We start from the raw sequence: 72,089 nt of genomic DNA on the forward strand, positions 1-72,089 counted from the left end.
GCCAGTTGAGGGCGCCCTGGGCCCCTGCCCTTGTTCTTCCTTGGATCATAAGGATGGCGAGTCCTTTGATCCCTCTTGGCTGCCGCTGTCTCCAGCACCCTCTGTGGCTGGATCCTGGTCTGTGCACGTGGCCTAGCGGGGGCCACGCTTCCCCTCTTCTCGGCGACCTCACTTTCATCAGCGATGTGGGCCACCACAAGTCGCCTAACCTCAGCAAACGTGGCGGGGTGAGCCCTGATCAGCGCCTCGCAGAAAGGTCCCGACAGCACGCCCTTCTTGAAGGCGTAGACCAACATCTCTTCGTCCTTGGCCGGCGAGTGGACCATCTGCGCCCCAAAACGATTCAAGTAGTCCCTGAGGGACTCTCCCTGGTACTGCCTTATGTCGAACAGATCATAAGACACCCTAGGGGGCGCCTTGTTCACTATGTACTGCTCGACGAAAAGCTTCAAAAACTGCTGGAAATTGGTTATGTGACCTGTAGGCAGGCTCACAAACCATTCCAGTGCTGTTCCCTGGAGTGCGCTCACAAACATCTTGCAATACACAGCATCCGATCCTCCTGACAGCATCATCTGCGTGTGGAACGTGGTGAGATGTGCCTCAGGATCCTCCACGCCGCTAAAAACAGCCTTCACGGGTACCACACTCGCAGGGATAGGCGTGTCCGTAATCGCCTGAGCGAAAGGCATGGGAAAAACGCGAGGCGGCGTCGACGGCGCGACCTCTTCAGCGACTGGGCGCCCTCGCTGCTCCTGAAGAGCTTGGCGCAATTCCTCAGTCACTCTGCTAAGCTCTTCGTTCCTGGCCTGAGAGGCGACCAGGTCCTCATGCATCTTTTCCTACTCTATGCGCGAGGCTTCCACGTTCGCCTGCAACGCACGCATGATCTCCACCATCTGTGCCATAGTCATGGCGCCTTCAGCAGCAACTGGCGCAACTGGACTTGAGCGGTTGCTTCTCATCTTTCTCATGAAAACTTAACAGATCACAATGGGCGACGAACAACACCTCCTTCAGCAACGATCGATTCAGCGATCAATCGGTCAGAGCTTCGCAAACTCCAAAGAACTTCAAGAACACAACCTCAACAGCGAACCTTCACAGAAACTCACAACTCCACCACAAATCACCGCTTCTTCCACGAAAATCCGAACGAACGGCGAAACTTAGATCTTCACCGATTAAAACTTGCGTAAGCAGCGAAAAACCTCACCTCACCGAACAAGAACTCAAACGAACGGTGGAAAACACAAACTACCGAACAAAGCTTAGATGAACAGCGGAAAATGGTTGCACCAGCACACAACCACACAAAACTGCAGAAACTTCCAAGAACTCACGCTGTGGATGGGGACAGGTTTTACACGGCCCCACGGTGGGCGCCTGATGATCCTGCCTGTTGACCGGGACGCAAGAACCTTGCCTCGTCAAACCTGGATCGACTTTTGCGTCGTGTTAGCCTCCGTCCTTCACCGTGATTCACCTCAAGAACCTGCAAAAGACGGAACGGCGCCGCTGCGGCCGATCACACTCCGACGTCCAAGTCAGCGACTGAACCCCCAAATACTAAGAGAAAACTTAAGAACTCTAAGGAACCGTGCAAAATTCTCTCTCAGCATACTCAAGTTCTCGCAAGCGTAAAGAAGTAATCTAAACGTGCGTACCTCAGAAGTCCGTTAGAATCTCTTATATACCTGTATCGTCCCGTATCCGGGCGTTAACTAAGTCGAGGTCAAAGTCAACGACAGGCGTCGCCTAGGTGGAGAGACGCCAAGTGCCAGCATCGCCAAGAGGAAGCGTCGCCAGGACAAGGCGTCGCCTAGGCGATGGCGTCGCCCAACCAGGGCGTCGCCAGATCAAACAGTGCTAAAGCAAGGCAATCACGGTGTGGTTCCCCGATACCCATGGGTAGGAAAGACCATGGAGGGAGCGACGCCGTGGGAAGGCCTCAGGTCCCGATAGCCCGGAGCAGCGATACAGAGAAGGAAAAGGTGGCTTCAAGGCCATAGTGATAGCATCAGTGGAGGGCAGCCTGACTCGTGAGGTACCCCTGCCGCCCCAGAGACGCCTTGGGGACAGATACGACTCAAGAGGAAGATCATGCCCAGGGCAGCCGGGTGCAAGGTACGAGAGGAAGGCAGATACGCTCTCAAAGTAAGTGACTAGATGATTGGGGGCATGAGTTGGCACCCAAAAAGTCACCCCTAGCGCAGTAGCACTCCTGAGCAGGAGGACTCACGCGTAGAAACATCCCCAGCTGGGCAGAAACGCCCCCAGATGGGGCCACGGTGTCGTAGAAGAGGCGGCGCCCGTCGAGGATGATAGTAGGGAACAGCCAACGGCTAACGCCGTAGAAAGGGAGATTGGTGGCAAGACATTCAAGCTAGGGAGTTCGCTGAGCCCAGAAGAACAGGAAGGGTTGGCGGAAGTGATTTCACGCCACCTGGATGCCTTCGCATGGTCCGCCTCGGATATGCCCGGCATCGATCCCGATTTTCTATGTCACCACCTCATCATGGACGCCACGGTCCGCCCCGTGCGTCAGAGAAGGAGAAAGTTCAATGAGGAACGACAGCAGGTGGTGAAAGACGAAACACAAAAGCTGTTGAGTGCTGGCCACATCAGGGAGATTCAGTACCCTGAGTGGCTTGCCAACGTCGTCTTGGTGAAAAAGGCAAACGGAAAGTGGAGGATGTGTGTTGACTTCACGGACCTGAATAAGGCATGCCCGAAGGACTCGTACCCGCTGCCCAGCATCGACGCCTTGGTAGACAGTGCGTCCGACAGCAAGGTGCTGAGTTTCTTGGACGCCTTTTGAGGGTATAACCAGATCAAGATGCACCCCAGAGATGAGAACAAAACTGCATTCATGACTGAGACTTGCAGTTATTGCTATAAGGTGATGCCCTTTGGGCTGAAAAACGCGGGCGCCACGTACCAGAGGCTAATGGACAAGGTCCTGGCGCCCATGCTCGGGAGGAATGTGTACGCCTATGTCGACGACATGGTGGTGGCGTCGCAGGATAGGGCGCAGCGTATGACGGATCTGGAGGAGTTGTTCGTCACAATATCCAAGTACCGCCTCAAGGTGAACCCGGAGAAGTGTGTTTTCGGGGTAGAGGCCGAAAAGTTCTTGGGTTTTATGCTCACAAAGAGGGGGATAGAGGCGAACCCCAACAAATGCGCGGCGATTATCGCCATGCGGAGCCCGACGTCGGTAGAGGAGGTGCAACAGCTGACAGGGCAGATGGCGGCACTCTCGAGGTTTGTTTCCGCCGGAGGAGAGAAGGGGCACCCATATTTCCAGTGCCTCAAGAGAAACAGTCGCTTTGCATGGACTGAGGAATGCGAAGCGACTTTCATTAAGCTGAAGGAGTACCTGGCGACGCCACCGGTCCTCTGCAAGCCGGTAACGGGCGTGCCCCTCCGGTTATATTTTACTGTAACAGAGCGGGCCATCAGTTGTGTTAGTCCAGGAGCAGGACCAGAGTCAGAAGCCCATCTATTTCGTAAGCAAGGCATTACAGGGAGCTGAGACGAGGTACCAAGCGCTAGAGAAGGCGGCGCTAGCGGTAGTATTTTCTGCCAGGAGGCTCCGTCATTACTTCCACAGCTTTACGGTGGTGGTGATGACCAACCTCCCTATACAGAAAGTGCTGCAAAAGCCTGACGTGGCGGGAAGAATGGTGCGCTGGGCGGTGGAACTGTCAGAATTCGACATCCAGTATGAGCCTAGAGGATCCATCAAAGGGCAGGTGTACGCAGATTTTATAGCAGAACTGTCGCCCGGAGGTGAGCAAGAGGTGGAGTTGAGTTCGCAGTGGCTGCTCTCGGTTGATGGCTCTTCCAACCAGCAAGGGAGGGGTGCGGGAATAGTCTTGGAGGGACCCGACGGCATACTGATCGAGCAGGCCCTGCGTTTCGCCTTCAAGGCAAGTAACAATCAGGCAGAATATGAAGCCCTGATAGCAGGAATGCTCCTGGCCAAGGAGATGGGCGCACAGAACCTCCTGGTGAAGAGCGACTCCCAGCTGATTACGGGGCAGGTGTCGGGTGAGTTCCAGGCGAAGGACCCACAGATGGCGGCGTATCTGAAATACGTCTAGTTGTTGAAGGGAGCATTCAACGCTCTTGAGCTGATACATGTCCCGAGGGAGCAGAATGCCAGAGCTGACCTGCTCGCAAAGCTGGCCAGCTCAGGCAAGGGGGGTAGACAGAGGACAGTGATCCAGGAGACTCTCAAAGCTCCGCGTAGATTCGTGGAAGACAACAGGGTGGATGTCCTCCAGATTTATACATCAAGGGGAAGGCCGAGGAGTCATTCCTCTTTGACCCAAGATACGCAGAGGGCGCCCCGCATCAGCATGTACGCGGGTGTGCCTGAGGAAGAGCAGATGCAGGTATGCGTTTTTTCGAAAGGAGACACCTGGATGACGCCCTATAAGCAGTACCTGGCGGATGGGGCTCTCCCAGTGGACCCTGAAGAGGGTAAAAAAGTCAAAAGAAATGCCGCAAGATATACTTTGGTGGATGGGGTGTTGTTCAGGCACGGTTTCACTCACCCTATCCTAACATGCGTCAGTGGCAATGAGTGCACCAGGATAATGGCGGAGCTACACGAAGGCATCTGCGGGAGCCACGTAGGGGGAAGATCCTTAGCCTCCAAGGTAATACGCGTAGGTTTCTTCTGGCCAACACTGAAAGAGGACTGCGCACGGCACGCCCAGCGGTGTAGGCAATGCCAAAAGCACGCCGACTGGCACAAGGCGCCGCCAGAAGAATTGCGATCCAGACACAGCCCGTGGCCTTTCCATACATGGGGAATCGACATCCTGGGCCCCTTCCCACTGGCGATCAAGCAGATGAAGTATTTGATCATCGCCATCGAATACTTCACTAAGTGGATAGAGGCAGAGCCCGTTGCACAGATCACTGCGCACAAGGTACAGCATTTCGTGTGGAAGAATATTGTGTGCCGTTTTGGCATACCTAGGCGCCTGATATCTGATAATGGGACCCAGTTTGCCAGTCAGCAGTTGAGAAATCTGTGTGCTGAAGTAGGAATCAAACAAGTGTTCGCATCGGTTGAACACCCCAGACCAACGGACAAGTGGAGTCAGCAAACAGAGTCCTGCTGAGGGGGTTAAAAAGAAGGTTAGAGAAAGCCAAAGGGGCATGGGCGGAAGAGGTTCCAAGAATCGTATGGGCATACCACACCACGCTCCAATCCTCTACTATGGAGACGCCTTTCAGTTTGGTGTACGGGTCGGACGCGATGATTCCAGTAGAAATACATGAAAGCTCACCACGTTTTCAAAACTTTGTGGTGGAGGAATCCAATGAAGAGAGGCGGGTAAACCTGGACCTGCTAGAGGAGGCCATGGAAGAAGCTAGAATAAAAGCTGAAGCGATGAAGAGAAGAGTAGAGCGGCAATATAGCTCTAAGGTAAAGCCGCGACAGTTTCAGGTCGGCGACCTAGTGATGAGGAAAGCTCACCCATACGAGTTGGAGAATAAGCTGTCTCCCAAGTGGACCGGACCCTTCAGAGTTACCGAGGCTAAGGGCAACGGTTCGTACAACCTGGAGACTTTGGATGGAGGTCCCATCCCGCGCAGTTGGAATGCAGCCAACTTAAAATTTTATTTCAGTTGACTTATGTAAGCAGTATGTAACAATTTAGTTGAAGGGGACGCTCTTTTTCCCTCTCGAGGGTTTTTTAATGAGGTCACCCTAATAAAAGGTAAAATCAGTTTGAGGAAACGAAGTGCCTTGGTTTTCAGCCTTTATCTTTCTCCGTTTGAAGTAATGTGATGCGTCGCCAAAAAAGAAGGCGTCGCCTAGGTCATGGCGTCGCCAAGAAAGAGGGCTTCACCTAAATAAAGGCGTCGCCCCTGTGAAGGCACGCATCATTGGAAGAACAGGACGAAAGAAAAGCGCGCGGTATGCGAAGCATATGCAAAGTAAAGTGGCGTTGCAAAAAATCAAGTATGATATTGAAAAGTTGTGTTACAAGCAATGTTCAATACAATGGGAGTAGCACCAAAGGAGAAAACGCTACAGATCATGCAAAACACGAACAAGCCATTTCTCAGTGGTCGTCAGAATCAGCACTGGAGGAAGGCGAAGCCCCTTTCCCAGCCCGAAGAGCTCGAGTAAGCCGTGTCCTCCTTTCTTGGTTTATTTTCGAGCCTGCACCAAGGGAGATAAACGTGTCAGAAACACCATTAAGCAAGACATACACAGTCAGAAAGCAATGAAGGCCGAGGTTTCTAAGGCGGTGGTTCTTACATATGTACTTTTCGAGAGTCCCAGCGTTGAACTCCAGGCTGATCACAGTGGCAGAGTCAAAACCTCCCGCCTCAGCAAGAATCCGGCAAGCTATTTGATCACTTGGAGCCAACTTCTTGAGGGGTTTGGTTTTGAGGGCTCTCTCCTCTCTCGCCCAGTACAGCGGAAACCCATCCAGAGCGTCGGGAACAAGGTCGGTACGGCAGATCTTGAAGAACCGGCCTTTCCACCCAGTGAACGAGCTTTGGAAGGGTGTGAAGAGAACTCTCCCGGGTACATTACTGAGAGTTACCCAGAGGTTGTGTCTCTGCCTCTTCACCTCAAAGAAGTGAAGAAAGAGGTCAACCGAGGGTGCACAACCCAGAAACCCGAAGAGAATGTCGAAGGCTTTGACAAAGGCCCAGCTGTTGGGATATAACTGGGCCGGAGCAACGTTGATCTCCGTCAGCAGTTCCTTCTCGAACCAGGAGAAGGGTAAGCGCACTCCGATGGTCTTGAACACCACCTGGTAAAAGTAAAAGAAAGGGACCCCTTCGTTGGCCCGTTCGTCTCCACATACTGGCTCCCCTAGAGTGCAAGGGAGCACAGCGATGTCGTCGTCATGCCTCCTCGCAAAGGCCCGGTGGTCATAGGAACACGAATCCCCTTTGTGCTCCCTTATGGCCCTGGTAGAGAGTAAGCATGAACTCTCGTCAAGAAGTTCACTCGAAGCCCAATGGTACAAGTTCTTGGGATTGACCCTGGAGGAAGCAGCATGAGAGGACATTCTTCAACAAGATCAGGGATAGTCAAGGGTGTAGGGACTGCCGGAAATGCAAGGGTTTTAGACACCCGGGGACGATACGGCGCTGCTGTAGCAGGCCTCTCCTTAGGCGTGGGCGCCGGGTGCTAAAGATCAAGGAAAGAACTGTTTCGGTGCTAGAGACACCCCGTGGACGATGCGACGTCACTAGGTGAGCCGCTCCATGGGTGTGAGGGGTGGCACGCGACCTTACCCGGGCATACAAGGCCGCCCAACGAAGTGAAAGAAACAGGCAAAATACAAATAAAATAACCAAAGGGCGCGAAGGTAAAGGATGAGAATAAAATCGCACAGGCAGAATTCTATATAGCGAGGACATGAAAGTAATTGTAACAAAAATCCAGAGTTGCGTCGAGAGTGCAGATGATTCAGAAAATTACAAATTTGTCAGAGAAGCTTAAAACAAGTGCAAAGAAATGGGTTGATGATCGGGGGGTAGCGGCTGAGTCGTCTATTTCCAAGGGCACGACCTTTCCATCAACAATGTGGTGAGTGGGATCGCAACTGGAAATGTCAATCCCCAGATTCGTGCAAGCTGCTTGATCTAAAGCTTCTTGGAACCCCTCCTCGAAAGTACCCGCCATCTCCTGGATGAGGCTCCTATTTGCAAAGCATGAGGAAGGTGTGATCCTTTCCTTCACTTTGGCACCTCCTATTCTACTCCTACACCTATCTACTAATACACCCCCCTAAAGCTCCTAACTAAAGCCTAAAAGATGCTTTAACAAAAGAGGTTTCTAAAGTTTCCCTCTAAGCACCTTCAACTAAAGAAACTACAAAAAGAGAAAATAAATGTCCTTTAGCTCCCAAAGCTTTGAACATGCTTCTTGTAATCCTTTGAGGTGGACTTTGACCTCCATGGGCGACCTCCATTTGTGCCTCCACCTCTTCTTGAGCTTGATGAGTGGCCTCCATGTTCTCTTGAGCTTGATCTCCATCATACTCCCCGAGTTGGAGAGAATTCGACCACGAATTCTGGAGACCTACAGAAAAAGGAGTTAGATCGCTGACATTAAAAGTATGACTACCTAAGAATGTATCAGGCATATCTAACTCATAAGCATTGTCATTAATCCTCTTGAGGACTTGGAAAGGTCCATCCCCTCGAGGCATTAGTTTGGACTTCCTTTGAGTAGGAAAACGATCCTTCCTCAAATGAAGCCAAACCCAATCGCCCTCATCAAACAACAATGCTTTTCTCCTTTTATTGGCAAGTTCAGCATACTTGCCAACCTTCTTCTCAATTCTCTTCTTGATGTCTTTATGCAAAGTTTTCACAAAAGAAGCCTTTTCATCCCCATCTTTGCACAAGACATCTTCAAGAAGGGGAATAGGAAGAAGATCAAGAGGTGTTAGGGGATTAAACCCATAGACTACCTCAAAAGGAGAATGAGAGGTGGTAGAATTTACTACTCGGTTATATGCAAACTCAACATGGGGTAGTAAATTCTCCCACACTCTAGGATTCCCCGAAATAAAGCATCTCAATAGTTGTCCCAAAGTTCTATTCACCACCTCGGTTTGACCATCAGTTTGTGGGTGGCAAGTGGTAGAAAATAAAAGCTTAGTTCCAAGCTTGCCCCACAAGGTCTTCCAAAAGTGACTCAAGAACTTAGGATCTCTATCGGACACTATAGACCTAGGAATCCCATGCAAGCGAACCACTTCTTGGAAGAAGAGGTTTGCAATGTGGCATGCATCATCCACTTTGTGGCAAGGAATAAAGTGAGCCATCTTTGAAAAACGATCCACTACCACAAAAATGGAGTCCTTTCCCTTTGATGTCTTGGGTAAGCCTAAGATGAAATCCATAGATATATCTACCCAAGGCATTGAAGGGATAGGAAGAGGAGTATAAAGACCATGGGGATGCATTTTAGATTTAGCTTTGCGGCAAGCTATGCATTTATCACACAAACTATGAACATGTTTATGCATATGAGGCCAAAAGAAATGTTCATGCAACACATCCAAAGTTTTAGCAACCCCAAAATGTCCCATTAAGCCCCCCTCATGAGCTTCTCTAACAAGAGATAATCTAATAGAGCATTGGGGAACACAAAGACGTTTTCCCTTAAAAAGAAAGCCATCTTGAATAAAAAAGTCTTTGTGTCCTCCCTTAAGACACTCTTGATAGAGGAGAGAAAAATCAAGGTCATCATGATAAAGTTCCTTAATGTGATCAAAACCAAGATATTGAGAGGTTAAAAGATTTAGCAAGGTGTATCTTCTAGAAAGAGCATCCGCCACAATATTTATTTTGCCTTGCTTGTGTTTGATCACATAAGGAAATTGCTCAATGAATTCCACCCACTTAGCATGCCTTTTGTTAAGTTTGTTTTGGCTTTTCAAATATTTAAGAGATTCATGATCACTATGTATCACAAACTCTTTGGGAAAAAGATAGTGTTGCCAAGTAAACAAAGCCCTAACAAGTGCATATAATTCCTTATCATAGGTGGAATAGTTGAGATGACTTCCCTTCAATTTCTCACTAAAATAGGCTATGGGGTGGCCCTCTTGAAGGAGAACAGCCCCAATACCTATGCTTGAAGCATCACACTCAATCTCAAATGTCTTAGTGAAATTAGGAAGGGCCAAGATGGGAGCATTAGTCAATTTTTCTTTCAAAGTATCAAAAGCATTTTGTTGTGCTTCTCCCCAATGAAAGACCACATCCTTTTTCACTATGTCATTGAGTGGTGCGGCAATGGTACCAAAGTTTGGGACAAATCTTCTATAGAAAGAAGCAAGCCCATGAAAACTTCGGACCTCATTCAAAGATTTCGGTGTAGGCCAATTTTGAATGGCCACCACCTTTGTTTTGTCCACATGGACCCCTTTACAACTCACAACAAACCCTAGGAATTCTATATGATCAAGAGCAAACATACATTTAGCAAGGTTAGCATACAAATGTTCCTTCCTAAGGGTTTCCAAAACTTGCCTAACATGCAACCTATGGCCATTCAAAGATAAGCTATAAATGAGAATGTCATCAAAGTAAACCACAACAAACTTACCAATGAAAGGTCTAAGAACATGATGCATGAGGCGCATGAAGGTACTTGGTGCATTAGTTAAACCAAAAGGCATAACTAACCACTCATATAAACCAAAGTTGGTCTTAAAAGCCGTCTTCCATTCATCACCCGGTTTGATACGGATTTGATTGTAGCCGCTTTTAAGATCAATCTTTGAAAAGATTTTAGAACCATGTAATTCATCCAACAAATCATCTAGTCTAGGTATGGGATGCCTATACTTAATGGTTATGTTATTTATGGCCCTACAATCCGAACACATTCGCCATGTGCCATCCTTTTTTGGCACTAAGATGATAGGCATAGCACAAGGACTCATGCTATCTTGCACCCACCCTTTCTCAATCAAAGCCTCAACTTGTTGGCGAATTTCCTTGGTTTCACTTGGATTGGTCCTATATGCTGGACGATTTGGTAAAGAAGAGCCCGGTATCAAATCAATTCGGTGCTCAATCCCTCTCAAAGGTGGAAGTCCATTTGGAGGATCTTGAAACACATCTCTGAACTCTTCTACCAATTTTTCCAAGCAATGAGGACTATCAACAAGTGATTCTATGCTAAGAGTTCTAGGGATGGCTAAAAAAAGAGGATGATGAGCCACTATTTCCCTTTCAATGTCACGCCTAGACACAAGGAGTGTAGGCTTAGAACTCTTATCTTTTTTATCTTTTTTATCTTTTTCACTCTCCCTCTTTTTCTTCATGATAACTTGGTCCTCATGGACTTCTCTTGGAGAGAGAGATTTTAAAGTAACCTTGTGACCATGGAATTCAAAAGATAATTTGTTGGTAAAGCCATCATGTAAAACTTTTCTATCAAATTGCCAAGGCCTTCCCAAAAGAACATGAGTGGCTTCCATGGGCACAACATCACATAATACCTCATCTTTGTATTTTCCAATGGAGAAATGGATGAGGACTTGTTTATTAACAATTATTTCTCCTACTTCACTAAGCCATTGTAACTTGTAGGGCTTTGTATGAGAGATAGTAGGCAATCCAAGCTTATCTACTACTCTTGTACTAGCCACATTTGCACAACTACCCCCATCCACTATCAAGGAACAAATGTTGTTTTGAATAAGACATCTTGTATGGAAAATATTTTCCCTTTGACTTTCATCAAAAGGTTGTGAAACTTGTCCAAGAAGTCTTCTCACAACTAACAAGTCCCCTTCGAGTGGACATTCGCTCTCTTCCTCACTAGATGTATGAGAATGCAATGAATGCTTTGGAGAATCCGAATCATGCTCACTAACTACAATGCCCTCATGCATGTACATACTTCGTTTGGAAGGACAATTTGCAGCAATATGACCATAACCCATACATTTAAAGCATTTAGTGTTAGATGTTCTAGTGGGAGACTTAGGTCTAGAAGTTGATGGCTTAGATTCCTTGGGTTTGAAAGAAGAATCTTTGGAAGGATGTTTAGAAAAAGAAGTTTTGTTTCTCCAAGACTTGGAGTAGTATCCATCATTGGAAGCATTTTTAAAAGAGTTTTTCTTAGCAAGTTGGGCTTCCACCTTCATTGCAAGATGAACTAAAGAGCCCAATGATGAATACTCTTGTAACTCAACAATGTCTTGAATATCCTTCCTAAGACCACTCACAAACCTAGCAACCATGGCTTCTTCACTTTCTTCTAATTCAATTTTAAGCACAAGCGTCTCAAGCTCCTTATAATATTCATCCACATTTAGCGTGCCTTGTTGAAACCGTTGGAGTCTCAACATGAGGTCTTTCCTAAAATGTGGGGGCACAAACCTAGCGCGCATATGATCCTTTAAAGAGTTCCAAGAGTCCACGGGAGGACCCTTGTGATAGATAATGTCCTTTACAATTCCATGCCACCATTTCATGGCATAATCACTAAACTCTAGGGTGGCTAGCTTGAGCTTATGCTCATCTTGGATCTCATGGATCTCAAAAATTTGTTCACACTTAGCCTCCCAATCTAAATACACATTTGGATCACTAGAACCATTAAAACAAGGTAGTTTGACCGAAGGAAGCTTGGACTTTGCATCATGGTAGAAGCCATTGCCGTAGTGAATTCTTTCCCCTTGGTGATGATGTCTTTGTCCATGGACTTGGGGTGGAGGTCTCCTTCTCCTATGCTCATCTTCACGGCCAACATCATTTGAAGAAGCTCTTGAAGATGGTCTATGAGAATGATGTCCATCATGGATAGAAGGAGATGGTCTAGTTTGTTGGACCTCCATCTTTTGCAATTTCTCCTCCAACCGTCTAATTGTTCTTTGAGCTTCATGTAATTCACCAGTAATTGAAGCTTTGGAAGGAGAATTCTGCTTGTAGGATGCATCACTTGAAAATCCAGCCATTTGTAATTAAAAACAGCAAACACACAAAAACAGCAAACAAGTTAAAAATTAGCAAAAACAGTGAGCTGTAATGAAACTGCCGAAGTGAACTAAGGCTGAAAAAGATATCACTCTCAAAGAAATAATGTTCTTGCTCCAATCTGATCTTGAGGCCTTGGAATCCTCAAATGAAATATGTCAAAGCAAGCACACCAATCTTAAGAGCAAACCACCACAAAACCAAAGAAACAATAAAGACAAACAAGAAAAGGTAATTGCAAAAGGAATACTATATGTAAGACAAACTCAAAGAGTAAGAATGAAAGACAATCAAGAAAATAAAGAACTCAATGAGAAAAGTAGGCACACAAAAGAATACCTAAGGAAAAGCACTAGAGTAGATGAAGAAAACAAAAAAAATTTAGCTACTGGAAAAAAAAAAAAAATTTATGCAAACTGTGTTTGATATTCACTGATTTAACTGGAACGTTGTAGAGCGAACTGGATTATGAAATTTATACCACAGAAACTTCAAGATGTTAACTCAAAAATGGCACTGGAATCAAATAAAAACAGTAAGCCAATTGAGAGAAATAAATTTTTTAAAATCGCTGCCAGATTACCGTATTTTTTTCGGCAGGAATGTACACTTTTTTTATTTTATTTATCATTTTTTGTGTACTTCATATTTTTGAATGATTCTTTTTTCTATTCTTTTCTAACACTTTGAATATCTCAAATCCAGAATTTCAGAATTTTACAGTACGTAAATCAGTTTCAATAAGGAAAAACAGTAAGCACTTTTTTCAGAAACAGAGGAATCCTAATAGGAATAAAAAACAGGATGATGAACTAGCAAAGACATAATAGAAAATGATGTATTGGAACTTGTATAGGTCTAGAATACAAGTATGAACTCAATTCTAAAAAGAAAATGCACAAAGGATCAACATCAAATCAGAAAATTATATGACACCAAAGCAAGAAACAATCAAAACAATAAAAGTACTACTAGAAGTAATGACATATATGGAATAACATGACTAAGACAAAACTTGACATGATTCAAAAATTAAAAGACACAACACAAATTGTAACAAGTGAAAGGAAGCTTAAGGTAAACTCTAGAAAGGATAATGCCATTCCAAAAGAGCAACCATACTCATAAGAATTATGAGTGCCATAAACCTTTCCACAAACACTTGGAGTAAAAGAAAAACAGCAAGAATACTCAATTAAAATTCTAAAACAGAAACTTAAATTGCAAGAAATTAAAGTTGGATCATGGTTCTAAGTCAAGAACTCACCAATAACAAGTACCAAATCCCAAACTCATTTGGATGAACCAAATATTGTCAAATTGAATCAACAAAGGAATTATAAAAGGGATTGACCGAACAGAATTAGGCAAGAAAACATATGAACCGAACATAATAGGAATTAAAAACAAAAACAGAACATAGGTGCTGGAAAATGGAATAGCCGAACCAAAACAAATCAAGAACACAAGGCAACATGAACAATTGAAAAAGAAGAAAGGAAGGAGAAGAGAATGCTCATGAAGATGGTAGAATGGTTGGATGATCACGCCACTAGAAGTATGGATGCTCCTAGATGAGTGTGCAAGCCGCCACTTGAGGAAACCATGGTCCTTCAAGATAAGACTAGAGTAGAAGGCTCAAAAGCTCTCCAAATACTCACTCCAATTTTTGAGTATAGTTTCTTTAGATAAATTCAAATCTGAATTTTACAAGGAAGGCACCTCTATTTATAGCCTAAGGTGCTGAAAAAATGAAAGCTAAAACAATTCAAAATTCCCTCCAAATCAATCTAGAACCGGCGCCTATTTGCAAAGCAAGGAAGGTGTGATCCTTTCCTTCACTTTGGCACCCCCTATTCTACTCCTACACCTATCTACTAATACACCCCCCTAAAGCTCCTAACTAAAGCCTAAAAGATGCTATAACAAAAGAGGTTTCTAAAGTTTCCCTCTAAGCACCTTCAACTAAAGAAACTACAAAAAGAGAAAATAAATGTCCTCTAGCTCCCAAAGCTTTGGACATGCTTCTTGTAATCCTTTGAGGTGGACTTTGACCTCCATGGGCGTCCTCCATTTGTGCCTCCACCTCTTCTTGAGCTTGATGAGTGGCCTCCATGTTCTCTTGAGCTTGATCTCCATCATCTTCTCCTCCTCCAGAGCAGTTACCCTTGTTTCCAAGGCCTGGAGAGTTTGGGTTTGTACGGCAGCGTTCCTGGCCTGGGCGCGCCATTCAAGGGCCACCGCCAAGAAGGCCCCCAAGTAGAAAGGCATGCCTTCCTTCCTATCTGTGCCCTCTGGCAGAGTCCCGCCACTGAAGCCCCTCATTAGATGCATGATTGGAGGAGGGATGGCGATAAAATCGGGGGCGGCAGCGACGGGAGCAGGGGAAGCAATGGTTTCTGCCGGCGGCGGAGGCGGGGCAGATTCGGCGCCTTCGCCCCCTTCCTCTTGGAGTGTCATGGGAGGAAGTGAGGTCGCACTTGGGGGGTTGTCCATGAAGGAGTTCCCTCCCTGGGGCGACGCCTCTACCAAAAGAGGAACCCGCGCAGATTTTCTTCTCTTAAAGGGTGCCACGCCTTCTGAGTCCTCATCATCTGATAGAATCTCCAAGACCCGTTTCCCTTTGTCAAGGGGGGTTGGAGCCGGTGACGAGGCCGCGGCTAGCGGAACGGCGGCGATGGCTGGAGGAGAGCTAGGAGTCTGAAGTGCTGCGGGGCTATGTGGAGATGACGGAGGTGAACTAAAGGGAGCTTCGGCAGTGATCGGAGGCGGCGGTGACAGAGTTGGTGGGGGAACCGGATCGACAGCAGGGGTGGAGGAGACGCCCCCCTTAGCGGCGCGAGCCTCCTTCATTGCTTTCGCCAGCATCATTCTCTTAGAAGCGCCCATCACCGATCCTACATCAAAACAGACCAAACAGCAAAAATTAGGACCAAAGCAGCTATGCAAAATTACAATACACATGGAGGCGTGAGAGGCAAGTAACATGGCACAATATAAAACGAGTAGATTAGTCTGGGGAAACAAACGTCCGGTAGCAGGCTGTTCACAACAAGAAGGATGAGGGGAGAGTCCCCTTACCAAAGTAGGTGGTCAGGGCGTGAGCATTGTACTCGCTAGCGACAAGCTTCAAGGTATCAAAAACGATCCCCAGCCCGACCAAGGCTTTGCTTACCTCCCTGTCGGCGGGAGATAGCTCTTCCAGGGTTTTGGCCCTGAGCAGTTTTGGGCGCTCCGTCCAGTAAAGGGGGAAGCCATCCAAAGCCGTGGGATCGTGCTTGGCGCTGCACACCCTGAAGAACTTCCCTTTCCAGTTCTTGTAAGAAATTTGGAAGAGGGAGAGGAGGATCCTGCCTGCGATCCCGGAAAAGCTTACCCAAAAGCTTTTCCCCTGCTTTTTCACCTCAAAGAAATGCAGGAAGACGTCTACAAAAGGGAGGATACCCAGGTGTCCGCAAAGAATTTGAAAACCCCTCACGAATGCCCAGCTGTTCGGATGAAGCTGGGTGGGGGCGGTATTGATTTCAGTGAGGAGTTCCCGTTCAAAGGGGGTGAAGGGGAGGCGCACTCCTACGCGTTTGAACACGGTCTGGTACATGAAGAAGAAGGGTTTCCCCTTTCTAGGTCTGTCATCCAAGCAGACAGGTTCCCCAGGCCTGCCGGGACGGACGGATATGTGGGCGTCGTGTGTGCGGCAGAAAGCGTTAAAGTTGTACAAATGGGGATCCCCACGATGAGCTTCCAGGTCCTGGAAGGAGGTCAGGCTGGTACATTCGCTCAGGAGCTCGTCGGGGGCCCAGGGGTAGAAGGCTTTGTAGTTGGACTTGGGGGTCTTGGTGGAGGAATCAGGCTCCGCGTTCGTGCGCGTCATGGTGTAAATAAATAGCTGGAGAAAGAAGAGAGGAAAAAGGGTTTAGCAAGTGTAGCCATGGCAGGAAGGGGAGTGACCCCCAGGAAACGTCACCCACGCGAGAAAACCCAGAGGAGGAAGGAGAAGTGAAGGAACGCAGTAAAGCATGAATAACAACAGTCCCAGGCAGTTTAATAAATCATACAACGCGACGAAAGGGAAGGGTCGTGAGTGTTCGAAAATCATACCTTTGCTATCGAAGGGAAGATGGAAGAAGAGCACAGGAAGGGAAGAACAGCAATCGCGGAGAAAAGGAGTTTGAAGAAGACGAACAGTGCGAGGATACAGAGGGAGTGAATGTAACAGTGGGGTGAGCGCGGGGTTTGAAGTAACTTAAACGTTACATTTCGCAACTCAAGAGGCGCTAACTAAGGGCCGTGAGATTGTACCACGCGTCAAAGGATCAATCACCCCAGGGAAACGCAAGGGTCTCGAGAGGCTAGCCGTGCGATGGGCCACGTGGCGCGCGATCAAGGGTAACCCCAAAAGGTGTTATTATCATCATTTCAGAGGAGGTCCAATCAGTCAGTAAGAGCGCTCCTAGGGTTCACAGAGCGTCACGTCAACAATTCAAGAATTGTTGAGTCAACAGGGAATGACACGTCATCAGGATGGCACGTGGACGGCGTGGGCGAGGCTTTAGTCTTTACGCTGAAGACAAGTCTTCGGCTTAAGACTGGGGGGCTTGTGTACCGTCCCGTATCCGGGCGTTGACTAAGTCGAGGTCAAAGTCAACGACTGGAGAGTCAAAGTCAACGCCAGGCGTCGCCTAGGTGGAGAGACGCCAAGTGCCAGCATCGCCAAGAGGAAGCGTCGCCAAGACAAGGCGTCGCCTAGGCGATGGCGTCGCCCAACCAGGGCGTAGCCAGATCAAACAGTGCTAAAGCAAGGCAATCACGGTGTGGTTCCCCGATACCCATGGGTAGGAAAGACCATGGAGGGAGCGACGCCGTGGGAAGGCCTCAGGTCCCGATAGCCCGGGGCAGCGATACAGAGAAGGAAAAGGTGGCTTCAAGGCCATAGTGATAGCATCAGTGGAGGGCAGCCTGACTCGTGAGGTACCCCTGCCGCCCCAGAGACACCTTGGGGACAGATACGACTCAAGAGGAAGGTCATGCCCAGGGCAGCCGGGTGCAAGGTACGAGAGGAAGGCAGATACGCTCTCAAAGTAAATGACTAGATGATTGGGGGCATGAGTTGGCACCCAAAAAGTCACCCCTAGCGCAGTAGCACTCCTGAGCAGGAGGACTCACGCGTAGAAACGTCCCCAGCTGGGCAGAAACGCCCCCAGATGGGGCCACGGCGTCGTGAGGACCTCCACGTGTACGACAGCCATGCCAGAATAGAAACACCCTTTAGTCAGGTGCCAGGTAATTAAAGTCATTCAATACAGTTTCCGTTTCGAGCGTTCAAGTACTATGATGGCTCCCAAGCGTTTCAACGTCTTAAATGCGCTACGTTTTCTAATTAAACGCTTTAATGAGTGCGTTACGTTTGTGATTAAAAGCGCTTTAAGGCGCTTTAAATGCTTGGGTAGTTTAAATAGCGCGGAGAATGTTGGAAACGGGGTTGGTTCGAACTTTTGGCAAATTTACCAGAGAACTCTCTAGTTGCTTGCTCGTGCTTAAGGTTACGCACAAGGGACTGGGGAAAGATCTTTTCCTAAGGGAGAAAACACACACATACACACAGTTCTTTTTACCACCTTCAGAGTGCCATACGCGGTGCTCGGAGACGTAGGTGAACAGTTTTGGTGTTTCTTGCTGGCTGACTTGAGCGTCGGAGTGCAAACGGCCTCTAGGGCGCCTCTTTGTCCTCATTTTTGCAGGAATCCACAGGTAACCAGTGGGAAGGAGTCCCTAGCTGACGGTTGAGGTCGCGCACGAAGACGTCCCGGTCAACCAGACGGAACAATACCTGTGCATTTTCTCTCTCCTGACAGTTACACATCTGGACACGTGGCTCGCATCCAGCTGTACACGTGTCACCATCTGGAGCATCCTTGACTTGGGCGCCACTTCTTACTCTTCACGCTTTTGGCTAAGTTACTTATGCATGAAACAACTCAGTGCATAGCTGCCTTGGAGCGTGATCTCTTTTGAGTGGCGAGTTCGGGTGCCTTCGTACACACCTTCCCTGTGGTCTCGCCGGCCGTCTTCATGATCTACTTTACTTGCTTCACCGTGTATGTTCAGGTAAGCTGCCTCCCGACCTCATCCTCTGGCTAGCTAGGAAATGACCATATGACTTCGTCTTCGGCGATGTCCTTGTTTCGGCGATCTCTAACCACTAGGTCGTCTGGGTTCGCATCCGACGACTTCATCTCAACACGAGCCCGAAGCATGCCAACTTAATAATTGGCGACCACACGAGCCCCCCGACTTCCTTCCCTTCTGCCAGCCATGGGCCCTGCTCAACACGCCTACATAATAGCTCGCTGCCACGTCATCACTTCCGACTACCAGGACGGTACACAAACTATGTGGATGAGTTGAATGTGTTTGTGTCATCTGGTGAAGTACAAAATGTTGTTGTAAGTATTGAGTTCAGCAAAGTCTAAGTTTTTCAAGGTATATAAAGTAAATTATTGATATTTGATATGGATTTCTTAACATAAAGAATGTATTATATATCATAATATTATATTTTATGTTTTCTTTGTGTTTTATGTTTAGATAAGGTTTATATCCAGAACTGCATTGATTGTACCAAGGTACAATTTAATTTGAACACCGAAGCAGCACCTGCTTTGAAAAAAAGGTTGTCTCTTGATTGACGTGATATTAACAAATGCAGAACATGACTGATGTATTATTTAAGATTATAGATAGAACTGATACCTATATTGTGTATGGCGCAGGATGTCTTCAAGTAGTGAATTACCTTCTCAGGGACTTAGTCAACTTTTTGAAGCTTCTAAACATAGTTTAGAAGTTGAGTTCCTTCAGCTCACTCCTAGGAACACAATAGGAGGGCTCAAGGACTACATAGAGGTAATACTGTGAATAAATCTTTTATATAGACAAATGTTTTCATAGTTCTAGGGATATGTTTGTTAACAGATAACAATTGTTACAGGTAAACAGATTCATTATATTGGGCACCATCAAGCATGTTGTCGACGACGATGACTGGTGGTACACTGCCTGCGTTTGTAATAAGGCAGTGTACCCAGATTCAAAGATGTTCTTTTGTGAGAAATGTAACAAGCATGTGATGAAGGTTTCTCTCAAGTAGTACTTTTTTTTATAAATATTTGTTTTAGGGTTGCAGAATTGTTATTCTAAGAGATCAAGTTCTAACATAAAAATAAAAATTATATTTATATGTATTTCAGGTATAAGATTAAATTGCGTGTTGTTGATGAACCAAATTCAACCACGTTTATTCTTTTCGACAGGGAAGCAAACTCGCTCTCAAACAAGTCATGTGCTAAAATTTTTGAAAGCCATGATAAGGTCTTAACTTTGATATCATAATTTTATTTAATTATTTTTTTTATATTTATACCTATATAATTTTATTTATAATATATATTTTAATAATATTATACATTAAAATATTCTTTTTTTCTTTATTTAGATCTACAATCTTTCGAAAGAGTTTTCAGATCTGTTGGATAAATCATTTCTATTCAAGGTTGACTCAAGAAATGATCAAGGCATTCGATTAGAGCAATCTTTTAGAGTTAAAAAGGTTTGTTTTGAAAATCAAATTATTCAGACCTTCATAGAAGGAAGAAGTAAGTCAATTGTAAGTATTTTATTATTCGTATTTACATTTGTTTCAATTTGCTTAAATGTACACTTAGTTTTAACCGCACTTTCTGTTTTTGAAGGACTTATATGAAAAAAATGGAAAACATTCGAAAGGAAAAACTCCTCTCAGTGATGGTACATATGTGAAAATTACAAAGGTAAATCAATTTAGATGCCAAAGAATTTTGTTCCAACTTATTTACCATGTAATTTTTTATTTTTTTTATTTGTGTAATAGGATTTGTTGTCAAAATTTTCTATTGAATGTACCAATTATGGATCTCAAACAATTGACCTTGGAAATGATAGCATAACTATGAAATCACATAAAAGAGAATCCCCCAATATTGCAGCTGGAAGAGGATAATCTTCCTTTGAAGATTTAAAAAAAAATATTAAGATTGAGAAATGAATTATTTTCTAATTTTGTGTTTTTTCATTAAACACTTTCTTCATTTTGTAATATTTAAGGACCATAGAATTTTATTATTGTAAGTTACCGGTGTTTTGTAATTTGGATTATGTTTGTCGAATGGTTAGGTTTGGTCGTAGCTAATGAAGAATTATTTTATGTGTCAAGTATGAGCATCACATTTTGTTTCTACATCTACAGAATATTTATATTTATTATATTTTCTTAACTGTTTCATTCTCTTCAGACTTCTGTGATATAATTGAATTGAGTAACTTGATTTGTAGGGAATGCAGGAAAGTAAAGCATCAATATAAGAAACATACATTGTTATGTAGTTGAGTTCAATAACTTGATTTGCAGGGAAGGCATCATTTGTCCTGTCAATGTATTCAATGAATTTTGTACTTCAGACAATTTAGTATATAGTATTGTAATTTTATCGAATGTTTAAATTTAAATTATTTATATTGTAATAATAAGATTGTAATATTGTACTTCAGACAATTTAGTGTATGTTAGTGTAGTTGTAATAATGTAATTATATTGTAATATTGAAATTTCCTATGCTAAGTATTTCCTTTATTTCTTTTATATCAAATAACAACAATAATAATATATATATATATAATAAATAATAAAAAAATAAGTATAACAACAATTAATAAGTTTAATTATATATATAAATATATATTATATACTATATAAGTATATATATATATATATCAGTATATGTAAGTATATATAAATATAAGTAAATAAGGAATAAGAAATAATTATATATGTATCGTAAATATTGGAATTCTATAAGAAATAATTATATTAAATAAGAAGGGTATTAAATAAGTGGTGTACGAATGCTTATTATGTGTATTGAAAATTTTACAGTGTAAAATATAGAAAAAGATATGCAGAACAAAGTTGTTGGTGTATTCAGACATAACTTTAGGGACTCTTTTGAGATGATTCATTCTCTTAGTTTCTATCTTCTCTTCACTTTTCATGACATTCATTCTCTTAGTTTCTATGTTTTTTTTTCAATTTTCAAGACATGCAACCCATGATTCAAATTCCACAAGTCTTTACTGTATTTGATGTTGAGGAAAAATTAGATCTTGGCTCATTTTGCAAGAAAAATGAGAGCTTTACAAGTTTGGTTTGGCGAACAGTTTATTACCATACTTCTTTCTCTTGCATGCACAATCTCGATCATTGTTATGGTTTGTTTTCTTTTATGGTTTGTTTTCTTCATACATCTTGAATATGTTTACAACACTGAACTTAACACGAAAAGGGATTCTTGATTGGAAATAGAAATTCATAAGCTAGTTTGTTGGTTCTAAAAGGTTGCATCTTTCGTTGTTCTGAAGAAAAGTTGGAGCACAATTCCCTTTTTTGACAACTCATCAAAACAGAAGCAATATTATAATCATTCCTTGACATTGTTGCTCTTTTTTTCCATCTTTGTGCTTCTTTGTGGTTTCCTTCTCATGTCAAATTCATTCCATTTTTTTACCAACACCATCGAAAAGGACAAGGTATCTAAATATATTTTAAAACTTTTGAACAAAACCTAACAAATTGATTCTATGATATTTCAAAAGTTCTGAACAAAACCTGTGAAATGTATTCTATTTCAGCTATTTCAGATATCCTCTAATAATAGTCAACCAAGCAAAGCCAGTTTTTGTATGATTGAAAATAGAAATTGATATGATAGCAGAGAATTGGTTTGGAATAATGTTTGTGCTCTGTGTAAATTAATTTCCTACATGTTTATCTCTGCATACGTATTCTGTCTTTCTTTTTTAATGAAACATTATAATACTAATCCTAAACCCTAACTTTATTTTTAGATAAAAAATGTAATAATTTTGGTTTTTTGTTCTAAAGTACAATCATGACACTATAAATACAAAATTACAAAGAAAATATCATTTTATTTTGCATTTCATTAATTTAGAATGGAATGAATACATTGTTTATCCTAAAGTGATATGATTTTTTTGTGCTATTTTTAGGTTAGACACAATGTGTTCTGCATTGTCCAATATTTTACTTTTAAAAGAAGCAATATAAACAATATAAGTAAATATAAATAATTGCTTAACTAAGCTATTTATAGAGTTCTCTTCAAAATTGGTGCCAATTGAAAACACATCATTCGCTATTTAAACTTTATTTTGTGCAAACTAAACATTGAGGCAAAAACTTCATTTTCTTTGTTCAACAAAGGTATGGATGAAGATAGATAAAAAAATCCAAGTAACAAAATGGTTCTGAATTTCGAAACAAATTCCAATGCAAGTAGTAATATATCAGGTAAAACAAACTATCCACCTCTTTTTATTGATTTGTATTTGTATTTTTATATTTTGTATACATTTGTATATCATGTGAATATAAAATCTTAATTCAAGTTCAAACAACGTTTGAGTGAAAAAATTACAGTTATGTTAGAAGGTGAATAAATTTTTTGTATGGGGTATTTTTTTTTTGACAAGGTAGCACACTGAGAAAATAAAATGGCAGATATATGTTGTTAACACTTGAGATTAAAATGACTCTTAACTTATATATTTTTTTTGTAATGTGTTGTTGTATGAAGTATTTTACTTCATTTAATCATTTTGACAGTTATCGTAGATAAACATAATTCACAAAATGCAAGAATGAAAAGGAAAACTATTCTTGCTCTGGAAATAATGAAGAAGAAACAAAAAGTGTTGTGAACTAGCATTGAAGGTGAAACTGAAAATTATTCACAATTGTCAACACTTGAGTTCAATATGACTCAAAAAATATCAGGTAGGATAAGTTTTATCCCTAACATATTCAACATCTCTCAATTTGTTATGCAATAAGAAATATAAAATAAGTAAGTACTCAAATGTGTAATTTTTATTACAAATCAAATTTCATATATAATTGTATATAATTATAAGTGTATATAGATTTGTATCTACTATCATTTACCATTTAATTAATTAATTAATTTATATTGGATAAATGCAGTTGATAACAGGTTGAATAGGATACCTTATCTGAGATAAGCAATGGTAAGGTTAACTCATATATTATTATTCAACATGTTGTATGGAGTATTTATACTAATTATTTGGTTTTTACGTGATGTAACTATTTTGACAGTGAGCGTAGATAAACAAAATTCACGAAACACAAGAATGAAAAGGAGAAATATACTTGCGCAGAAATCAATGAATAACAAACAAAAAGTGTCAAGTACTAGCAATGAAGGTGAAAGTGAAAAATTTTCACAATTGATATCAGTCAAAACATGTCCACCATAGGTTTAATCCCAGACATATTCACTACTCTTTGTTTGTTGTGTAATAAGAAATGTGAAATAAGTAAGTACCCAAAGGTGTAATTTTTATTACAAGTCATATTTCAGCTATAAGTGTATATAGACTTGTAATTGAATTACTTTGTCATTGAAATAATTAATTAATTTATATTCGATAAATGCAGTTGATAACACTTTCAATTGGATATCGTTATCTGACATAAACAATGCTAAGGTTAACTTATATATTTTTTTTCAAGATGTTGTTGTATGGATTATTTGTACTAATTATTTAGTTTTCACGTGATGTAATCATCTTTACCGTTATAGTAGATAAACATGATTCAAGAAATGCAATAATGAAAAAGATAAATATAGTTGAGCATAAATCAATGAAAAAGAAAGAAAAAGTCTCAAGTACTATCAATGAAGGTGAAACTGAAAATTATTCACAATTGCCAACACTTGAGTTCGACATCACTAAAAAAATATCAAGTACGATGAGTTTTATCCCAGTCTAATTTAGTGTGCCCTTTTTTTTGTACAATAAGTGGCCAAAGGTGTATTTTGTTATTAGAAGTCATATTTCATATATAACTGTATATAAGTTGTAATTGAATTAATATATCATTATATTAAGTAAGATTGTGAGCATGATACCCTTAAATATGATTTCTTTTTCAACATTTATGTTGTTCTGTTGATTATATGGATTATTTGTACTAATTTCTCGATTGTAGGAAAACATGATTCAAAAAAAGCAAGAATAAAAAGGAAAAATATACGTGCTAAAAAATTGTTGAACAACAAACAGAAACGGTTCGGTACAATATACTATCCTTCTATCGTTATTATAAGTCACATTTTACACACACTCTGAGAATAAAATGACAGGTTTATCAATGCCATGCGATATGAATGGAAACTATTCAGAATTGTCAACATATGAGGTGAATATGAGTGAAAATATATTAGGTACAATAACTCTTATCCAAATATATGTTTTGCATTTCTTTTTTGTGAAGTAACGGTGTGTAATAAGTTCAACTTCAATATACCGGTTATTAATGGAATAACTTTATATACAATTGAAATTTAATTAATATTAATTTTTGGAAAAATGCAGTTGATAACATACTTAACAGGAAACAACAGTTGATAACACGAATGAGCCATATAATTTCTTCACCATACACGAAACATATTAAGATGTTATATAGCAAAACCAAAAACAATAAACACTCTTTCAATTACGAACAAAACAAAGGTAATTAAAAAGATTATCTTACCTTTGTTTTAACTTGATATTAGATGATGAACAAAGCAAGTTCATCTCTGGTTTGTATGCAAAAGCTGAAACTGATGGTACATTTCTAAGAAATTGATTGTGTTATTATTATATACTATATCTTATTGCAAACATGATTAATTATTCTTTTTTTTTGAAAATTAGGAATTCTTGAATTTGGACAACCTGCTATACAGTGTGAGCATTCTATGGCTGAAGTTTGGTACGAGGAAAGATCGGATAAAACACAAACATATAAAAAAAATCATTTCTCCATATGTTGTCAAAAGGGAAAAGTTCAACTTCTTTTTTTACAAAAACCTTCTCAATTGATTCAAATGTTATAATGGTCAAGACAGCATAAGCAATCATTATCTACAAAAAAGTCGGAACTACAACAATATGTTTTCATTCACTTCAATTGGCGGTATGATTCATTCTTCAATTAATGATGGATCTGGACCTCCACAATTAATTCTGAATGGTCAAAATTACCATCGAATTGGAAGTTTGCTACTAGAAAGTGGAAACACTCCTATGTTTGCACAGTTGTACTTATATGATACTGAAAACGAAGTAAAAAACAGAGTCTCTAACTTTGAGTAAGTGTTTGTACATTGCTTTTCTTTTGAAAAATGTTTTACTACTGACAACTAAAAACTTTCAATATGAATTGTACAGGTCCAAAATGAAAAACTTCAGATTTGATAAGTCATTGATTATAGATTTAATGAAGACGATTTATGACCATAATGTTCTTGCACAATCCTTTAGAAGAGTTAGAGATGTCTTACAGACTGATGAACATTTTGACTTTGGATTGAGATTATATAGAAACCGATTCAAGGATCCTAGAATTTACAATACTCCCACATCTGATGAAATAGCAACATTAGTAGTGGGTGACCTTAGTACCATGGATGTAGGAAGAGATATCATCGTCAAAATAAGTGTTAGAGAATTGACAAGAATCCATGAAACCCGTACAACTTTCATTCCATTGCAATATCTGTTATTGTTTCCATATGGAGAAGATGGTTATCAAGAACATATTCCAATTCATGAAGCTATCACAACCAGTCACATAACGAAAAGGATTTGTATTTCCTTTAGGGAATTTATTGCTTTTAGAATTTAAGACAGACAAATTGAGTTTGGCAATGTAGTAAACTCATGTGACTGTTTCAACAATTTTTGGTTGATTCATAGATGATGATTGAGGCACAAAGGTTGTCATTCATTAGAGCTAACTAGAAACTTATTCGTTGTGATATTCTTCATGGTGTACAAGAAGCAATACACCAAGGAGAAACAAATTTTTCTATCATAAGAAAGAGTATAATTCTACCCTCATCGTTTACAGGTGGTATGAGGTATATGTTCAATAACTTCCAAGATGTTATGGCCATATGTAAGAAATTTGGATATCCAAATTTGTTTATCAAAATTACGTGCAACGTAAGCTGGCCTGAAATACGTGATTTAGTTTCCTCAAAAGGTTGTGCAGCATCTGACAGACCTAGCATTGTGTGTAGAGTATTTAGAATGAAGTTGGATCAAATGATGACTGATTTAAAAAAAAATGAATTCTTTGGCAAAGTAAATGTAGGTAATTTAATTTTTTTGCTTCTCATACATATTACTATTATTTCATAAGTTATGAAATCTAATATTCAATTCCCTTACTAATGTAGGCATGTACATAGTTGAATTTCAAAAAAGGGGATTACCACATGCGCATATATTATTGTGGTTAGACGGTGCAAATAAGTTGTTAAATACCAGGGACATTGATAAAGTAATTTCAGCTGAATTACATCATGCGAAATTGTATCCTTAATTGGCAAAGATAGTTGTTGCATTCATGATACATGGACCGTGTGGTCCCGCTAGGTTTAGCTCACCTTGCATGAAAGGAGGTGGATGTTCTAAATTTTATCCCAAAAACTATACATTGTCCAATACTATTGATCAAGATGGATATCCATGTTCTAGACGTAGAGATAATGGCATATTCATAGAAAAGAATGGGATTAAATTAGATAATAGAAACATTGTCCCATATAGTAAATTGCTTATCATGAGATATCAATGTCATGTTAATACGGAATATTGCAACAAATCCAACTCAATCAAGTATTTGTTTAAATACATCAACAAAGGTCCTGATAGGGCAAGTCTTAAAAACACAAAGTCTTGTGAAGACTCGGTTATAGATGAGATACAACAATACTATGATTGTAGATACATATCTCCATGTGAAGCAGCTTGGAAAATATTTGGGTTCGATATTCATAATAGATGGCCTCCTATTCAAAGATTAACATTCCATTTATTCCGTGAGCAAGAAGTGTTGGTTAAAGATGATGATGAAATTGATGACGTCTTGAAGAATAATGAAAACAAGAATACTATGTTCTTAGCTTGGTTTGAGGCTAATAAGAAATATGTTGAAGGGAGAACTCTGATGTATGCTTATTTCGCTACCAAATTTGTTTGGAAGGCTCAATAAAGAGAATGGGAACCAAGAAAAAATGGATTTAACAATGGAAGACTTAACTTTGTCCCTCCAGGCTCAGGCGAATTGTATTATTTGAGGATATTGCTAACAAATCAAACAAGTTGTACTGATTATGACAACATAAAAACTGTTAATAGCGTAACTTACAAGACGTATCAAGAAGCTCGCTTTGGAATGGACCTATTAGCCGATGATAGAGAATTTATTGATGCAATTAAAGAACCTAGCTGCATTGCTTCTACACAACAACTGAGAACTTTGTTTGTTACACTATTAATGATGAATATGATGACTAAGCCTGATGAAGTCTGGAGATGTACTTGGAAGTTACTATGTGATGATGTTCTATACAAAAAAAAAGGATTGAGTTAAACTTACCAGGTATAAAAGAAATGCTTATTGCAAAGTTAAATTATAATTCAAAGCTATGTAATTTCTGCTTATATTTGTATGACTTAAATCAAATGTCTAATATAATGTGTTTTCCAAGCCTTCATATTGACGATTTTGAATTACAAAATATTTGTCTTTTATAAATAGATGAATTATTAGTTTCAAATGGTAAGTGTTTAAAGGATTTCAGCTGTCTACCTCAGCCTATTCGATCAAATTCATATATTTTGAAAATTAGATTTCTTATTGATGAACTCAGTTATGACAGAACAGCCATTTCTGAAACACATGAATCACTATATAGATGTCTTACTGCTGAACAACTAAATGTATATGAAAATATAATGACAACAGTACATAATCAAGTAGGAGGTTTTTTTTATATGGATATGGCGGAACAGGCAAAACATTTATGTGGAAAACATTGTCCAGTGGAATCAGATCTACAAGAATGATAGTATTAAATGTTGTTTTAAGTGGGATTGCTTCTTTATTGCTTCCTAACGGAAAAACAACTCATTCTACCTTTTGTATTCCACTAATTATAAATGAGGAATCAACCGGTAACATAAGTCATGAAAGTCTTCGTTCAAAGTTATTGATTGAGACAAAGTTGATTATATGGGATGAAGCTCCAATGATGAACATGTTGTATTTAAGGCTTTCGACAGAACATTAAGAGATATTATGAAGGTTGTAGATAAAAAGAACAGTAAGAAGTCTTTTGGTGGGAAAGTTGTTGTTCGGGGAGGTAATTTTAGGCAAATTCTGCCTGTTGTCAAAAAGGGATCAAGATACGACATTGTAAAGGCAGCTATAAACTACTCTAAATTATGGAAACACTGCAAAGTTTTTACACTCTCAGAGAATATGAGATTAGCAAATCAAGAATCAGTTCAGAGTGTCGCAGAGATAAAGGAATTTGCTGAATGGATTTTAAAGATTGGTGATGGAAATATGAAGTTAAATGAAAATGGGGAAGGCATAATTGAAATACCCCAAACATCTCTTAATTGAGCATAGTGAGTCACCTCTACTTAGCTTACTCCAATTTGTGTATCCTAAATTCTTGGATAATATCAGCAATGCTAACTATTTTGATGACGGTTTGTCCAACAACTGAGTGTGTAGATGAAGTTAATGAATTCATCCTATGTTTAATTAATGGAAAAGAAGTTACTTACTTAAGTTTAGAGACACCTTGCCCGTCTAATGAACAAGGAGACATTCAAGCCGAGTGGTTTAGATCAGAGCTTTTAAACGATATTAGATGCTCGGAAATTCCTAATCATTGCCTAAAATTGAAATCTGGTGTTCCAATAATGTTGTTAAGAAATATTGATCAAGCAAATGGATTATGTAATGGTACCAGATTACAAGTTAATGAGTTGGGAAAGAATGTTATTGGTGCTACAGTCATAATCGGTAAAAACATTGGGCATAAAATACTCGTTCCTATAATGGACTTGATTCCTTTTGATTCATGACTGCCTTTAAAGTTTCAAAGAAGACAATTCCCAGTATCACTGTGTTTTGCAATGACTATAAATTAAAGCCAAGGTGAAACACTTTTCAAAGTGGGGCTTTATCTTCGAAGACCTGTATTTACACATGGGTAGTTATATGTTGTTGTTTCTCGACTAAAATCCAAAAAAGTTTTGAAAATCTTAATTTTGGATGAAGATGGACAACAATGCACTTCAACAATTAATGTTGTTTACAATGAAGTGTTTCAAAATCTTGAAAATAAGATGTCACATAACACATGAGGTATGAACAACTAATGTCTTATTTTCTTACATATAAAACACATGATTGCCATGATATATTTTATTCGAGTTATATTCTATGTTTTTATTTAATATGGTTATGATATAAGGATTTTGTTTAGGTAATAAGTTGGCCGATCACAGCTCAGAATGTTACAGGTACTTAAATATAAGTTATTAGCGTTTTATACAATATAAAGTTAACCTCAGTCCATGTTTTAGTTCTCTTATTTCTAATGTAGTAAATTTTGGCTTATTTAAAATGTTTTCAATTTTAATTTAATATTGTTACATAAAAATAAGCCATCTAATTCTAATTGTTAGTTTTTACTCTGTTTTGCTTTCATATGTATGTTACAATCTCAAATGCTTAATTATTAGTGGAATTTAAATTGGTTATAATCATTATACATAAGTTGCAATAAATTTTTTATTAGGCACAACTCATTTATACATGCTTACAATAAATGTCTTACAGAGCATTTATTGTAGCACTCAGTGTAGTTCTAATAGCCATATATTTCTTGCTACATAATTTATAACTTACTCATTACATTATGCAATTATCCATTATTAATTCACTATGATTTTTCATTGAAATGTAAATATATATATATATATATATATATATGTTTTTATATATTTATATTTATGCATATATAAATATTTATTTAATATTTATCTACATATAACTCTTTATATATATTAATATATTTATACTATAAATTAAAACTAATCAATATATTAATATATTATATATTAGTTTATTTTATATATTACTTATACTTATATATATTACTATATTAAAATTTGAAAATGCCAAAAATATGAAATATTAAAATAATTTTAATATAAATTAATTTTGGAATGCTTTGAGTGAAATGTCAGAATTGATGGTTGTAGTTTGGAAAAGCCAAACGTCTCACATTTTACATATTAATATGCTATTTATTATATATCCATAATCCTATTTCATTGTTTGTGTTGTAAGTCCTTTCATATTCTTTTGTTCATTTCTTCCTTTCATTTACTATGAAGGCAATGATGGCAACTACTGACAATATTGTCACACTGGATACCAAAGGCATGTTCTAAACAATGAGTGTTAAGGGTGAGGTATGTGTTTTTGGGGTTTATATTTTTATATTTGATTTTCCACAATTCAATGAATTCCTTATATATATATATATATATATATATATATATATATATATATAGATATTTATATTAATATATTAATATTTACAAATGTAAAAATATGAAATATTATATTAATATTAATACTAATTAATTTCGAAATGCTTTAAATGAAACGTCAGAATGGATGGTGGCAGTTTGGAAAACCCAAACGTCTCACATATTGGATATTAATATGCTATTTATAGGTGTGGTTTTTGAGATTATTGTATACACAAAATCCTCTTTCATTGTTTGTGTTGTAAGTCCTTTCATATTCTTTTCTCTTCATTTCTTCCTTTCATTTACTATAACAATAATAACCAGAACTGCTAAGGAGATTGTCGGGCTGGATACGAAAGGCATGTTTTAGACAATGAGTGTAAAGGGTGATGTATGTATTTTCTTGGTTATGCTTTTATATTTGATTTTCCAAACTTCAATGACTTCCTTACAGTTTTTATTTTGATTTTTAAATAACAGTATGGTATTGTTGATCGCGCATTTGCTATAGAATTTTAAAATGAACTTGGTGACCACTAGTTGCTGGCAGATTGAATCCTGAAATAGCCAATGCATGTGGGAGTTTACGTCATTTTTATGATCTTAAAGGAGAACACCGTGTATATTTCCGATACGTTGGTGATAACTGCTTTCATATTAATGTCTACATGGAAGAGGCTTCTCAAATAATGGTATAGTTGAATGTCGTGAACCACTCCCCAATGTTTTTTTTCAACATTTCTCTATAATGTTATCTCTTCGTCAGACTCAATCAAGTTATCTGGTGAAAATTTACTTTTTTCGTATTTAATATTTCAATCCTTACTTTGTATATTAAGTTGTTTACACAATGTTTTATTTTCTTGAAGTATCTACCTGGGGATTTTGCCAAATACATTCGTAGAGGCAGATTCAAAAAAGTTGTTCTTCATGGGCTTATAAAAGATTTTCAATGCAAGGTTTAATGGAGACCTTTACTTGCAAAAAGTGTGAAGATTGGATATGACGGGAAGAACTTCTGCCAGGTTCATTCTTTTCGGGAAGGTGATAAAATAATATTTGAGTGTTCTAACAAGCCCACATCGCACATCAGAGTTCTTTCCATTATGCATTGCTATTATAAAAACCAATGAGGCCCTGTCCTGGAAACTTGAACAATTTATGTTTTTGTTAAATTAGGGTTATAACTTTGGATGTTTAGTTTTATTTTTATGTTTTTGAATTCAGATATTTTTTTTTATTTTTATGTTTATGTTTAGGACCCTGGATATTTATTTTTATTGTTATGTTTATGTTTATTATACTGTTTTATTTATGGTTTTCTTTACGGTATTTGTTCTGCCCATGTAATATACATAAAATAACTGTTATATGATATTAAATTTATTTTTCAGATTTCACTTACAACATGGAGTTTGCTGAGCTGAAGACATGAAGTTGTTATTTTTATAAAATAACTGTTATATGATATTAAAGTTATTTTTCAAATTTCACTTACAACATGGAGTTTGCTGAGCTGAAGACATGAAGTTTTTTTTTATAATTATTGTTGTAAATAGAAATTGAGAGAGTATGTAATTCAAAATTTTGTAATGTGTAATTTACTTATTAATTTAATTTAGATGTTTTTTATTTTTACTTTTTTATGTTTATGTTTATGACCCTGGATATTTATTTTTATTGTTATGTTTATGTTTATTACACTGTTTTATTTATGGTATTTGTTTTGCCCATGTAATAAACATAAAATAATTTTTATATGATATTAAAGTTATTTTTCAGATTTCACTTACAACATTAATTTTTTATTTTACTTTTATTATTTATTAGTTATTTGTTATGTAATGTTTATTTACGAGAGTTGAGAGACATTTGTCATTGTTTCATTAGTTGATTAGTAAGAGATTTGCTATATGTGGTAAACAAAATTGTGGACTTAATTCATTTGAACTTATGTATGTTACTGACTTCAAAAGCAACAATATCAAGATCAATGGAGGAAAGAAACTGTAAAAGAGATGAACAGAATCAACATAAACATCAAAAGCAAGCAATTTTGAAAAGAAAAGCCAAAAAGAAATCATTTTTATGTTGCGAAAAATGTAACAAGCACTTAAGCAACAATATCAAGAACAATGGAGCAAATAAACCGATAAAGAGATGAAAAGAATCAACATAAATGATAAAAGTAAGAAACTTTGATAAAAAAAACCCAAAAAATAAAATTGATGTTGCGAAAAAACGTAACAAACAGATGAAGAGAATCGTTAGAAACAATAAAAGCAAGCATGTAGAAAAGAAATGATAAATAATAACCTGTTCTTCAAAAATTGAAAAGAAGAAATGAGAATGAATGAATATCTATTTATCAGAACCTATATAAACTCAAAACCCCATGGTGCAGTTGCCAAATTTGTGAAACATAAGCATAACAGAGGAGAGAAATGTGAGAGAGAGTTTTGGAGGGAATGCAGAGGTTTAAAGTTTAGGAAACGGAGAATGAAGAGAGTGGGAGGAATGGGCGTTTATATGAGCGCTACGTGGGTTCATGTGGTTACGTCATTTGTCAGCGTTTGATTGGTTCCTTCCTTTAGATTTTCTACATTTGGTAAAAAAAAATTGAATTTTTTTAGTGAAATTTCTTTATTATTTATTAGTTATTTGTTATGTAATATTTCTTTTATTTAGTTTTATTAGGTGTCATTTTTTATAGAATACTCGTGTTGTGCACGAGTACAAGGCTAGTATATAACAATCGAGGGAGCAGAAACAGACCCATTTTTACACGTTTTAATCTCAAATTTTATTGGAAAAAAAGAACAAAATCAAATTTACCAAAGAAGAAAACAGGCCTGTACTTCAGTTGGCCCACATTGAGTGAGCCAACCCAATATGAAGAGGTGGAGGAGAAATTAGGGTTTCTGAAGGTGTATTTTATGTGGTTGATAATGGGTTTTCCTTTCCCGTGTATGGTTGTGCCCTGCGAAATCCAGTAGATGTTTCATAATAATCACAGAGCACCATTTCAGGTAATGTTTTTTGAATTTGAATTTCTGATTTCTAAAGTTTTTTTTTCGTTTTTCCCATTCTCTCTCTAAATTATCGCTATCTTTTCTCTCAAACCCTAATCGTAACTCTTCATCTCAATCTTCTTTCCTTTTCCTTTACCCCTTTTCACCATTTCGGAAACTGCATAAGATGCCGTATTAGAACACATTTTTTCCTTTTTGCACGACTGTTTTTCACTATATATATGTTGTTTTATAAAGCTAATCTTCTTCATCTTTTTTATGGTTTCTATTCTAAAGTGTTTTGGAAATTTTTGGTTGTCTGTTTGGTGAACCTCCGCACCTGATGCAGTTTATAAGGTTTTCTATTCACTATTTCTTCCTTTTATGTCTTTCTGACTATACTCTTCATCTCTTTTACCATTAGTTCTACACTGTTTATCATAATTTTGGTTATCTATTTGTTACGTTTTTCACATTTGTTAGGATTTTCTTATCAAAGTTATAAAATTTTATCTTTTCAGTTGATCTTCTTCATCTCTTTTGCGGTTTCTTTTCTATAGTGTTATAGAAATATTTGGTTCTCTGTTTGGTACTTTTTTGCAACTCATGCAGTTCATAGGGTTTTCTCTTTACTATTTCTTGCTTTTATGTTTTTTTTTTACTATTCCCTTCATCCTTTTTACCATAAGTTCTACCGTGTTTATCATATTTTTGGTTATCTGTTTGTTACGTTTATCGTGTTTTTTTTATCAAATATGCAAACTTTTATCTTTTCATTGATCTTCTTCATCTCTTTTGCAGTTTTTTTTTTCTGTAGTTTTTGGACATTTTTGGTTATCTGTTTGTTATGTTTTTCGTATTTTGTAGGGTTTTCTATGTTTTCTTTTTTGCATTATTGATTCTTGAATATGTTGGCATAGTTTTTTGGACTATGTATACGTGTTCTTCAAAACTGATTTGGCACTGCATTCAATATCCCTTTTTTTGTTGCTTTGTTCATACGGTTGTTGTGGTGCATTTCATATTCATTTTCATTCTATTTTGGACCTCTTCTCATTGGATTCATTGATACATTTTGTATTCGTGTTCAAGTGCGTTGTTTTTTTATGACATGCATCTGTTGTTTAGTTTTTTTCTTCCTCATTGTTTTGCTGCAAGTGGGATGGTTTTCATATTGATAATGGTTCTGTCACATGTTTTCTTCCGCACTGTATTTAACATGGATTTTTTTTTTTATGTTAGATTCTTTTCAGGCTACCATTTTATGTTTTTCAGATTATGCTATCTTAAAATTCTTTGTTATGTGTAGGCTGCATTTGAGGAGCACTCTGAAGAACACGCTGCTTATTGTCTAAATGGATTGAAGAACATGCTTATTTCATATTTGTAGGAATCTGTAATTGTGTGAATACACATGTATACTTTGATGCAAACAGAGGAATTAAATGTAATAGAGAACCACTCTCTTTGATTGTGTAAAGACATATTTTGTATAAGTTGATGAGAGAAGTTTGTATCAATGTAAAATCAAATTTTGATGTAAACTATTTAGATTATATTCAATATAATTTCCTTTGTTGGGTGTTGAAGCTAGATGTAAACAGTTTGAGAATGGTAAATAATATGAATACTTTGTCATTGTTTTTCTTTATTTTGTACCACATTAAGTATTGCATTGTGAATCATGATATATTGGAATAATGTTAAATCTGCAGTCACATTAAATAGTTAATCATATATCCAACATAATTATAAATCAAATTATTAATAGAGGAATTAAAATGACATATGAGAATCGAATGGCTGCTATTATATCAGTGAGACTGCCAAACGAAAATGTTTTGTCATTGAATATTATTGTATTGAATATTGCACTGTGAATGATGTAGGTGTCAAACACAAAGTAATATACATTCATTACATTCAACATAGGAATAAAAAGTTTAAAAGGTATGTAATCTGCAAAATTAAACAACTTGATAGTAAAAAAAGAAGAAGCAATAAAACAATAATAAACGTGCCATAGACTTGAGAACAATGGGAAAACACTTCATTGGTAGAATCTGCAAAATAAAATAACTTTATACCCCACCAAAAAAAGCAATAAAACAACACAAACTTTCAATTGTTACAATATTGTATAAACTTCAGAAAAGTATACGAAGATTGTAAAGAAATATCTGCAAACTTCCTTTTCTGTATATCACAGCTGTTGTAGGCAAGCTAATGTGTTGCATCAAAATAATTTTGAACAAGTTAACCAAGTGCAAGCTACCAATACACTGAAGTACTGTGACCAAGAGAAAAAGCAATAGACTACCATCCCTATGCGAGCCTTGCTCAAATTGAGACATGGAAACTTTAATCAGAAAAGGATCAGTGAATATGCATTCTTAAGCTCTGTTATACAGAAATGTGCAATACAAGTTTTGCTGCTATTATATATCAGTGAGACTGCCAAACGAAAATGTTTTGTCATTGAATATTATTGTATTGAATATTGCACTGTGAATGATGTAGGTGTCAAACACAAAGTAATATACATTCATTATATTCAACATAGCAATAAAAAGTTTAAAAGGTATGTAATCTGCAAAATTAAACAACTTGATAGTAAAAAAAGAAGAAGCAATAAAACAATAATAAACGTGCCATAGACTTGAGAACAATGGGAAAACACTTCATTGGTAGAATCTGCAAAATTAAATAACTTTATACCCCACCAAAAAAAGCAATAAAACAACACAAACTTTCAATTGTTACAATATTGTATAAACTTCAGAAAAGTATACGAAGATTGTAAAGAAATATCTGCAAACTTCCTTTTCTGTATATCACAGCTGTTGTAGGCAAGCTAATGTGTTGCATCAAAATAATTTTGAACAAGTTAACCAAGTGCAAGCTACCAATACACTGAAGTACTGTGACCAAGAGAAAAAGCAATAGACTACCATCCCTATGCGAGCCTTGCTCAAATTGAGACATGGAAACTTTAATCAGAAAAGGATCAGTGAATATGCATTCTTAAGCTCTGTTATACAGAAATGTGCAATACAAGTTTTGCTGCTATTATATCAGTGAGACTGCCAAACGAAAATGTTTTGTCATTGAATATTATTGTATTGAATATTGCACTGTGAATGATGTAGGTGTCAAACACAAAGTAATATACATTCATTACATTCAACATAGGAATAAAAAGTTTAAAAGGTATGTAATCTGCAAAATTAAACAACTTGATAGTTGTACCGCCCTGATGGTCGGATGCGATGACGTGGCATCCTGTTACAGTGTAGGCGTGTTGACAAGGCGCCAGGTTGACAGTTGGGAAGGAAGTCAGGAGGCACGTGTAGTCGCCGATAGCTAAGTTGGCGTGTTCCGATCTCCAGCTTACCAGAATAGGCGATCGCCATGTTGAGGACGAAGTCGCCAGATGCAGACTCAGGCGACCAAGCAGTCGGAGATCGCCAGAACAAGCACATCGCCGAAGTTAAAAGAGAAGCAGACTATGAAGGCGGCCGGCGAGACCACAGGGAAGGTGTATGAAGGCCCTACCTCGCCAGTTTCAGTAGAGATCGCACTCCTGAGTTAGCTATGCACTAGGCAGCACCATGCATAAGTAACTTAGCCAAAATGAGAGTAGAAGTAGCGCCAAGTCAGGGAGCCTCCAGATGATGCACGTGTACGGTTGGATACGAGCCACGTGTCCAAGTCTGTAACTGCCAGGGGAGAGAAAACCACCAGGTATATAAGAGTTCCTAACAGATTTTCTAAGGTACGCACGTTCAGTTCATACACTTTACGCTTGCGAGTGACAGAGCTGTTTGTGAGAGAGATTTGCACGGTTCCAGTTCTTAGTATTTGGTGATACCGTCACTGACTTGAGCGTCGGAGTGCGATCGGCCGCAGCGGCGCCATATCGTTTCTTTGCACGTTCTTGAGATAGATCCAGAGGAGGAACGGAAGTGGGAAGCGGCGCGCACGTCGATCCTTTGACGAGGCATTCTCCAGCGCTCCGGTCAACAGGCAGGATCATCAGGCGCCCACCGTGGGGCCGTGTAAAACGTGCTCCCATCCGCAGCGTGAGTTCGTGGAGTTTTTCGAGGTTTTCTGCGCGGTTGTGTGCTGGTGCAACCGTCGTTGGCAGTTTCTTTGAGTTTCGTTCGGTGAGTTTGTGTTTGTGCCGTTTGTTTGTCTTTCAATCGGTGGAGTGAGGTCTTTTGTTGCTTGCGCGCAATCTGTCTGGTGGAGGTTCGAGTTCTTTGGTGGTTTTCTGCGAAGGTTTGCGGTGTTTTTGGGTTCTTGCGCAGTTTCTTGAGTTTTCCCCGATTGGTAGCTGGTTCGTTCGTGGTTGAAGTGTTATTTGCTGTATTTCTGTGGTTCGCTGAAGTTGATGAGAAAGATGAGAAGCAATCGGTCCAGTCCCGTGGCTCCCGTCGCAGCTGAAGGCGACGCCGCCATGACCATGGCGCAGATGGCAGAAATGATGCGCTCATTGCAGGCCACTGTAGAAGCCTCGCGCGCCGAGCAGGCAAGGATACATGAAGACCTGGTCGCCTCTCGCGCCAGAAACGAGGAGCTCAGCAAGGTAGCTGAGGAGCTACGTTGAGCTCTTCAGGAGCAGCAGGTTCGTTCTTCCGCTGAAGAGGTGGCACCGTCGACGCCGCCTCGTGTTTTCCCAATGCCTTTCATTCAGGCGATTACCGACACGCCAATTCCCACGAGCGTGGTCCCGGTTAAAGCTGTTTTTACTGGCATGGAAGATCCAGAGGCTCATCTGACCACGTTCCATACACAGATGATGCTGTCAGGGGGGTCGGATGCTGTCTATTGTAAGATGTTCGTGAGCACGCTCCAGGGAACGGCGATGGAGTGGTTTGTGAGCCTGCCTAATGGCCACATAACTAATTTTCAGCAATTCTCGAAAATCTTTGTCGAGCAGTATATTGTGAACAAGGCACCGCCCAGAGTGTCCTATGATCTGTTTGATATAAGGCAGTACCATGGGGAGTCCCTCAGAGACTACCTCAATCGCTTCGGAGCACAGATGGTCAGATCGCCGGCCAAGGATGAAGAAATGCTGGTTTATGCCTTCAAGAAGGGCGTGCAGCCAGGGCCATTCTGCGAAGCCTTGATCAGGGCTCATCTAGCGACGTTTGCTGAAGTCAGGCGACTTGCGGTGGCTCACATCGCCGACGAGAGTGAGGTCGCCGAGAAGAGAGGCAGTGTGGCTCCCGTCAGGCCACGCGCCCAGACCAGGATCCAGCCACAGAGGGTGCTGGAAACGGCAGCGGCGGCCAGAAAGGATCAAAGGACTCGCTATCCTTACGATAGGAGAAACAAGGGAAGAAGCCAAGCGCGCCAACCGCCAGCACGCCAACAACCAGCACGCCGGGAATACAATCGCCCGCCTAAGCACAAATTCGTCATGGGACTAGCGGACCTGATCGCTATCCCTAACATATCTGCTAGATTGAAGGCGCCCGAGAAGGTGGGCGACAAGGTGCTGGGGTCGAAGCCGGACGTCTGGTGCGAGTTCCACCAGTGCTTTGGCCACAACTTGGACTCGTGTTTGTCTTTAGGGTACCAGCTCGACGATCTGGTTAAGAGCGGGTTCCTAAACGACTATCTGCTGGACAGAAGGACCGGAGGAGCGTCGAGTTCCCAGCCGGCAGGGGGAGAAGCCCAGCAACACGAGATGCCTATCCATGGGGAGATCCACACCACTGCAGGGGGTTTCTCAGGTGGTGGATGCACCGCATCGCAGAGGAAAAAGTACGCGCGATCGGTGATGTCGGTGGACATGTTTGAAGATCACTCGCCCGAAGTGGACATTACGTTCACCAAGCAGGATCTTCGGGACGTTGTGCCTCACGACAACGATCCCATTGTTATTTCGTTGATCACGGCGGGGAGGAAGGTTCACCGAGTTCTGGTGGACCAAGGAAGTTCGGCAGACGTGATGTTCTGGCCGACTTTCACGCAGCTAGAATTGCCCCTTGACCAGCTGAGGCCCTATGGAGGGTGCTTGTATGGGTTCGCTGGCGACCAGGTGGAAGTCAGGGGGTACATTGAGCTGAGAACCACGTTTACCGATGAGGCTGGGTCGAGGACGGAGAAAATCAAGTACCTCATCGTAAACGCCCCTTCAGCATATAACATCCTGCTGGGAAGGCCCACCCTTAACAGGATAGGCGTAATTCCATCGACTCGGCACATGAAGGTGAAGCTGCCGTCCATGGAAGGGGTGGTAATCACGATAAAGTCTGATCAGAAGGAAGCGAAAAAGTGCTATGAAAATAGCCTGAAAAATAAAAGATCAGTGAGCTATGTCACAACCACCCCACCGCCCGGTGTGAAGCCCAGACCGCCGATAATGGAGGAGGCCGCCGGAAGAGATGTGGAGATGGTAGACGCTGAGCTAGGGGAGAGGAATGCTGCCCTGGAGGAGGAAGAGGCGCGGAATCGCCCGGAGGAAGCAAGGGAACTCGGAATCGCCAAGGCGGTGATCGCCAGAGAATCAAGGCCCAAGCCCGTCGAGCAGTGGCTCGAGAAGGAGATCGGGGGGAAAGTTTTCAAGCTCGGAAGATCTCTGGAGGTCGATCTCCAGGACCAGATCGCCAAGGTGATTGAACGGCATCTGGACGCATTTGCCTGGTCCGCTTCGGACATGCCCGGGATCGATCCCGACTTCTTGTGCCATCATCTGGCGATGGACAACATGGTGAGACCGGTGCGACAAAGAAGGAGGAAATTTAATGAAGAGAGGAGGCAGGCGATCAAGGATGAGACCCAGAAACTCCTCGCTGCAGGCCACATCAGGGAAGTCCAGTACCCTGAGTGGTTGGCGAATGTCGTGCTGGTGAAGAAGAGCAACGGGAAATGGCGCATGTGCGTCGATTTCACCGACCTGAATAAGGCTTGCCCAAAGGATTCGTATCCTTTACCAAGCATTGATGCCCTGGTTGATAGTGCTGCAGGGTGCAAGCTGCTGAGTTTCCTGGACGCCTTCTCGGGCTATAATCAGATCAAGATGCATCCCATGGATGAAGAAAAAACAGCCTTCATGACGGAGAGGTCGTGCTACTGCTATAAGGTGATGCCGTTTGGGCTGAAGAATGCGGGGGCCATGTACCAGAGGCTGATGGACCGAGTACTTGCACCAATGCTGGGAAGGAACGTGCAAGCTTACGTCGATGACATGGTCGTGACCTCGCAGGAGAAAAGCAAGCACGTTGCAGACTTGGAAGAATTGTTCACGACGATCGCCAAGTTCAAGTTGAAGCTCAACCCGGAGAAATGCATTTTCGGCGTGGAGGCTGGAAAATTTTTGGGTTTTCTCTTGACTGAAAGAGGAATAGAAGCCAATCCGGACAAATGTGCCGCCATCTTGGCGATGAGAAGCCCGGCTACAGTAAAAGAGGTCCAGAATCTGACAGGTCGGATGGCAGCACTATCCCGCTTCGTGTCAGCAAGCGGAGAAAAGGGGCATCCCTATTTCCAGTGTCTGCGGCACAATAACAAGTTCGCTTGGACGAAAGAGTGCGAGGAAGCTTTCGTCAAGCTGAAGGAATATTTGGCGAGCCCGCCGGTTCTGTGCAAACCGCTGGCGGGAACCCCTCTCAGATTGTATTTCGCTGTGACTGAGAGGGCGGTGAGTGCGGTGCTCGCCCAGGACCAGGATCAGGCTCAGAAGCCTATCTATTTCGTGAGTAAAGTGTTGCAGGGCCCAGAAACGAGATATCAGGCCCTGGAGAAGGCTGCATTGGCTGTGGTGTTTTCGGCGAGGAGGTTGCGCCACTACTTCCACAGCTTCACAATACTAGTGATGACTGACCTGCCCATCCAGAAGGTCTTGAAGAAGCCTGACATTGCAGGAAGAATGGTGAAGTGGGCAGTGGAGTTGTCAGAGTTTGACATTAAATATGAGCCTCGAGGCCCGATCAAAGGGCAAATCTTTGCAGATTTTGTAGTTGAGCTCTCTTCAGAGGCGACGCGGGTTGAAGGAGACGATTTCCGTTGGGTACTCTCGGTGGATGGATCGTCAAACCAGCAGGGTAGCGGTGCTGGGGTCATATTGGAAGGACCCAACGGCGTGCTGATCGAACAATCGTTGAGATTCGCCTTCAAAGCCAGCAACAATCAAGCAGAGTATGAGGCGCTGATCGCCGGGATTCTGCTGGCTAAGGAAATGGGAGCCAGAGTGCTGATGGCTAAGAGTGACTCGCTGCTAGTCACAGGGCAAGTAACAGGCGAGTTCCAGGCTAAAGATCCACAAATGGCGGCTTACTTGGCGTATGTGCAGGAATTGAAGAGTTCCTTTGCCTCTTTTGAAGTGGTGCATGTGCCCCGAGAACAGAATGCCCGAGCTGACTTGCTTGCTAAGCTCGCCAGTTCGGGCAAGGGGGGTAGGCAGAGGACAGTGATTCAAGAAACTTTGAAGACGCCGAGGGCATTTGTAGCAGATCACCTGGTCCTTCAGATAAGCAGGTCGACGGAGAGAGCAGCGAGAAGCCATAAGTCTTTGACGCAAGAAACTCTGAGATCGCCGAGAGTTAGAGCTTGTCGAGGAGAGAAGGTGGACGTGATGCAGGTCTGCGCCACCCATGAGCCAGACACTTGGATAACACAGTACAAGCGGTGCCTGGCGGATGGCCTCCTCCCGCTAGATCCAACAGAAGCTAGGAAGGTAAAGAAAAATTCCAGCAAGTATACATTGATTGATGGCGATCTGTACAGGTTTGGATTCACTCACCCACTCCTGGAATGTATACACGGCGAGAAGTGCACGAGGATAATGGCAGAGCTCCACGAAGGAATATGTGGAAGTCACGTCGGGGGTCGAGCTCTGGCCGCGAGGACTCTCCGTGCAGGCTACTATTGGCCATCCATGAGAGAAGATTGCAAGAAGTACGCCCAGTGCTGCAAACAATGCCAGCAGCACGCCGATTGGCACAAGGCACCTCCCGAGGAGTTGAAGTCGATCTATAGCCCTTGGCCGTTTCATACTTGGGGAATCGACATCCTGGGACCTTTTCCACTAGCGATCAGGCAGATAAAGTACTTGGTGGTGGCGATTGAGTATTTCACCAAGTGGATTGAAGCAGAACCAGTGGCCCAGATCACCGCGCACAAGATCGAAGGCTTTGTATGGAAGAATATTGTGTGCCGGTTTGGAGTGCCTAAGCGCCTGGTATCAGATAATGGGACTCAGTTTGCGAGCCACCTGTTGAAGAAGCTTTGCGAAGGGGTCGGAATTCAGCAAGTGTTTGCATCCGTCGAGCACCCTCAGACTAATGGCCAAGTGGAATCAGCTAACCGGGTGTTGCTGAGAGGTTTGAAGAGAAGGCTCGAGAAAGCCAAGGGAAGTTGGGCTGAGGAGGTACCCCGAATAGTTTGGGCGTACCACACCACCGAGCAGTCAGGAACCCATGAGACCCCATTTAGCTTGGTCTATGGGTGTGATGCCATGATTCCAGTCGAGATTCAGGAGAGCTCGCCGAGATTCCAGAACTTTGTAGAGGAAGACTCGAATGAAGAGAGAAGACTGAACCTGGATCTGCTGGACGAAGTCAGGGAGGAGGCAAGGCTGAAGGCTGAGGCGGTGAAGAGAAGGGTCGAGCGAAGGTACAACTCAAAGGTGATGCCAAGGCAGTTTAGAGAAGGCAATCTGGTGATGAGAAAGGCCCACCAGTACGAGATGGAGAATAAGCTATCACCCAAGTGGACTGGACCGTTCAGAATAACCGAGGCACTCGGGAACGGAGCCTATCGCTTGGAGACGTTGGAAGGGGGGGCGATCCCTCGTACCTGGAACGCCACACACCTGAAGTTGTACTATAGCTAAGAGCTTTGTAAGTAAAGACAAACACGAATATTACATTGCAATGTCTCTGTTAAAACAGTTTCAAGGGGGCACTCTTTTTTCCCTAAGGAGGGTTTTTAATGAGGCCACCCAATAAAAGAAGAGTTTTCGAAAGTATAAGGTGTTTTCAGATTGCGTATGTGTTATTTCCAAAAGTTTCGAAGAAAGACCTTGTCATTCGTACATGACTTAAGGCACGAAAAGATATGTCGCGTGTTTTCTAAAGTTTTAAAGTCCTCATCGTTTTTCGGCGATTAGAGGCACCAGTTAAGTTTTTAAAGTCCTCATCGTTTTTCGGCGATTAGAGGCACCAGTTAAGTTGTCAAGTCCTCATCGTTTATCGGCGATCGGAGGCACCAGATGAAAGACCTCCTCGCCGTCGAGCGAGTGCAGGCGAGAAAGAGGAAAGGTCCTCCGTGTTTCTGGGAGCGAGAAGATGTAACTCCCGGGGCAACGTAGAGGCAAGTTAAAGACCTCCTCGCCGTTGTGCGGGCGCAGGCGAGAAAGGTCCTCAGTGCATCCAGGGGGGAGGAGATGTACGCCCTGGGCAAGTTGAGGCACCGGACAAAGTCCTTATCGCCGTTGTGCGAACTAAGGCCCATCAAAGACCTCCTCGCCGTCGAGCGAGTGCAGGCGTGAGAAAGAAAAGGTCCTCAGTGCATCCAGGGGGGAGGAGATGTACACCCTGGGCAAGTTGAGGCACCAGACAAAGTCCTTCTCGCCGTCGAGCGAGTTAAGGCCGTTTAAAGTCCTTCTCGCCGATGAGCGAGTTCAGGCGAGTAAAAGTCCTTCTCGCCGTCGAGCGAGTTCAGGCGAGTAAAAGTCCTTCTCGTCGATGAGCGAGTTCAGGCGAGTTAAAAGACCTTCTCGCTTGTGCGCGAGTATAGGCAAGATAAAATCCTTCTCGTCTTGAACGAGTTCAGGTATGGCGAAGAGGGTGGAAGAAGCTTGGAAGGCTGGCTAAGGTAGGTTCGAAGAGAACGCCTAGCCAGCCAGTCTCTAGCTCTGGGGTTCAGGGAGGTAAAGGAAGATCCCAAAGGGCATTTCTGCCTCAGATAAAGAAATGACTGCCAAAGCCTGAGGCTAAGGAAAGCTGGTGTTACCAAGAGGTCTAGGCGATCGCGAAAAGTGCAAACACGGCGAGAAGGTTGAAAGACTTGTTTGATAAAGCGGGTCGAGTGGGACGTTGTTTGAACCGATGTTTGGATCACAGTTCGTTGCTTGGAACTCTTTCTTACGATCAGGTTAGTGCCTCAGGGGTACAAGTTGTTTAAAGCGATTATTGCTTAAGTTTGAATCGGCTCGAAGCAGTTATGTCAAACGTCATGTTTGCAAAATCGCTAAGTTAAACGCAGCAGAGTTAAACATACAAAGAAAATAAAGCGCTCAAAGGGAGTCAGAAGAAATGTCCAAGTTTCGCTATTGAAATAAGAAGCTGTTCAAAATACGTGTGCAAGAGTTTTTTACAAGGCAAATATAGGTGAATTTATAAAGAAGCAGATGGGGTGGAATTGGTTGAGCCTTCGGCGGGAACGACCTTTCCATCTACTACTTCATTGTTTAATGACACCATGCTGAGGTCGAGATCAGGGAATAGGCATGCGAACTGTTCTCGAGCGGCATCAAACCCGGCAACCAGAATCTGAGCGGAGCTTAGCTTAAGTTCTTCGATTTGCTTTTGAAATCCTTCAACCTGCTGCTTAAGCTCCTTGTTCTGCTGCTCCAGCTCTTCGACCTGTTTTCGGAGTTGTTTGTTGGTCTCTTGAGCTTGAAGAAGGTCGTCAGCCACCTTCTTGGATTCTGTTTGAGCTTGGGCCAACTCGGCAGCCATCTTCACCTTTTCTTTGTTTGCCTCGGAGAGATCGGCCATGGCGTCGTCTCTTGCTTTCTCTACTTGCCCAAGTAGCTTCTCGCGGTCGATCGACCTTTGCTCCAGCCTCTGTACCTTATCGGCATTGGCTTGAATTTGAGCCTCCAGGTCGCTCGCCTTGGTACGTAGAGGCACGATTCTGCTTTCAAGTTCAACTTTTTTTTGGGCAAGTTCATGGACTTTGCGGCGAAGGTCAACAGCTTCCTTGCGCGCAAGCCTAAGCTCGGTGTTTAGGGCATCCTCCACTCGAGAATGTTCCATTTCCGCGAGCGTTAGGCTGAATGACACCTTCTCCACCTCGACCTTCATTGTGCTGTTCTCGGTCTTGAGGTTGTAGATATCATCCTGTAGCCGCCTGGTGGAGCTCTCCACAGCACTCGTTATGATTGATGGGATATCCTCTGCAATGGTTTTGAGTTTAGCAGTCAGAGGTTCCCACATCCTCGTGACCTCGAGGGAAAGATTTGCAGCTTGGAGAGGCGCCAGGGGGGCTTGTTGAGGGTTCTCGTCGCCGCCTTCCTTAACAATATTTTCGGTGGTTGCTTCTTGGCGCGGCGACGCAATCGGGGACTCGGTGATTAGGATTGGAGAGGTGTGAGCGACCTCATCCCCGATTGGAATGATTCCTGCAGCTGAAGTGTTGGAAGGAGGGCCCCCTCCTGCTGATATATGTGGTGTAGAGGCGCTCGGGGGGTCCTCTAAGAAGTTTGGCTCCGGGGCCTCAGTTGCAGGTGGCGCGGTGGCCAATGGAACTGCTTGGACTGGTGGTGAAGGAGCTCGTGGCGTTGGCGATGAGGGAGGAGGGGCAGGTGTTGATGGTGGTGTTGAAGCTGGAAGAGGGGGTGGGGCAGGTGGAGAAGGCGATGCCACCCTTGTCCTCTTTGTAACGAGGCCATCCTCAGTGACCTCGTCGTCCTCCTCCTCATCCTCTTGGACAACTTGGGGGGCCTTCCGTTTTGGCCTCTTCACGACCAGTTTCTTTCGTTGCGCGGGCTCCTTAGGCAGTGATCGCCCATGAATGATGGCCTTCTCGACCGCTGAGTTGGGCACAGTCTGGGAACCGCTCGCCAACCCGTGGTTGCGGGCGAGCGCCTTCAAGTCAGCGAGCATATTCTTACCCAACATGGTGTCTGCGCAAAATGAAAGTGCATAAGTTAGCTCAAAGGAGAATGGAGTAAGTGTACAAGGCAATGAAACAGCAAAAGCAGGCATATGCAGAAAAGATAAAACCAAAGTCTTGTGTGTGTCGCACAAGACGCCCAGAAACAATATCAGAAGCAATGTTAAGACAAGGGTATAGCGTCCTAACCTATTTGGAATTCCAACTGGTCCTCAAAGAACTCGAAGGAAATCAGGGTGGGGGTCAAGAATGTTATGTGGGCATCTACCACCCTCTTCCAGAATAGGCAAAGGTCTCGATCCAAAGCTCCCATGCTATCAGGACTTCTGGGCCTCCTGAAGCAGCTCTTGGACTCCTTTTTCCCCTTGTCCACCCAGTACAAGGGGAAACCGTCGAGAAGGGAAGGGTCTTTGTCATTTGCGCGAACCTGGATGAACTTTCCCTTCCAATCCTTGTATGACTGCTGGAAGATGGTGAAGATGGATCTCCCAGCAATGGCGTTCAGGCTGACCCACAGGCGATCTCCTGGGTGTTTGGCCTCAAACAGAAATAAAAATACGTCCACTGACGCGGGCAGCCCCAGGTGGGCACATGTTATCTCGAAGGCTCGGACAAACGCCCAGCTGTTGGGGTGAAGCTGGGCGGCAGCGATATTGAGCTCGGTTAAGAGTTCCCTCTCAAATCGAGTGAGAGGGAACCTGAGTTTGACCTTCTTGAAGAAAGTGGTGTAGACGAAGCAGAAGGGCCCGTCGGCGCTCACTTTATCATCGACGCACACTGGCAGAGTGGCAGGGCAAGGCCGCACCATCATTCTCTCATCGTGCTCCTTGTGGAATGATTGGTGGACCTCGTCCCCATTGGTCAATCGCAGAACCGCTCCCGCGGTGTTCACCGACGACGTTTCCTTTAAGAGGGTTGAGCTAGCCCATGAGTACAAAACTTTGAAGTCTGGCAGAGGGATGGGGGCTCCTCCAGCGTTTGGTGGAGTCGCCTGGGCCAGAGCGGTTTGAGAAGGCGCAAGCCTCACAGCCTGCGAAGAGGGAGCGCCACGAACTTGCGTGGGGTCGTGTGCTTGTGAAGGAGGGTTTCGCGCTGATGGAGGGGGGTTCGGGGTGATCTTCGTGCGAGTCATGGTAGCAACTGCAAACGAAGGAGGAAGGAAAAATAATCAGGAGGGTTACAAAGGCTGACTCGATCATGAAAGGAAGGTGAAAGACGAACGAATGTGAGTTCGTTGCGACAATCGGCAAAGCCCTAAGTCACGCAGAAGGAGAAATGGAAAAACAGCCCACAGCGTATGCACCAGACAGTTACAGGATGATGCAAATCGGTGAAAATGCAAGAAAACCCAGCAGATGAAGGAAAGTAGTTACCTTTCGATGATCGGGAGAATGTTAAAGGGAGGTGGTGATCTAGAGCGTCGAGGAACGTCGAGAGCTTTCGCAGAAAGAAATGAGAGCGTATGCAAGTGTGAAGAAAGTGATGGAACAGTAGGAGCGTAAGGGGTTTAAGGGTCTTCGAACGGTTTTGGGAAGCGCTAACGGCAGATGAAGATGGCCGTTGATGAGAGCCACGTGTCGAACGATGCGCGAAGAGTTTGGTGGAGCGTCAGAGCAGTAGAAAGTACTACCGCTTGGAATTCTGCGCCCATGCCACGTAGACCGGCGTTAACGAAGGCTTTTTAAGTCTTTTCGCTAGACAAGTCTTCGCTTAAGACTGGGGGGCTTGTGTACCGCCCTGATGGTCGGATGCGATGACGTGGCATCCTGTTACAGTGTAGGCGTGTTGACAAGGCGCCAGGTTGACAGTTGGGAAGGAAGTCAGGAGGCACGTGTAGTCGCCGATAGCTAAGTTGGTGTGTTCCGATCTCCAGCTTACCAGAATAGGCGATCGCCATGTTGAGGACGAAGTCGCCAGATGCAGACTCAGGCGACCAAGCAGTCGGAGATCGCCAGAACAAGCACATCGCCGAAGTTAAAAGAGAAGCAGACTATGAAGGCGGCCGGCGAGACCACAGGGAAGGTGTATGAAGGCCCTACCTCGCCAGTTTCAGTAGAGATCGCACTCCTGAGTTAGCTATGCACTGGGCAGCACCATGCATAAGTAACTTAGCCAAAATGAGAGTAGAAGTAGCGCCAAGTCAGGGAGCCTCCAGATGATGGCACGTGTACGGTTGGATACGAGCCACGTGTCCAAGTCTGTAACTGCCAGGGGAGAGAAAACCACCAGGTATATAAGAGTTCCTAACAGATTTTCTAAGGTACGCACGTTCAGTTCATACACTTTACGCTTGCGAGTGACAGAGCTGTTTGTGAGAGAGATTTGCACGGTTCCAGTTCTTAGTATTTGGTGATACCGTCACTGACTTGAGCGTCGGAGTGCGATCGGCCGCAGCGGCGCCGTATCGTTTCTTTGCAGGTTCTTGAGATAGATCCAGAGGAGGAACGGAAGTGGGAAGCGGCGCGCACGTCGATCCTTTGACGAGGCATTCTCCAGCGCTCCGGTCAACAGGCAGGATCAATAGTAAAAAAAGAAGAAGCAATAAAACAATAATAAACGTGCCATAGACTTGAGAACAATGGGAAAACACTTCATTGGTAGAATCTGCAAAATTAAATAACTTTATACCCCACCAAAAAAAGCAATAAAACAACACAAACTTTCAATTGTTACAATATTGTATAAACTTCAGAAAAGTATACGAAGATTGTAAAGAAATATCTGCAAACTTCCTTTTCTGTATATCACAGCTGTTGTAGGCAAGCTAATGTGTTGCATCAAAATAATTTTGAATAAGTTAACCAAGTGCAAGCTACCAATACACTGAAGTACTGTGACCAAGAGAAAAAGCAATAGACTACCATCCCTATGTGAGCCTTGCTCAAATTGAGACATGGAAACTTTAATCAGAAAAGGATCAGTGAATATGCATTCTTAAGCTCTGTTATACAGAAATGTGCAATACAAGTTTTGCTGCTATTATATCAGTGAGACTGCCAAACGAAAATGTTTTGTCATTGAATATTATTGTATTGAATATTGCACTGTGAATGATGTAGGTGTCAAACACAAAGTAATATACATTCATTACATTCAACATAGGAATAAAAAGTTTAAAAGGTATGTAATCTGCAAAATTAAACAACTTGATAGTAAAAAAAGAAGAAGCAATAAAAAAATAATAAACGTGCCATAGACTTGAGAACAATGGGAAAACACTTCATTGGTAGAATCTGCAAAATAAAATAACTTTATACCCCACCAAAAAAAGCAATAAAACAACACAAACTTTCAATTGTTACAATATTGTATAAACTCAGAAAAGTATACGAAGATTGTAAAGAAATATCTGCAAACTTCCTTTTCTGTATATCACAGCTGTTGTAGGCAAGCTAATGTGTTGCATCAAAATAATTTTGAACAAGTTAACCAAGTGCAAGCTACCAATACACTGAAGTACTGTGACCAAGAGAAAAAGCAATAGACTACCATCCCTATGTGAGCCTTGCTCAAATTGAGACATGGAAACTTTAATCAGAAAAGGATCAGTGAATATGCATTCTTAAGCTCTGTTATACAAAAATGTGCAATACAAGTTTTGCTGCTATTATATCAGTGAGACTGCCAAACGAAAATGTTTTGTCATTGAATATTATTGTATTGAATATTGCACTGTGAATGATGTAGGTGTCAAACACAAAGTAATATACATTCATTACATTCAACATAGGAATAAAAAGTTTAAAAGGTATGTAATCTGCAAAATTAAACAACTTGATAGTAAAAAAAGAAGAAGCAATAAAACAATAATAAACGTGCCATAGACTTGAGAACAATGGGAAAACACTTCATTGGTAGAATCTGCAAAATAAAATAACTTTATACCCCACCAAAAAAAGCAATAAAACAACACAAACTTTCAATTGTTACAATATTGTATAAACTCAGAAAAGTATACAAAGATTGTAAAGAAATATCTGCAAACTTCCTTTTCTGTATATCACAGCTGTTGTAGGCAAGCTAATGTGTTGCATCAAAATAATTTTGAACAAGTTAACCAAGTGCAAGCTACCAATACACTGAAGTACTGTGACCAAGAGAAAAAGCAATAGACTACCATCCCTATGTGAGCCTTGCTCAAATTGAGACATGGAAACTTTAATCAGAAAAGGATCAGTGAATATGCATTCTTAAGCTCTGTTATACAGAAATGTGCAATACAAGTTTTGCTGCTATTATATCAGTGAGACTGCCAAACGAAAATGTTTTGTCATTGAATATTATTGTATTGAATATTGCACTGTGAATGATGTAGGTGTCAAACACAAAGTAATATACATTCTTTACATTCAACATAGGAATAAAAAGTTTAAAAGGTATGTAATCTGCAAAATTAAACAACTTGATAGTAAAAAAAGAAGAAGCAATAAAAAAATAATAAACGTGCCATAGACTTGAGAACAATGGGAAAACACTTCATTGGTAGTAATCTGCAAAATAAAATAACTTTATACCCCACCAAAAAAAGCAATAAAACAACACAAACTTTCAATTGTTACAATATTGTATAAACTTCAGAAAAGTATACGAAGATTGTAAAGAAATATCTGCAAACTTCCTTTTCTGTATATCACAGCTGTTGTAGGCAAGCTAATGTGTTGCATCAAAATAATTTTGAACAAGTTAACCAAGTGCAAGCTACCAATACACTGAAGTACTGTGACCAAGAGAAAAAGCAATAGACTACCATCCCTATGTGAGCCTTGCTCAAATTGAGACATGGAAACTTTAATCAGAAAAGGATCAGTGAATATGCATTCTTAAGCTCTGTTATACAGAAATGTGCAATACAAGTCTTGCTCAATTAATGTGAAAATTCAAAAAAATTTATTTTCAGAATCTGCTCAGAACAAAATTTAACTATAAGTATCAATGGAGTAAGCAATGATATATTTTTTATGAATGGATTAAGAAGCATTAACAACTTTGTATAATCAGAATGAGAATAGTACAGAGTGGACATTGAGGTGCCAAAAAAACACACTTCAGGTTAAGAAGACATTGAACATAGAAATAAGAAGACAAAAAGGTATTTCGTGCTTTCACATTACAAGTTCACTAGACTGCCCAATGTTGAGTGATGGACTAAGGAGAAATGCATAAACAAATACTGGGGAAATATTGCATTGTGTGTTTTCTGTTGGGTTCAATAGTGTCAAAGTTCAAGAGGGGGGTGAATTGACCTTTTAAAACTTTCGCGCAGATTCAGATTTTATCACAGTACACAGAAAATAAATCGATTTATTTAGCAATGAACAGATTTATTTTTATACTGTTTATGTACTTTAAGGCGTTTATATCAGTTAAGTAATTCTTTAATGTTAAGAAAATTAATTCGCAAGCTACACACACATTGATTTTAGAGAGGAAATTGTGAAGAACAAAATCAGTGAACTTCAACTTCTAAAGCAAGTGATAAATGTTCAATTACTAGCTTGACAATTAATTGAGTTACCTTCCACAATCAAAGGGTTCCAGATGTATTCAACAGTTCATATACCTTTTTTTAAAAGAACCAAATAGATTTTCCAAAAATCAAGAACAGAACGAGCAAGCCCAGAAAGAACAAATTTATTTTTAATTGAACAGATTCAATTTCTGACAGATTAACAGAGAAAGCAATAAAAGAGTGTAGGGATGAAGAGAAATTGAACACACAGCGATTATACTGGTTCACTCAAATGAGCTACATCCAGTCTCACCTAATCCAAGGTGAAATCTACTAAACAAACGAATCAAACACACTTACACAGCCACTGTTCTTGAACCCTACAAGAAACTTGGCACACTAGCTGAAAAACATTATTCCAGCACACAGACTCTTCAAGAAACACTATCAAGAAGAGTTCACAACCACACTTTACAAGAAATTGAAGTATTAAACGAATACACCTGATAGAAAATGCAGAAATCTGTCGTAGACCAGTAGAACAGATTGCTCAAACAGTGACAACACCTCTAACTAAGCCTTAAAACCAACCAAGAACAAGCACACTTTGTGATTTGGAAAATCTTTCAATAACACATGCTAATTCTCTGAAAATCCTCAGTTCCCTGTTGTAAAACTTGTTTTCTCAATTATATGATCAACATCTAAACGCAGGAACAAACTCTCCTTTTATAGAAAAACATCTTATAACAGATTTTCAAAACACAGTTAAAGTTGTTATAAAAAGAACAAATTGAAAATAAAATGAACAAATTTATTTTCAAAAGCCGTTAGAGAATTAGTTATATGTAGAAGACTTAGTCAAACTCCCTGGTGCAAGGATAAACCGTGAAAAGCCTTTTAAAAGAACCAAGGCACCAGACTTAAAAAGAATCTAGTCATTTACAGAAGAACAAATTCATTTTTCAAAACAATAACAGAAACTTCTTAACAAGTGAAACACAGTCATTTTGATGGAATGAAGACTTAGTCAAAATACATGATGCACAAAACATGAATTTTTAAAAACATTTAATCAAAGCATCAGCTTAAGAAAAGAATCTATTCATTTAGAAAAGAACAGATTCATTTTTATGCAGTAAGGATATTTTTTTTTCAAAACATGTGAAAAACAGTTTCATAAAACTTGTGCTTGCTCTTATCACATCGTCAGGGGTTAAGAGGTGAGTTACCTAGCAAAAAGCCTAATCTAAACAACCTCTAAACTATACCTAATACATTCTTAAAGCAAATGTAAATACAAATAAAATTTACACAAATGGCTTCATCAAATACATGTTTTGAAGGGGCAGCAACCATCTTCAACATATTCTACAAAATAAAACACCTTTATACCCAACCAAAAATAAAAAATAAAGCAATACAAACTGAATAATGTTTGTTGTAATAGTGTATAAAGTTTAGAAACCTATACCAAAATCGTAAGAACTTTATGCAAATTTCCATTTTTGTATAGCACAACTCTTGTAGGCAACCTGATGTGCTACATCAAAATCATTTTGAATATTGTGACTTAGAGAAAAAAATGGATTACCATCAAAATTGTGCCATCAAAATCTTAAATAAATACATATCCTAAATTATTTAATGTCCTACTTAAATAAAAAATTTGAAATAAATAAAATTTTTAAAGTATTCAAAATTCTAAACAAATACAATCCTAAATTGTCTTACTTAAATAAAGTGTCTAAAATAAATAAATCTCCTAAATTATTCTAATCTCAATAAATACAAATTCTACATTATTTAATGTCCTACTTAAATTAAAATATGAAATAAATAAAATTCCTATTTTATTTAAAATTTTAAATAAATCTAAATCTAAATTATTTAATGTCCTACTTAAATAAAAATTTGAAATAAATAAAATACTTAAATTATTCAAAATTCTAAACATATACAAATCATAAATTATTAAATGTCATACTTAAATACAAATGGCAATAAATAAAATTCCTAATTTCTGTTTTATATTTAGCAAATATTTTACTTGATTATTCAATTGTTCCATGTGGGTTCGATATTCGTCCTTAGGGATTATTACTTATGACAACACGGTGTACTTGCTGTAAAAAGTCATTAAGTTATAATTGATTTTTTTAGTATAAATTGCCATATATTGTGAATATTTTAATTGTTTTTATTTTTAATTATTGTGTTTATATATGTTACTATTTTTATTTTGTTTTAAAATAGATTTGTTTTATTGTTTTAATTCTTATTTTCAAAATTTATTTGTTTTAATTTGTTTCTATTTATTTTAATATTTATTCTGTTTTTTTTATTTAGTTCAAATTCTTGAATTTATTTACTTTTATTTTTATTCTTTTTTAATTGTGTTTAATTTTAAAAAAAAACATTTTTTCACTACTAGTGATTTTTTGTAATAATCCTTGAATTAGCTGTTTTATATGATATTGAGAGTTCAAATTTCCAAAGACGAATTGTTATTTGAAGCAAAGATTTAAAGGGCAATTAAAAGAAACAGAGAGACCAGAAGACACAAGAAAGTAATCCTTAACCACTTTTTCTTTTTCCACTAATATTTTTCAGGAAGAAAGCAACATGGCATAAGAGCAAGCACCACCTCTTAGGAGGACACTTGGAGATTATGTCATGTATCGAGGGCCAAGGCATTTTTCTAGTATTGTAATACCTACTACCACCAATGCTTTGGAAATAAAAGTCGTTTTTCTTACTCTTATCAGTACGCATCAGTTTACAACAATGGTCATGAGGATCGATATGCACATTTGTTTACATTTTATGAATTGGTGGGAACAATGGGTTTCCATTCAGATGATCTTGAAAATGTCTATATGCGTTTATTTTCTTTTTCATTGGCAAGAAAGGTTAAGGAATGGCTCAACTTATATCCAAATCAGAGCTTTACTAGTTGGAATGATGTAGAGGAAAAATTTCTACAAATATTTTTTCCAATCTCTCGTTACATCAAAGATAAGTTTGAAATCTCTATGTTCAGACAAGGAGCAGAGGAATCTTTCAGTGAGACATGGGACAGATTCAAAATGATGCTTAGAAAATGCCTAAATCATGGGTTTGAAGACATTGCTCAACTGAGCATTTTTTTATAATTGTCTCAGATTTGATACCAAGATGCTTCTAGATGCTGCAGCTGATGGTACAATGATGGCAATTGACACAGAAAAAGCAACAAAGATTATTGAGGTAATGACATCCACAGATTATCAAGCCCAAAATGATAACAAAAATGAGCCAAAGAAGGGGACGATGGATCCTAATATTTTAAACACACTTGTGGCTCAAAACAAAATTTTGGCGCAATAGTTGGAAGCATTAACTGCACAAATGACTAAAATGCCTCAACAAATACAAGTTGTGCAGGTTTCTCAAAGTCAAAGTCAAGAAATAAGGTGTGAATTATGTGGATGTGATCATTCCAATGGCCACTGTGCTTATCAAAATAATTCATTTAAAGAAAAAGATTTTTATATGGAAAATCAAGGAAGGCAAGGTGAGAGAAGAAATCAGAATCAAAGTTTTAAGCAAGGCACTTTTCAACAACACCAACCACTGTATCCTTCGTTCCAAGAGAGAATAAGCAAATTGGAAGAAATTATACAAAAATTTACTCAAACAACATTGGCCCATCAAAAGAATTTTGAGAATTTGGAGACACAATTGGGGCAAATTGCGCAACGGTTGAAGAAGTCCAGGGAGAAATGTAAGTCAGTCACTACTAGAAGTAGGATGGTTGTAGGAAAGGGAATTAGTAATAATTTGATTGCTGAGAAAGAGAGAAAATTTGAGGAAAGAGACATGAAGAGTGAAGAAGATAGAAAACACGAGGAAAGAAAAGTTGAGAGTGAAAAGGAAAAAGAAGAGAAGAAAGAAAGAAAAAGGAGTGAGGAGGAGACGGAAAAAAATGAGAGGGTACAGGAAGAAAAGAAAAAAGAGAAAAATGAGAATAGGAAAAAAAGTGTTCCAGTTTTAGATTTACCTTATCCACACTCTTCCTCAAGAAAGAATATAAAAAAAATAGTTTATCAGATTCTGTGAAATTCTGAAACAACTGGAGATAAGTATTCCTTTCACTGAAGCTTTGGAACAAATGCCTACTTATGCCAGATTTATGAAGGATCTGTTGACTAAAAAGAGAAGATTAAAGGAACAAGAAATTGTGGAACTAGAAGCAGGATGTAGTGCCATTATCTAGAAATCATTACCAAAAACATCTAAAGATCCTAGGAGTTTTACTTTGCCAGACACAATAGGAAATTTTACAGTGGGTAAGGCATTACTATATCTTGGGGCAAGCATTAATCTCATGCTACTATCTATGTTGAATAAAATTGGAGATGTTGAAATTTTCCCTACAAGGATGACATTGCAATTAGCTGACATATCAATAAAATATTCACATGGAGTAGTTGAAGATCTTTTGGTTAAGGTAGACAAATTTTACTTCTCAGTTGAGTTTTTAATCATGGACATAGAGGGAGATGTTGAAGTACCTCTCATTCGTGGATGTCCATATATGAAAACTGCAAAAATTATGATTGATGTGGGCGAAGGAAAGTTGAAGGTTCGAGTGCAGGATGAAAAAGTTAGCTTTGATGTATTAGAAGCAATGAAACATCCGATTGATCAGAGAGATTGTTTTAAAATGGATGCACTTCATGAACTATATTTGGAAAATCAAAGACAAATATCTGCAAATGATTCGTTATGAAAGCAGTCCTAAATAAAAATGATGATTCAAAAGACTGGGATGATAAGGAAGTCAAGGAATGTTTGAAAGATCTGGTGATGTGATTCCACTACCCATATAGAGAAAGGTTCTTGACCTTCTTAGGAATCACCTTGAGTTGGACATTATAGAGGCACTTTTCTTAGAGTTGGATCATTGTTCTAAGACAAGAACTCACCAAAAATTAGTACCAAATCCCAAACTCATTTGGATGAACCAATTATAGTCAAATTGAACCGAACAAATGAGCAAGAAAAGCAAAGGAACAAGATGAATGGACAGAATTATAAAACTGCCGAACCAAAAACTCATAAAAACAGAAAGAACATCTAACCAAAACTCAAGAACACAAGCTAACACAAACAATAGAAAGAGGAGAAAGGAAGGAGAGAAGAAATGCTCATGAAGATGGAAGGAGGATGGATGATCTCGCCACTAGAAGTGTGGAATGCTCCTAGATGAGAGTGATGCCGCCACTTGAGGACTCCATTGATCCATCAAGATAAGACTAGAGAAGAAGGCTCAAAGCTCTCCAAAGTTCTCTCAAAATTTGAGTAGAGTTTTCTTAGATTAATTCCAATCTGAATTTTACAAAGGAAGCACCTCTATTTATAGCCTAAGGTGCTGAAAAATAGGTGGGAAATTTCAAATAAACTCATTTGAAATTCCCACCAAAAACAAGTCACATGGGAGGTGTGACCTTTTTCTACTATGACACCTCCCAAAAACTACACCTACACCACTCTCCTAAGTCACATGGACAATGTGACTTTATTTTACATTTTCACATACCTTTATTTAATAACCACACCTCCTAAAACTATACAAGAGTATTTCAAAGCTTGGCCTTGCCCCTCATGGGATGGACTTGGGCTCTTTGGGCTTTGGCCTTCTTGGGCTTGGGCTTGGGCTTTGGGCTTGGGCCTCATCTTTATTTTATGTCTTCTTTTAATTTTGAGAAGACTAGAAGGAAGAACTTCAAATGTGAGGGTGGATGTCCTCTTCCTCCATTAATAAAAGCCTCCTTTATTTGATTCTCATCATCTGGGGAAGGCAAGAGAAGTACATCAAGGGTTATTTTGATGAATTAGAGTTAAATAAAGTCAACACTCCTAAAAAAATAGACTTGAAACAGTTGCCATCTCATTTGAAGTATGTTTTTCTTGAAGAAAATGGGAATAAGCCAGCTATTATAAGAAACCGTCTATCCGAAAAAGAAGACCAAAAAGTAATAGAAGTGCTGAAGGAAAATAAAGAAGCTATAGGATGGACATTTGCTGACTTGAAAGGTATAAACCCATCATATTGTATGCACAAAATTCACATGCAGCAAGATTTCAAACCTGTAGCTCAATCGCCAAGGTGCTTAAATCCTTATATGAAGGAGGTTGTTAGAAAGGAGGTACAAAAGCTTTTAGAAGCAAGAATGATTTATCCCATTTCAGACAATGCTTGGGTTTGTCCGGTACAGGTGGTACCTAAGAAAGGAGGTATGACAATTATTTATAATGAAAAAAATGAATTAATTCCTACAAGAACTGTTACAGGATGGAGAATGTGCATTGACTATAGGAAACTAAACCAAGCTACGCAGAAGGATCATTATCCATTACCTTTTATGGATCAAATGTTGGAAAGATTGGCAGGTAAAGCATATTATTGTTTTTTGGATGGTTATTTAGGTTATAATCAAATTGGGGTGAATCCAGAAAATCTAGAGAAGACAACATTTACTTTCCCATTTGGCGTTTTTGCTTATCGAAAAATGCCATTTGGGTTATGTAATGCTCCCACAACCTTCCAAAGGTGTATGTTTGTTATTTTTTGCAGATATGATCGAGAAATGCATTGATGTATTTATAGATGATTTTTCTATGTTTGGATCTTCTTTTGATGATTGCTTAACAAATATTGACATCGTACTGAAGCGATGTGTGGAGACAAATCTTGTGCTAAATTGGGAGAAATGTCATTTCATGGTCACGATAGGGATTGTCTTAGGCCATAAAATTTCTCGTAGAGGGCTTGAAGTAGATAAAGCAAAACTTGAATTCATTGAAAAGTTACCTCCACCAGTCTTGGGCATGCTGGTCTTTACATAAGATTTATAAGGATTTCTCCAAGATTTCAAAGCCCTTATGAAACGTTCTCAATAAGGATACTCCTTTTAAATTTGATGATAATTGCTTAGCTACTTTTAACATTTTGAAAGAAAAACTCATCTTTGCACCTATCATAACTGCTCCTGATTGGGAACTCAATTTTAAGATAATGTGTAATGCTAGTTACTATGCAGTAGGAGTAGTTTTAGGACAAAGAAAAGAAAGAATTTTTCAAGTAATACATTATGCAAGTAAAGTTTTAAATGAAACTCAAAGTAATTACACCACAACAAAAAAAAGAATTACTTGCTATAGTATATGCACTTGAAATTTTTTGATCGTATTTGATAGGTTCTAAACTTATTTTTTTACTGATCATTTTGCAATTAAATATTTATTGAATAAAGCAAATTCTATGCCAAGGTTTATACGATGGATACTTTTGTTGTAGGAATTTGATTTTGGAAATCAAATATAAGAAAGGATGTGAGAACAACATAGCTGATCATTTATCAAGATTAGCAAATAATGAGGTAACCACCTTGGAGAGTGAAGTTCTTGCTGAATTTCCATATGAGAAGCTACAGGTAATCAATGAGAGGCCATGATTTGCAGACATGGTCAATTTTAAAGCTAGTGGAGCAATCCCAGAAAATTTGGACTGGCATCAACGTAAAAAAATTTTAAAGGATGTCAATCATTATGTATGGGTTGATCCTCAATTGTTTAAAACTGGTGTAGACAATTTGTTTAAAGTCTGTGGTCTTTATCCTTACTAAAAGGATCGAAGACTTCATTGGGAAGACCAACAACCCCATGCTCTTGTGGTGGTTCTTGAGGGGGTTTTTGGTTTTCGTGTTCGCCTAGGCTGATATATGGACCACTTAATAGTTGGGTATATGACTGCATGTATTTTTCCCATTCTCCAAGATGTTGATGGGTGGGTTCATTCTGATCTAATGAGAAAGGGTGTGGTGCTTCATGGGACAATAGTAGTGATAGGTGGTGGTATGAAGGTTGAACTTCTTGTGATTGTTCAAAATCTATGTTTAGTGAAGGAGAAGAGTGTGTGGGTTGACATTGTGTTGATGAACATGCAAACCTCTTAAATGTGACGTACACTTCGGGTTCGGTTTGTAGTTGAATGGAATCTTAGATGCCAAAGAATGCCTCAACATCATCATCCTTGGTCATCTCGATGGCGGTGTAATGACTTACCCCTCCACCAAGTCTAGTCGGGTAGCGGAAGTGAATTGTTGCAACCCTTTCTTCTACTTCCCTATGCAACTTTCTAAGGATGACTTCCTTCATTCTTTGTAGAGACATTACCCTATTGATAGCAACAACTTTTGGTGTCATAGAACTGAATGTACATCCTTCAATTGGACATTCTTTCATTGATCCATCATAGTGAACATACTTATTTAGTATAACCTTAAAAAATGAAAAAAAAATAACTAAAAAATAAATAAATAATAAAAAATCTAATATTTAGCATATTCTTTTCTTATTTTATTTTATCATCTTATATCTCTTATCTTTATCTTGTTTTTATTTGTTTTTTATTTTTTTATATCTTTTATCTTTATCTTATTTTGTTTTCCCCTTATTTTATATCTTTTCTATTTTTAGTTATTATTATTTTTTCTGCCATTCTTTATTTTTTTGTTTTTGTTTTTATTTTTATTGTTGTTGTTTTTATTTATTGAACTTGAAGCTTTGATGTCTCCAAATCCATGAAGATTGCTTGAAGACTAGGTTGTTGCTTGTAGGCATGGGTTCTGGGTAGATTAGAATTTTTCAATCCACTCTTAACTTAATCTAAAACTGAATCAATCAAGTTCTTTCAAAAGAAAAGTGTTTCTCAAAGTAGTGAAAAAAAACTTGTTGATTTATTGTTTCAATAAGTTGTTTTACACTTGGTGGTTTTGAAAAGGATTTGAAATGGTTGAAATTGACCGACCTCATAGTCAAGGCCAATTCAATCGGTTGAATCGTTCTTGAAATCGATATTGTTTTAAAAATCTTAATAGAATTGGTTAAGTCTGGTAAATCTGTTTTTCATTATTCAAAACTGTTTTGGCCCTTGATTCAAAACTGTTTTCCATTCAAAACCGATTGATTTTCTGGAATCAACTTAAAATATGATGTGTGTGTTGAAAAATCTTGGTCTGAATGGACTGAGTGTGATAGCAAGAATGCTAAATTTGACTGGATTGCGAAAAATATAATAACATTTGCATTGAGTTCTGATGAATTCTTCAAGGAATCACAGTGTGCATCTGCAAAGGAGATGTGGGACATCCTTGAAATCAGTCGTGAAGGGACAAACGATGTGAAGAGAGAAAGGAAGCATGCTTTCATTCAAGAATATGAAATGTTCAGAATGCAGAAAGGAGAGACAATCTCTAAAGTGCAGAAAAGATTCTCTCATATTGTTAATCATCTTATGAGTCTTGGAAACACTTTTGAGAAAGAGGAACTCAATATCAAGATTCTCAAATGTCTTGACAGAACATGGAAACTAAAGGTCACAACAATCTCATAATCCAGAGATTTAACTTCCATGACAACAACTTCATTGTTTGGGAAGCTTAGAGAGCATGAGTTGGAGATGAACATGTTGTTTGTTCAAGAAAATGAAGACAAACATATTATAAGCATTGCTTTAAAGATTGTTGGTCATAGGAGGTGTCAAGAATCAAGTGATGATAGTGATAAAGATACATTCAGCCTGCTGTCCAAGAAATTCAGCAAATTCTTGAAGAAGAACAGCAGCAAGAATCACTCCTCTAACAGGTACAATAGCAATAAATCAAATGATTTTAACACTAACAAGTATACCTGTTTTGGCTATGGTGAGCAGGGACACATCAAAGCAGATTGTCCCAACAGTGAGAACAAAGAGAAAGCATAAATCAAGAAAAGTGAGAGGAGAGGCAAAGCCAAGAAGGCATACAAAGCTTGGCAAGATAATGAGGTGTCTTCCTCTAGCTCCTCCTCAGAAGATGCAGAAGTCAATCTATGTTTAAAGGCAAAGGAATCATATGAATCAAGCAGTGTAAGTTCAAACTCTTCCATTAATGTGGAAAATAATAGCCAACTTTTTGAGGCTTTCAAAGAAACTCATGAAGAAGCCACTAGATTGGCCCATAAACAATAGATTGAAAGGTTTAAATAACTGGTTGGAAACTATAGTCAAAACCTTAGAAGAAAAGCTGCAAAACTGCAGAAATGATTTTGAAACTCTTGAACTGATTTACAAAACTCTTCTTGTGAGTGTGACTCAAAATTTTGTAATAACTGTGAATCTCTTGAAAATAAGATTCATTATTTTGTGAAAACTGTGGATAAACTTTCAAAGGGAAAATCCAACTTTGAGAATGTATTAGCATCTCAAAATTGTGTCTTTGGAAAATCTCGACTTGGTTTTAATCCACAGAGTAAGAACAGCGGCATTTCAAAATCTTTTTCAACCATTGGAGAAAAACAACCGAAACAATCGGTTGTTTCTTGCTTTTATTGTATGAGAAAAGGCCATTCTATCAAGTTCTGTAAAGTGAGGAAAGTTTTTGTTCCCAACGATCTTTGAAAGTGGGTTCCTAAGAATCTTAAGGGTTCTTATGACCAAATTAACTCTAATGGACCCAAATTTGTTAAGGGACCAAATCTTGGTACTTGATCTTATTTCTTTTGCAAGCTATCTAAAAGAATTCAGAATCCTTGAGCTAGAGAATCAAGTGTGAAAGAGAAAATTTAACTTGGACTTTTTGTTGCAGATCATATTTGTATTTTGATTGCTTGAATCTCATGTGAATTTCTTTAATAATGTATAACAACTATTTGACAGTAAAACTTTTTCTAAAGGATAAGAGTTTTCTTTTAAAATGATGTTTTCCTTCACATGAATTATGAATGATCTCATTTGATGTCTTTAAATAAAAAATCACTCATCTATGGAAAGGTATGTATTTCTATTATGATTCTTCTCTTCTAATAATCCTTGGTAGTGAAATGTCTTAATTGTTGTCACAGAAAAACAACTGATTGTTTTCATGAAACAATCGATTGTTTCCCCTCTGTCAGCATTGCATTAAATTGGATTCCATTCTATATGCATTGCTTCTGTTGTTGATTCTTTCACCAAGCTGTTACAAGTCAAAATTGAATTTATCATGGGTCTGATTTCGTTCTGAAAGGAAGTTACACTGGTCATAAATGGAACATATTCCATATCTTCTTGGAAAATTAAGGGCCTTTATGACTAGTCAAAGTCTACATGTGCCTTCCATGTGATTTCTGGTGCTAATTGACGTAGGACTGTGTGCCTCTAACCAGACTCTTTTTCTTGAGGAAAACAACCCACTAAAAGCCAAAATATGAAGCTATTTTAGGTGCCTATATAACAGTTCTTTATGCAATTGTTTTCCTTCACAAAATCAACCCAATACCCGTATCTCTTGTCTCTTCTCAAATATGCTACAGTTTTCTTCTGGTTTCAGAAATCTCCTTCTTTCTCCATGGATTCCACACCTCCCTCCTATATTGGCTGAAAGAACAAAAACTCATGGAAGTGTGGAGTGCTTGAAGGAACAGCTACTGAAAGGTTCCTTGAAATGTTTGGGAACATCTACCCAAATAGAACATCTGAATAAAAAATCCTGTTCAAGGGCACACCCTCACAGTGCTGCAACAGAACATAATCTTTCCTTCAGGGAGTACATAAAATAATAACAGAATAATCACCAGGGTACGAACTCATGTACCAACATCAGGGGTCCAGTCTGTTTACGTAGGCACCTCAGCGTGGCGCTACGCTCCTTTTCATCATACATGCAACCTAACCTTTATGTTCCCTAACACACATGGGCTTAGGTTTAAGAGAAAGTATTTTACTTGAACTAGACTCTATGCGCACTAAGCGCACCTCTAGGTCCATAACTACCCCTCGCTAGCCGCCTAGGCCTTATGCATGAAGGATTACATTAAGTATACGAAAAGGGACTAATACATACATCTAAGGCCGAATCACATGGCCCGCCAACTTGGCCCAAGAGCCGAGTTGGCCTGTCTGTGGTCCGACCACCGAGTGTTGAGTTTTGAGAGCTCTAGTCCAGTACAATTTTAATACCTCATTTTATTCTATTTGTGAAGACAAATAGGGGGAGAAGTATGTGGTTTGTAATGTGCTAATATATGTTTCATGTCCTGCTTTAAAATTGGTTTATATAGATTAGTAGTTGTTGTTTTACTTTGATTAAACTGTTGCATCAACTCTGATTTGCACCTTGCTTTCACTTGTTTTCACACTGATTTTGCTGATTTTCCTTATGGTAACACTACAAAAAATCATGTATAAAGTAGCGGTTTTAATATGGCGGTTATTAGTAACCGTCACAAATTTCTATATAATATGACAATATCCTTCACAATATGTCAGTTTGAACTATCACAATTATCATTCAGATTCCCTCCACACACCATTGCTCATTATTTCCAATTATTTTTTAAAACATGGTTTGACTATTCACTCATTCGTGACTCTTCCCTCTCTCCTCCTTTCTCTCTGCTAAACACTCAAACCCTAACGAAACCTAACGCACCCTATCCGCCATTCACTATCGTGAAACCTAGTGCTCACTATCGTGTCATTCATTATCTACCATCGCCGCCTCTATGCAACCCTCATCGCGAAATGCACCGTGCTTCACTCACTTTTCCCTTTCACTCACTTGCGCATCCTATCTGCCATTCACTATCACGAAACGTAGCGCTCACTATCGCGCCATTCACTATCCGCCATTGCCGCCATCGACACCTCCGCGCAAGGATTTGAAACTTTTGTCCAGGTTTGTGCTCGCGTGCAAGGAATTAATGTTGCTATTCTAGTTTATCAGAGTCTCACTATTGATTTTTAATTTATTGATGCCTTTTGGGAGTGCGTTAGGTTGGTTATTCGAGTCGATCCATATCAAATAGCCATTCACCGCCTTTTCCAAAGGATTCTCGCATCCTCTGTCATATGATGCAATGGTAATCATTCTACCACAAACTCTATTTTGGATCTACACCTTTGCCTTGGTAGAGCCACCAGTGGTTAATGTTTCTCTATTTTAGATGTTGATGCATTTCTCTGTATTTAGCACTAGTGTGGGGATGTATCTGTTCTAATTACTTTTATGGCTTGGATGACTTAATAGTTTATTTTTATAATGTTTTGAAGAATATATGAGTATAAATATAGAAGTGGTTAATAAGTTGGAGAATAGATTTGTTAAGAGAGAGAAAATGATGAGTGAGGTCATTGTGTTTGGCCATGGATGAAACACATGGTGGGCATAGATTCTCTGCTCTTGGGTTCTTATGGGAGAAAGGAAGAGAGTAAAAATTTGCAAAGATTTTATTCTTAATTAGCTCAATTGGATCCTTCAAACATGGATAAATCATCAACTAACAGAATGGGGTGCCCATCATGCTCAGCATTTTCCTATCTTAATTTTCTCCATAGTAGGCTTAATATACTTTTCCTCTGGAACACCTTTGGAAAGCTGAGCACCGAGATAATTGAAAGGTAAAATAACTCTTATGAAATTTATAGTAGAAGAAAAATGTTGAACCAAACAAGAAGAAGCCTTAGACGAAACATAAAAGTAATTTTTTAATCTATTATGGCATTGGTCCAAAGCATCCCCATAGAGGTTAAGTAAGTCATACATGCTCTTGAGAGGTTTTGTTACCTTTGCAAAAGTACCATAACATCATTTGCATAGAAAACATGAGCGGGCATAGGTTTACCCTTAACCATTATTGGAATAATTTTTCCATTTTGAACCAACTTTAAAATGCATAAAATAAGCTTTCAGAGAAAGAGTATTCTAATATTTTATTTATGTTTCGTTCTGTTGTAAATGACGCATAATTGATGTAATGAGACCACTTAAGGAGAGTGTGAATCATTAGTTATGCATTACATATCTACATTATCACCTTACACAAAGGTAGGTCATAAAAACAAGAGTTAAATATTGAACAAGGAATGCAAATTTCTTGCATCGTTGTTTTTTTGTTGGGTTGATGCTCGCTGGAATGTAGGATTGAGGAGCTTTGAGGTCAAGATTTATATCATAGATGCAATGCTGGAAGAGGTTAAACCAATACAGGGGAATTTCTCTGTTTCTATGATGACCAAATAGATAAAATGGACGCTGGTTTAATGCCATGATTATGTAGGTATGCCACATAATTATGCAATAATAAGCAGGTAGGAGATCTGATTAGGAAATAGCAAAGCTACCAAGCAAAGTAGTGGCACGGTGGTTATTGGGGCAATTATAGGTATGTTGTTTGAAATCCATGATGAAGTTTGAAGTTGTGCTGCTTTTAGTTTGGGTTTAGATCAGAATGTTTAGAATCTATGTAAAGATCAATTCTTGACACTTGCACAAAGCTTGCCCAATCTGCTTTAAAAAGCAAAGAGTTTTTCTAAGGAAAGAGAAAAACAAACAGTTGAATTATCGAAATAATCAGTTGTTTGTCACTTGGCTGGCTTAAAGGTTTAAAAACTGTTTTTTATTTGGTTATGTAACTACCTAACCAATTCAACCGGTTAAATCGTCTTTTCAACCGGTTGATTGTGACTTTCTCTAACAGTATTTTGAAAACTTGTTATTCTGTTTTAGGTGTGATTAAAACTGCTTTGGGTCATTAATGTTGCCTTGAACGGCTAGTTTTTAAGTGCTATAAATATAGCCTTTCTTTCAAAACAAAAGATAACAAGTTTTTACATAGTTTGAAATCAAAGAGAGATTGAGATTAATTTTTTAAAGAAGTTTTCAAAAGGTTAGCAAGATTGTTGTTAAGCTTTGCACTGGTACAAGATCTTATCATTGGACTTCTTGATTTGTGTAATCTTAGGTGTTTTCTATAACTTTCATGATTCTTGTTATTGTACATTGATAAACTTGTAAGTGTGTGTGAAATCCTGCAAAGTCAGAGGGTATTCTAACTTGAGGTGTGTAGTTGCAAAGAGGGTGAGTGTATCTTGTAGTTTTCAACCTCTTTGTGGTTGTGTGATGTAATATGTAAGTAATTATTAGTGGAACTCAGAGGTTGTTCTGAGAACTGGATGTAGCCCAAGGTTGAGTGAAACGGTATAAATTTGCTATGTAATTCTCTTTATCTCTAACTCCTTATAATTGTTTGTTTTAATTCTTCTTTTGTTGCTGATATAAACAACCGATTAAAACGTAATTTCAATCGGTTAAAATTTTGTAAACAGTTTTTGTATCATTGTTTTATTGCTTTCCTTAATTGCTTATCTGTGATTGTTTGATAAAGGTTCATTCTTAATCAATCTTTGCGAAAATCTTTGACAAACAATTCACCCCCCTCTTGTTTAAGCCATCAATTCTTATATGAAGGAGAGTCACCGAATTTTAGCATCTGGTGCAACCAATCTGGTTTGTGGAAGTGTTTTGCAACTGCTACACTATGCATCTCAGCTCTGCATATTGATTCAAAATAGGTGAAAAAAGATTATGCTAAAGAACTAGCAATAACAAGCACAATAATGAAGTGTGGTAATGATAAAATGCCAGAGGCACTTCCTATGTAGAGGAATATCCAAACAAAGGCTTGTAGTGATGTTCAGAATGGTGAGAGGTTTTGATGCCAGCATACGTTGTATAGCTATACAGGATTAGGATTTTAGTAAGTTGTTTAATTGGTCTGTTAGTAGCATGGTCAGCAGGTATTGAGCTGGGTTAAGCATGTACCGCATATGTTAGTCACAGAATTACTTAAACCAAGGATAACGCAAATGCATAGCTAATCTGTTGCAGCAGAGGGAGATTCAGGTTTTGAGGTTTGATGTTATATTCTGTGCGGGTCCAAAGCCAATGCAGTTTTTATTTTGCTGTTTACTGCTCTTTGTTTTTGGTTGCAGCTATCTTTTTATGCAACAAATACTTTAGCATTCTCTGCCATTTTTTGTAAGTCAAGAGGTTTACCTAACCTTGCAATGTGGATGGTTAGAATTAGGCTTTTTTTTTATGGGAGGAATGTTTAAAAAGTTTTTCTATTTAGACTTGATTGAACTAGATTGGAAAAAGGGTGTGAGATTTAGGTTTATGATTTTTCGGATGCATGTGCTTACTTCAAGTAATGTTTCCTGCAATTTTTCCTTCATTCCTCAGTCTCTGTCTCTGCCTGTTGTTAATTTTAGTATTTTGATGTGAGCCTTATTTCACTTAATCTACTTATACTGTGTGTGATTGTGGAAAAATGTTTATTGTGAATGTAGTTGCCTTGTCCCATCGAGTAAAAAAAATTAAGGATTCATATGTAGTTCTTCAGCCTTACAGTAGTAAAGTTGGAAATTAATTTCATGAATTAAACTAGTGAGCCATTTTAGCTGTACCGTCCCGTACCCGGGCGTTGGCAAAGTCAAGGTATAAGTCAGCGTCAAGGTCAAAGTCAACATAAGGCGTCGCCTAGGTGAGGCGACGCCAAGTGCAAGCATCGCCAAGGCGAGGCATCGCCGAGAGAAAGAGTCGCCCAGATAAGACGTCGCCAAGGTAGGGCGTCGCCAAGGTAAAATGTCACCAGAGCAAGGCATCCACAGCGTTGCTCCCCGATACCCATGGGTAGGAAAGACCATGGAGGGAGTTACGCCATGGGAAGGCCTCGAACCCCGATAACCCGGGGTAGCAATAAAGGGAAGAGAAAGGTGGCTTCAAGGCCATAGTACTAGCGCCAGTGGAGAGCAATCTGACTCGTGAAGTGCCCATGTCGCCCCAGAGAAGCCCTTGGGATAGATACGACTCATGAGAGGGTCACGCCCAGGGGTAACCAGGTGAAGGTAGATACGCTCTCAAAGCGAGTGACTAGAGGCTTGGGGGCACGAGCTGGCACCCAAAGAGTCACCCCTTGTGCCAGATGCACTCCAAGGAAGGAGGACTCACACGACGAAATACCCCTAAGTTGGGTCGCGGTGCTATGAGGCCCTCCACGTGTGATAGCAGCAAAGTCAGAACAGAAACATCAATTTGTCAGGTATAAGGTAATTAAAGCTATTTAAATTAAAGTTTACGTTTCGAGCGTTTAAGGTACTTTAAATGCTTCGAGCGGTTTAAATGTCTTAAAGGCGCTGAACGTTTCATAACCTTAAATGCGCTTTAAGACACTTTAAATGCTAGAGTCGTTTAAATAGAACCTTGGATGTTGGAAACGGGGTTCGAACTTTTGGCAAATTTTCCCATAATACACTCTAGTTGCTTGCTCGAATCTTGAGGCTACGCACAAGGGACTAGAGAAAGGTTGTTTGCCAGAAGGAGAAAAGATACACAATATACAGTTTCGTTTACCACCTTCAGAGTGCCATTCACGGTGCTCCGATACGGAGGTGCAGAGTTTTGGTGTTTCTTGCTAGCTGACTTGACCGTCGGAGTGCAAACGGCCGCTAGGGCGCCCTTTTGTCCTTCTTTGCGGGTATCCATAGGTTGCCAGAGGGAAGGTGTCCCTAGCTGACGGGCAAGGTTGCGCACAAAGATGTCCCAGGTCAACCGGCCGGAACATTTGGCACCCACCGTGGGGCCGATTTAAAACATCAGTCCTACCGCAAGTTTCAGTCAATTTATCAGAGCTACTCTAACGACTGGAGAAGTTTCAGAGGAAAACAGTGAAGAATGAGGGGCACGAGACAAGTTTCCGCACGTAGCAGGCGAGGAAATGTCCAAGCAGCAGGTCATGGACATGATGCGGGGGCTGCAAGATGAAATGGCGGAATCAAGGGCAGAGCAAGAGCGTATGCAGGCGGATCTCGCGGCTTCCCATGTGAGAAACGATGAGCTCCATCGCATCAATGAAGAGTTGCGCCATGGTTTGGGCGATAACCAAGGGCAACGTGACCAAAATGAGACTGAGCCTCTCACCCCACCAAGGGAGTTTTCCACACCCTTCTCGTAGGAGATTTTGGAAGCTGTGATCCCCAACACGTTCGCGGGACCCAAGGTGATCTTCACCGGGATGGAGGATCCTGAGGTGCACCTCACTGCTTTCCACACGCAGATGGTGCTAGTAGGCGGCTCCGATGTCATGAGGTGCAAGCTCTTTATGAGCACCTTGACGGGGATGGCCATGGACTGGTTCATCAGCCTCCCAAACGGCCATATCACCTCCTTCCAGCAGCTGTTGCGGTTTTTTAGGGAGCAATACTTAGCGAACAGGGCCCTGCCGCTAGTTTCGTATGACCTATTTGATGTGAAACAATATCAAGGAGAGACCTTGAAGGAGTACATAAACCGTTTCGGGGCCCAGGTAGTAAAGGTTGGTACTACGGAAAAGCCCATAATCGTGTACTACGGAATCCATCATTCGCAATCGCCCCAGGACCTTCGCTGAAATAAGGCGTCGCACAGTGGAGCATATCGCCTCTGAAGGAGAGGTGTGTGAGAAGCGCACCAGCGTCGTACCCTCACGCCCGAGAGCGCAGATGCGGGCTCAACCCGTTAGGGTCAACGAGACCACGACGGGGAGGAAGAAGCCAGATGGGAGACGCCCCTATGAGACAAGAAAACCCCAGCCCAGGGGTCCAGCAGGTGGAAATCGCCGGACCAGGGAAAGGGCCAGGCCAGCGAGGTACGACTTTGTGGTGGAATTGAAGGATCTGATTGTCGTGCCCAATATAGCTGAAAGGTTGAGGCGACCGGCGAAGACCGACAAGGTGTTAGGGCCTCGCAAGGATTCTTGGTGCGAGTTCCATGAAGCTTTTGGTCATCACATCAACAACTGCCTGTCGCTGGGATACCAGCCAGATGAGTTGGTGAGAAGCGGATTTTTGAAGGATTACATCGTGGAGCCCGCCACGACCGCGACCCTGCCGGCACAAGTGGAAGAACAAGTGCACGAGATGCCTGTCCTTGGCGAAGTCCACACCATTGCTGGTGGCTTTTCCGGGGGAGGACCCACTGCCTCCCAACGGAAGAAATATGCGAGGGGGGAGTCAGACCTTGTGTTCATGAGGACGGATCTACAAGATGTTGTGCCGCACGATAATGACCCCGTGGTTATTTCGGTCGTCACAGCCGGAAGAAAGGTGCATAGGGTTCTAGTCGACCAAGGAAGCTCCGCAGACGTTATGTTCTGGTCGACACTCAACAAGTTGCGCTTGTCTCCTGACCTTTTGAGACCCTACACAGGGTGCTTATATGGGTTCGCTGACAACCAGGTGGAAGTACGAGGCTACCTGGAATTGAGGACGACATTCTCGGATGGACCGGCCTCACGTACCGAAAACATTAGGTACTTAGTCGTAAACGCCAACTCAGCCTACAACATCTTGTTGGGCAGACCGGCGTTGAACAGGCTGAACGCAGTAGCCTCCACGCGCCACATGAAAATGAAGCTGCCTGATCTCAGTGGCAAAGTGATCGTCATCATGTCAGATCAGGAGGAAGCGCGGAAATGTTATGAGAATAGCCTGAAAACGATGAGAGGCATGTTCATGGTGTTCGAGCGTCCGCCAAGTGCAGACGCGGCGATGGAGGTAGAACCCTTGAATGAGGCGACGCCCACGGAGTCAACGCCTGGCGAGGCCACACCCGTAAGGGCGACGCCCGAAGCAGACACGCACATGGAGGAGGGGCCTGACAACACGTCGCCCGTAGAAGATTCGACGCCCCTTAAGGAAGATAGCAGGGATCAGCCAGCGGCCAACGTGGTGGAAAGGCAGATTGGCGGCAAAACGTTTAAGCTGGGGCGTTTGTTGAGCCAAGAAGAGCAAGATAAGGTGGCGGAGGTGATTTCACGTCATTTAGATGCTTTTGCATGGTCCGCCTCAGACA

The 72,089-nt window shown here is 40.2% G+C and overlaps 2 pseudogenes; one reads left to right on the forward strand and one right to left on the reverse strand.

The window, feature by feature from the left end:
• Positions 1–24,775: 24,775 nt before the first annotated feature.
• LOC137824690 (uncharacterized) lies at positions 24,776–29,859 on the forward strand (annotated as a pseudogene).
• Positions 29,860–55,367: 25,508 nt separating this feature from the next.
• Positions 55,368–55,474, reverse strand: LOC137827393 (small nucleolar RNA R71; annotated as a pseudogene).
• Positions 55,475–72,089: the final 16,615 nt, after the last annotated feature.

The sequence above is a fragment of the Phaseolus vulgaris genome, chromosome 7, assembly GCF_051622355.1.
Source record: "Phaseolus vulgaris cultivar YP4 chromosome 7, ASM5162235v1, whole genome shotgun sequence".
In the NCBI taxonomy this organism is placed as follows: domain Eukaryota; kingdom Viridiplantae; phylum Streptophyta; class Magnoliopsida; order Fabales; family Fabaceae; genus Phaseolus; species Phaseolus vulgaris.